This window comes from Impatiens glandulifera, chromosome 7 (genome assembly GCF_907164915.1).
Source record: "Impatiens glandulifera chromosome 7, dImpGla2.1, whole genome shotgun sequence".
Lineage (NCBI taxonomy): Eukaryota > Viridiplantae > Streptophyta > Magnoliopsida > Ericales > Balsaminaceae > Impatiens > Impatiens glandulifera.
The window spans coordinates 40,173,988-40,245,583 of NC_061868.1; the positions used below are offsets into that span (position 1 = coordinate 40,173,988).

A 71,596-nucleotide genomic window follows, 5' to 3' on the forward strand; every position below is an offset into this window, starting at 1 on the left:
TTTAATGAATGCATATGAGAAATCCTTATTGAATTTTCTCCCAAATACTAACAAACACATTTAAATATATAAATATGATAAACACATTCCATCTCTAATATTTATATCTAAATTATAATACCGTTTATATAATTTTATGAATACATATAGATTTTGTAAGAGAGTATGTTGTAATGGTGCCTCGAAAAAATTCTCAGGCCCATTATCATCCCTAATATCTATATCTAAATTATAATTGTTTATAGTTTAATTCCTGATGTCTATTATATATATATATATGTCTATTATATATATATATATATATATATATATATATATATATATATTTCTTTTGGTATAAATTAAGAGTTCAAATGAATTTTATAAATCAAATTTAAATTTATCTAAAAAAGTGACCAAGATCAACTATCACTCTTAAAAATGATTGTTCTGCCATAATCAATACGAATTATATCTAAATTAAAATAGTTTGTTTAACTGAGTTCTTTAAATTATTTTTTAAAGTTATAAATTTGAATAGGCAACCCATGGTCTTTTTATACATGATTAAACACTTTCTTAAATCGAGTTTGAACTAGAAACGTAAATTAAATTTAATGAACACATTTTTTTTTATATAATGTTTATAACCTAACTTATTTATTTTCATAAATTCTCAGATCCAACTCAAGAATATGTTAAGACATAGTTTTAATTTATCCCAAATTATTTCACTTGTTTGACAATTTAATATGCTAAAGTCGTCACTATTTGAATTCCTCGTTGTGTTGAACACCTTGACTTGACAATGGCGATGGTTGTTTCCTAGAAAAAAAAAGTTCAATCTCATTAGACAATTTATGTAAGAAACTAACAAAAACAACAGTTAACATACCGAGCTCAGAAATTTAATCCGATGTTTTCAGGACTAGTGGCCTATGAGGCTTTGGTGCTGAAAGACAAACAGAAATTTTCAATAAAAATATTGAATAACAGATAACATTTAATTTTACTTTTACTATAGGATATCAAAGAAGAAGAAACATATTCTTTATTTGATGTCTTTAACCTTGCATTTATAATTAAAACACTTTGGTTTCTCTGGAAACATTTCCATATATACAAAACAAAAACAAAAGTGTTTCCAAATTTTGTGATAAAAATCGGAAATGGGGAGGATGATTTAGTACCATTAGGGTTTCCTTGCTCGTAGAAGTTTCTAAAAAGCGATACTGCTAAAGATGCCATTACCCCTCCTGTACATTTGAAACCATTGCCTTTTTCAAGCTTAGAGCTAGTTTCATGCAATGATAATACTGAGCCACAACCTCCAAATTTTTCATTTGGACAGCCATAGTATACTTCCTTTAAACCTTTACACACAGACATGTAGACAAACCGATTAACAAATCAACTTTTATTCAGCAAAAAAAAATAAACGTGAATACTGAATACCTAGGAATGACAATGCAGACGCACACATTATACATGGTTCACATGTAACATAAAGGGTGCATTCTGAAAACCTTTTAGCAATTTCAGCCTTTGAAAATCCATTTCTTTGCCATTCACAAAGAAGAGTATCTATAGCTTCCATCTCAGCATGCCTAGTGGCCTGATACAGAATCAAAAGTAAATTTCAAATCACTCAAAAACTAGGTGGAGAAAGAATTAGGTTATTTATTATATGACATTCCCGTTTATCATACTACAAGAACACAGCCCAGTAGAAAAAAATAGAGGAAAAAACAAGAGAAAAGATTACTCAACATTTTACATATATGTTGAGAATTTCAGCTGATCAGGATGTTTGTCTAATAGGATGACTTTTAAAACATAAAATTCAAGAATTCATTCGATGGAAAGACTCCCATTTTGCTTCCTGAAATGTTAAAATGACAGAACTTACTTCCCGCCGTCATTTCTTAGTTAACTCCATTGTGTTTTTAAATCATCTCTACACAATTGTAGCAGTAGCTTGATTCTGATCATTGACTAATATTATGATATTTCTAAAGTACATATAAAGAATTTAACATAGTTGACCAATAAATGGCAGAAGGAAGTAATTAAGCCATTTTGTATTGTTCGTGCAAGAAAAAGAAATTTTTATGCAAGTTCAGGAAGCAGAACGATATTTTTTCCTAATTCAATCCACAAGAACATGTGCATTTTTCTGTTTAGAGTTCCCCACTTAAGAGAGACCCGATAATCGATTTATCATAATAGTCCAAAACTAATATAAATGTTGGATGAGAATCCCCAAATTTCTTTAGGAGGTTTACTTTATTGTTTTCTAATTTCAAGGTTCATTACAAAGGAAGTGGTGCATTTAGGATATTGTTAGGAATCATCACTTTCTTTTTCCTTTAAGCACTTTAATGATCCTAATATATTAAATTTATAGTTATGTCATTCTATTTTCCTTTTAAGCATTCTTTTCAATCTCTTTTGACTTCCTTCATCTCGATTCAGGGTTATTGGACAAAGTGAAAGAGATAAGGTAGAAAGCTAAAATCAAACTATCTCAGGTATAATTGCTTTTGAAAGAAAATGGAAACAACTTCCTAAAACGTCTATGCACATTGATTTTCAATTTATTGCTGCTTAAAAATGATGATTATAGGCTCTTTTAGGATATTTAAATTTCATTCATGGAGATGACCTAGAATGATTACAACCCTAGACATATTCAATAGAGAAGCAAAATGAAAGGCATACATTTCTAGTCTCTGTGGTCCTATTCCTTCCACAGGAAATGACTTCTCCATCTTTGACAATCACACACCTGCTTGATTGAAGAAGTACATTAAAAGAGAATAAATGAGAAAATATAAGGTAGAATTAAAAGTACTACATATAAGTCATTCCAGCGAAAGGAGAAATTGCAAAACAAAACTTTCATATTGCATCATCTCATATGAGGATTGACCAAAGTATTAGCCTTGTCCTTAGTCCTGAGTCTTTGTAATTGTTTGATAAATCTCAAGTACATATATTCTTTAACTCGAATCCTTGCCCATTATAGGGAAGTCGATTGAGTCTGTAGCATGTAATTGTGTTATTATGAACAATTATGATCTACCACCTATTTAGTCTGGAACACGAAAACATAATATGCTAACAAGTGCAAATATGAAATGTATCATACTGGAGATGCAGCAGAGAAGAGCCAAACTTAATATCAACATCATTAACCGAGACGAACCAAAAGGGATGTCATAACTGGAAGATCCAAAATTGTCAAAGTAATTCCACCGCTGCTGATTTCTCTTAAAACACAATTCTACAATAAATTCAGGCACTAAAGCCAGTTTGGTTCAAAGAAACCTCATAATTCTGCATAACAGTATGAATATATTTACAACTTTCAGAAGAAAAAAAACGTGCGAATTTAATTTGCATCACAAGAGTGAGACTAAAATCGAAGCCAAATCTCCATCTAATAAACAAGTGCCAAGTTGAAGGAGTGAACCGTTCAATTCCTTCTCGCCTAGTTTACCTATAACCAAGAATGTAAGACTAGCATCTTGACTACCTAGACTAATATTTGTGGGTATTATGTTACAAGACAAACTCAGTCTGTAAGTACAAGTAACAATGAATAAATTTCGCATGACCCTCATTTGAATATAATTCTCTAGTGGTAACTCAAATTTACTAAAAAACTCACAACTTATGTGTTTCCTACTGATTACTGATCAAAGATCAGGGAAGCACACTGTCATCATCGACAGAAAGCTCAAATCCAATAGATATAAATCAAAATATAAGTCGAAAAGAACTTTACCCAACCGGTACTTCAAGAGTATCCAGTGCAATCTTTGCCTGCCACAATTTGAAAAGAAAAAGTTACTTCAAGATGATCTAAATGTCGGCGATCATTACAAAAACATCGAGATATAGCATCATTTTGATCAAATGCAAGCTAAATACCTAGAAGATAACTACAACTTTGACTGTGATTAATCAAAGGAATCACTCACCTGCTCCAAAGCAGCTTTCATAAATCTAATCTCCTGCAAATCTTCTTCCATGATAGAAGGCTCGAAGCTATCTGATAAATAAGAAAGTGTTAAAACATCATCCTTCCACGAGAAACTTAAGTATTAGAATTCCTATCTACCCAAAAAACAATATATTAAATATTATTCCAGGACAAGCAAATTGAATCATTAGGGTTTTTCTATTTTCTATTGAATCAGAGAATGCAAGAACAAATTCTTTGGTTGCAAGTGAAACTGCTGCTATAGATAATAGTGATCTTCTGACTCTATAATAGATATCTTAAAACTCTTAATGTCTGTAAATCAGAATTCGCAAAGGAGTAATTACCAAATTTCTGGGGCGTCGTCGGGAAGTTGAAACGCAGGTAGAGAGGCGGCGATCGAATTCAACGTCTGTGTCTGGAAGAACAAGCCGGACAGTGCAGTGAGTTGTGTCGTGAAGTTAAACCTTAAACCCTAAACCGGTTAAATAAGAAAGAGAAAAACCCATTCTTCATCTTATTATATTTTTCCGAAAACAAAAATAGCAAACAAAAGCCCTAACTTTGCTTCTGTTTTATTGTACCCATCAGAGAAGGAATTCTGGGTCCTTGATTTGCGGGCTGGAGAAGAAGCGACGCGGGAAGAGCAGAGCTTGCGGTTGACACCTGCTCCGGTTGTCGTGGCTTCAGCTGTGGTCTCGGATTCTTTAGCTACCGGCGGACTTCTATCTGCAAGGTAGGTGTTAATGGTTCTTGCGTTTTTGGTTGGAAGTTTTGTTGCTTCACCTACTGATCGTAGCCACTGTGAAATTCTGATGAAGATAATGATGTTATGGGACAATGAAGAAGACGAATATGGAAGTTGGTTACATGCTTAGCCTTCATATTTTATAGCAAGCAATGGCAGAAAAAAATCACATGGATTTATTGACTGTATTGGAGAACATATTAGATTCTGATCCTCTAATGTAAGTCTTGCGTCCTTATTTTCCATGAATCTGTCTTAAGCTCTGAACTTATATCATCTTTAGAAGTTTCTCTACTTCTTCATTCTACTTTCATGTCTTTATGTCTATAACTGTTGTTGGATCACAATGGTCTGGTTTTCTTGATGATTATTGTTCCTTGGAGATAATGGTTAACAATTAGTTCACATCTTTATCTCATAAAACGTTTTGGCTAAGCATAGTCGTGCTGGAGATATTAGATGTAAATGTAGCATTTTATATGTTCATACTTAAATCTTTGATTAATATATTGTTCATGCAACAAAGCTTTAACCTTAACATGTTCATGAACTTCTCATTTCAATTATACTCAGGCTTGCCTCGGAAGATTGTATTCTTCTTAACAGTACACCTTTTAACCATAGTCAGCGTGAAATCTTGTTTTTTTCGATTACAGAACTTTTTATCCCCTTTTTTTGTTTTGTTAATATCTGCTTACATGGTCTGCTGCCTTTCTCAACTGCAGTGATGAACTGGGTTTTATTCATCCTCTTCAATTCCTAACGTTAGATAAAGAGGATGCTGGTAGTGGAATGTCGTCTGGGAATATTCTGCAGTCTGAAGACGGGGTCTTGAATTCAAGATCATTAGAAGGCCTCTCTTATGTGCCTTTTTGGTGTAGAGATCATAAGCTAGGTATCTCAACTGAGATTCTTATGCCCCTATATGGTGCAGCTAAATGTGCATTTATATCTGTATATGAAAAGTACAAGGTACAGACTAATGTTTGCATGAACAAAGATGAATTCCCTGGAGGTATGAAAAAAAGCATGTCATTTCCTTTTAGCATTATTGAAGCTGAAGTCATGAGGCACAGTCGGGTGCTTTTGTTGTTAAGCAGCGACTATGGAACTGCTTGGAATGCTAGGTTAGTTCATTTATCTTCTTAAGTCTTTACTTACACTGGTAATCTGGTTTTATTTTGCAGCTATTGGAATTCTAGGTTATTTCACATTTTGCATTTGATTTGCATGGTGACCTGGTTTATTATATTTTGGAATGCTAAAATATTTCATATATCTTGTTAGCTATTGATGTACTCATGTACAGCTAATCTGATTTGTGTTTTGCATGGAGAGGGGGTGGGATTCTTATAGCACGTCCCAATTTGTTAATTTTATTTTTTTTGTTACTGGAAAATACCTAATTTGGTTGCTGTTTATTGAAATGAATGAGTTACAGATAATTGAACTGTCTGATAACTCTGAGCTTGGTGAATAGTGATGTAGCTGGCTGCACTTGCAATGTTAGTGAATATGTGGGAACCACAAGTTGTTTTACCCTGGAAAAAAGGGATGCATTGACAAGTGAAACTGGCTTTGGCTATTGCTTTTAATTTTCTACTTAAATGGCGAAAGCAACTTCTTTTGGTTGAACTTTGATATGATATGATCTGTGGTGAGACGGCAGGCTTGGTTTGTCATTAAATGTTACTAGATAAATAGGTCTCTAGAGGTAGAATCAATGGGAGTGATTTTTTTTCCAATGAGGACCAGATGGAAGTTCTTTTCCTCTCAAGTAGGTTCTGTATGTTGGTCAATATGGATGGTGGTGGAAGTCATTTACTGAGATGATTTAAGTAGAGTTGGAATATAGGGTGAAATTCGTTTTTGGCGCCACGTTCATCTGCTAATAATAAATTGTTACTAGTGAAGATTGTGTGGGTATACTATACCTGACGTAGTGTTAGTATGGGTTATATGTAATGTTCTGTGAAATACTCCCTTCTAGATTCAGATATAATGTTTCCACCAACAGTTTCTCTTCATCAATAAAGTGCATTAATAGGGTATGGAAGAAAAAAACTCTTCCAGATTAATACAACTTGTTAAAATATGTTAATTATAACAATATATTGAAGCTTTATCATGTGTCGTTCACAATGGTTTATTGTTCTACATGGTACCAGGATGGCTTGTGTAACATGTCTACTTAGTTTTAATTAAATGGTCTTGGGCTCTAGTTTGGGTGTTGGGTTATGTTTTCTTTGTTGCCTATGCTATCATTTTTTTCATCAGGATACATCATATGTTTTTCTTTTCCTTGAATCGCGCAGGAAGCTGGTTTTGTCAAGCAAACAAGAAGTCCAATATTTTGTGGATGAATTATTCTTCTCAGATCTGGTACTTTCATATTTTCACAAGAGTGACATGACTTGGAGCCATAGGTAATTTTTCCAGCAACTTTTCTCTCATTTATGTGCATTTTTCTAATTTATTCATTTCCATGCGTGGTATTAGCATTTATTCATTTGGGTCCATACAAATTTTCTATTGGGATAGGAACTTCTTTTGTTATTCATTCCCTTATTATTTGTTGTTCTTAGTTGCATTACTTTTTCCTTAAAGTAATATTAACGTTTATGGATAAAGCATCTTCATATCTTTATATTTGACTTGAAATGATTGACAGGCGTTGGTTGATCAAGAAGATTGTTACAATGCATCCGTACGTGCAAGATATTGTGGAAAAAGAATCAGAGTTAGTGCAGAAATTAGCAGAGGTTTTGTTGAATTCCACTTTTTGATGATTTTAATACAACTAGTACCTGATTTCTGACTGTAGATAAAACCTCTTATTTAGCTCACTTGTAGCTGCTTTCAATTTGAATTGTCTGTTGCACGGAGATAATAGTCTCTTTCCTTTCCTATAAGATTTCTGAATCCATCAGCTGGGCTGTCCCATGCCAGATACTTTAGAAAGAGTTAGTTAAAAAACATTGATCTTCATTAAATTAAAAGATAGTCCGATTCACTTATGTTAGTGAATATTATTATTATTACTAATGTCAAAACTAGGGTTAGATTATATATATTTAATAGATTAATGAAATATACACATTTTGCCCCCCAAATCAACATGGTATCTGAGAACAAACCATAACCATAAGTCTCTTATTCTTATACCTTCTTTCCTTTGTCGAAACTACTCCCTTAGATGCCTTTGCAGTTAGCAGCAGAAAGAGATAATACCCTATACAATTAGGGTACAAAATCGATCTCCTACTTACACTACTGTTTTAATCTCAAAGTTGCCCTTGATGCTTTTCATGATTTTGTGGTTTCCCTGACATTGTGGATTCATCTCGTCGACTAATCACTCTCCTAGGGGTTAGGCTAGGTTCGACATTGACTGTTGTCGAAGTTGTCTGCTAGGCCTAGGGAATGGCAAATTTCGACCTTGTCCATTGAATTTGTCTGCTAGAGCTAAGGCTCACACTCCTTCGTTTTCAGATGGTACACTATTAATGTTGGAAGCGAGGCCTATCTATGCGAAGAACTTCAAGAGGATCCTTATCATAATGTTTGAAGCATGCTCAGGCTTAAGGGTGAGAATCGATAATATGAAATGTTCACGGTTGGGTTTGAGGAAGTAGAGGCTAATTAGGAAAGGACATTAGGGTTCGAGAGAGGCAACTTACCATCAGAGTATCTAGGTTTTACTTTTGGTGGATCTCCGTGTAGTAAGGAAATATGGAATAAGGTTACCAAGAAAATCGAAAATCATCTAGTTTTGTTGAAAGGAAAGCTCCTCTTGAAAGGGAGAGACTTATCTTGCTTAGGAACTCTTTAGATGCTCTCCGAATTTATATGATCTCCATGGGATGATCCATTCTGTGACGACCCTTTATAATGCATACAACTTATCAGAGAAAATATATATCTTATTGATTGCCACATGGTATGTAATGCCATAGATAAATAGCATTCACTCCCTTTGAACATTGGGTTGATCTCTTTACCAAACTTTTTATCTTCTTTCATCTTTATCATCTGAACATGCTATATTTATTTGCTCCAACTTGAGGGTATATTCTCTTTTTTTGCAGAAGTCAAAAATGAATTATCGTGCATGGAATCATCGTTGTTGGCTAGTTTCTTACATGACAGAAGGTCAGGTCAGACTCTTGAAACTCATCAAAGTAGTGTAGTGTTTTGAGGTGGGCGATCATTTGTTTATTGACATTCCGAAAATTTCATCCTAGTGAGACTCCAAATTATGGTTCTAACAGAATGATCTAAAACATAACTTAAATTATTATTTTTCATATTTAGGATTTCCTTAAAAAACCCTACTTGTTTTATATAATTAAATGGCCCAAGCTACGTCTTCTGAAAACTGGGACTTGTTTTTTTTGGTTGAATTCATACATTTAATACTCAGCTCCACAATGAAAGCATTGAAACAATCACACTATGACCCAACTTATATTTTCTGATAACTGATCGCACCAGTTTGGAGCCTGTCTTAAATATTTTGTTTTTTTGGCTAAATTAAGGCAGTGTTTGATATACAACTTAATATAGTAAGAGCATTTAAAAGGCAATTTGAATTAAGTTCATTTGATACTTGTTATTTAAAATCAATTAATTATTTAGATTCAACTCAAATTAAGCTAAGATAATATGGAATTCGGTAAGATATGAGTAACAAACTCTGTAATATAGTAAGAGCATTCCAAAAGGCAATTTAAACCCATAAAAAAAATGAAGCAAATTACCACATTTTATTGATCAACTTACATGCTAAATACTTAAAGTTAGATATTTTCATTTGGTTTATTTAGTACTTTTGAATGGCTTAACTCATTATACACTTAAACTTCAGTGTTCAATTCAACACTTAAGTTTCAGTTTTGTCAAACGCTCTCTAAGTTGCTAGGAATATTGCAACAATTTCTTGCTTTACCGATTGAAGTTCTATCACCATTATTTGATTCTACTATGGGCTTTCCTGTTCTGACAGAAATTAGGAGAAAACGATGGTCCAAATTAAGTTATTAAAATTTTCAAATATATGGATGCATGTTTGCCTGTATCAAACAGTATTCATTGTTGATAGTTCTGATATATGTTTTCATTAGGTGCTTTCAGGTGCTGCACGAGTTGAACAAGTCGAAAGAGTGGGCTGGATTGAATGTTGCTGATAGTTCTTGCTTTCATTACCGCACAGTGAGTTTTATTCTACTTGTCCAGTTTCATTATTTCAAACACACTACATGTATCCATGTATCTCTTGACTGTCATCTATTGACTGATAGAACTCCCAAATGGCCAACATCCTGGGCTTTATTATTTATTTCTTTATTTTGAAATGTTTTTTTTTGATAAATGTCTATGCATAAAATGAGCAAAAGAGGGTGGTTTGAGCTTGTTGGGTCAGCTCAAATTGTTTTGGGCTTAACAAAAAATAAAGCCCATTAGGGTATTTAATTAATTAAATAAAAAAGAGAAATTTCTTTCTCTCTAATCTTTGCTCACTGCTCCCTCTTCCCTGTACACTCTCTGTACACTCTGGTTTCTCTAGAGAGACAAGCCTGCAACCAGTCGATCAGGTTAGTTCGTGTAGGCGAGAACACTAGCCCTTCTTCTGTTCTTCTCCAATCAGCGGCTTTAAGCCACAAACAGTTTCTTTTGCCTTTGTTTTTCGCTAGCCATCTTTGATGATGATGATTATATATGTCCTAATGACAAATTAGGATGATGATATTATTTGATGTTTTTTATTAGATTACCTCTAGGCTTGTATTAGGCAACATTTGTATACTCATTGATATAATGGATGATTAAAGTGGCCTAAGGGTTCCGTGATTTTACCTAAATTGAGTTTTCCACGTAAAATCTCGGTGTCTTGTTCTTTGATTGTTTAATTGTTTGAAAGACTATTTTGCTCAATTGAATTGGCTGCCCATTTGATTATACAGAAGGGGAAAAAGAAGTTTTAGGCCATTGTTGTAGATTGTCTTTTTGGATTGCTAAACATGTGTTTTTATTTGGATTGTTTAACTCTTGAAGGAAACTCTATGTTGTTTACCAACTAAGCAATCCGTGCATATCTTCAAATCTCTGGACTTCAAATCTATGGACTTTATGTGCAGATTTGAAGATATGCACAAATTGCTTAGTTGGTAAACAACATAGAGTTTCCTTCGAGAGTTAAACAATCCAAATAGACAATTCAATTGAGCAAAATAACTTTTCAAACAATTAAACAATCAAAGAACAAGACACCGGGATTTTACGTTGAAAACCCAATCTAGGTAAAACCACGAGACCCTTAGGCCACTTTAATCATACATTATATCAATGAGTATATACAAATATTGTTCAATACAAGTCTAGAGGTAATCTAATAAAAACATCAAATAACATCATCCTAACTTGTCATTACAACATATATCATCATCATCAAAGATGCCTAGCCAAAAACAAAGGCAAAAGAAAAAGGATTGGTGTTTTCGCCTACACGAACTAACATGGTCGACTGGTCGGAGGCTGGTCGGTAACCTGGTTTCTAATTCTCCCCCGTCAGTCAACACCACATACTCATTGGGAGGATACCTACCAGAAAGTTGTTGTTGCCTACTAGATCTTCTAATATGCTGATCATCGAGTGACTCTAGAGAACTATCAACATCTTGTTCATCTTTCTCTGACTCAACATCAACTAGAGGAGTCTCATTAACTTGGACATTTTCCACATCATTGGGCTGTGATTGTGGTGCACGAATCCTACCATACTGAGCAATTCTTTCTCTGTATACTTTGTCTTTTCTTTTTTCTCAAAGTCTTCATTGGTGTGATCTTCAAAAAATGATACATCTCTGATTCTAATGAGTTTCTTGTTAACCGGGTCCCAACATTGGTACCCAAATTCTCCGTGGCCATACCCAATAAAGATACATTGTCTCGTCTTGCTATCAAGTTTAGCTTTCTCATCTCGAGAAACATGAACAAACACTTTACAACCAAAAACTCTCAAGTGATCATAAGAGATGTCAATACCTAAATCATGACATGATGGGAAAAAAAGAAAAAATCGACTTACAGAAAACAAAGACCTCAAAAAAAAGAGTAAAATGACCAAGACTTGACATTTTTTTAAAAGTGGTCTGAACAACTTCTAATAGTACGAACAATGTTTATACCAAGATGCTTTGCTAACTCCTTTCTTTGTTGATGCCTCGTTTGATGAAATAACCTTTTGTCAATAACTTTATTGATCAAATCATCAAACAAAACACCAAATTAACCTGTTTTTATAACATTTTAAATAAATATTAGAGTTATTTAACCCAAATAATCCACTTTTCATAAAAAAAAAAAAAAGTGTTTTTTTTCTCTTCCAATTTTTTTTTGTTTATTTCAGAAAACCCTACATCAAACAAGCTCAATGTTTCTTCTTTTGGCTATCTAGAAAGGTTTATTGTGATTTCCAAAACTATAATGGGAACCTCTTTTAACCATCTTTTCTCTCGTTAGCTCCAGAAAAGGTTGCCATTTTATTTTCATCTTCTTAGAGGAATGCAATTTTGTTTGCATGTAACAAGTCTATACGAGGACTTATTAATGGTTAAAGTTAAGTGTGTTTGCGGGCTTTATGTTTAACCCCCTTGTGACACATTTTTTCGGCTTAAGAGACCAAAAGGTCACGGGTTCGATTCCATCTGGAAGCGCTTTGAGTTTAACCGGGGGTCATGACTGTGGAATGTCATACTAGTTTTTCTTTAATTCCAAAAAAAAAGTCTATACAAGGACTTTATTATTGCTCCTTAGAACCATTTTTCTTAAGATATATTTCTTTTGTAATAATATAGATGAAGCATATTATAATAATAATAATAATGTTTTGAGATGTCACTAAGGGGATCTTCATCTGCTACATGTAATTAATGTGCAGCGGCTAATGCTGAAGATGCTAGGAGATAGTTCTACTCGCCACAGTGGCAATGTAGAGATTCGTCAAGCATGGAACGTGAGTCCTATTTAATCCTATTTTTATCGTGTTTTTCATTTATATAATTATATGTAAGCATTTCAATTAACTGTTTTAAAACTTGCTCCATGATGAAGTTTTGTCTTTTCGTCATTTTTTTGTAATAGTCATTTCTAAGCGGTGGCTGCTTTCTACATTTTTTTGTTTTTTATATAATTACCGTCGATAAATGCTTCAATTCTTTACTCTTAGACTTTGGTTATACAGTTTGTGTTTTTAATACATATTTTGGGTGGTATACTTCAGGAAGAGCTTGAATGGAATAAATTGTTACTCCTACGTTATGCAGGACGAGAGGTAATAATTCCTTATGAACATTCTATTCATGAAACAGGAAAAAATAATAATTTTACTTATTTTGAGTACCTCAGGCTCTATGGATTTATCGTCGTTTCCTTTCTCTGTGCTGGAAAAAGAATTTTGCATCTGGGACTCCTCAATCAGATGAAGATGTTTTTATAATAGATGAGTTAGGATTTGTTTGCTCTTGTTTAAGTATCCCAAATGACGACTTTGGAGATTACCAAACAAACTCAACTTTAGCTGCGGCGTATGCTTTGTGGTTGTTGAAGGTAATAATAATAACGATAATCTCTTCTGTGTTTCGCACTGTTTTTTTTCCTTTACATATATTTTGTATGCATCAGCAAATACGGGATGATATAGGAATCGAAATTCATGAGAATGTACCTGTAATCGAGTTAAAGGATGCGATAAACAAGATATACCCAGGAAAATTCTTCCTTCAATGTGCTCTACCCAAGAAAGCTTGATAACCAACTCATGATCATTGTAAGTTATTGTTTTCAGTAAACTTAAGGGTTGTTTATTTGAATTAAAATTACAGTTTTGAGCTGTAATTTTATATTTTGAAGTATATGGAGTTCAATTTTTCTTAATTTTTTTTTGGTGGGTAACTTATTTAGACGTGAAGATTCGAACCCATTATCTGAGCTACGAGAGTCTCCACATATACTAAGTTAAAATGCGACTCTTCACTAGAGTTTGCTTGATTTAGTTTTTTCATTTAGTGTGTGGTCTTTGTATTAAATGTGTGAAAAATTATTGGACAAGTACATAGTTATGGGACTTGTAATAAATGTGGTATTCATTAATAAAAGAGAGTTGTAATAATCTTTAGATGATATTAATAGGTATGGAGTAGGTTCATAAAAATAAAATGTATTAAAGAGACCTGCTATTATTTTTTAAGATAATAATAATTTTGTTTGGATAAACAAAGTAAATTTTGATTATCTTAGGTCTAATATAGGTTATTTTGTTTATTATAAGGTCTATTTTAAATTATATCAAATGATAAATTTTAATAAAAGAAAGAAATAATTGTTTTGCATTAATTTTTAACTCTTTAGGGTATTATGATTTATGGTAGATCAATTGATTTTTTTGGTTAAATTGAAGTGAGTTATGATTGCTAATGACAATTCTTAAAAAATATAATTTTAGTTGGATTTTTTTACAAATAAAGAAATAAAATATTTTTCAAAATCAATATATTTGGTTGGGATCTCTTGCTGATAACATTATACAATATTTTATAAAATAAAATTTTCTTAAATAAATATATATATATATATATATATATATTAGTGATGTTATAGTTTAGAAGTATTTTGCACATAATCGGGACATAATCGGAATGAGAACATAAATATTATCCCAATTAAGGAGTGTTCATCGGTTCAGTTAGATTATTAAGTTTTTCGGTTCGAATTCTTCGAAACTTTTACCCAATTCAAAAACAAACCGAATTCGAATAAATTCTAATAAAATCGAACCGAATTCAAATTATATATAATTATTTAAATATATGTAATAAATTATAAATAAAAATATAAAATTAAAACAAATAATAAAAAATGAATTCTATTTCCGATTTAATTTTCGAGTTCGAATCTAAATTTGTAAACTGTCGTTTCGAAAACTAAAAAATAAAATTCGATTTCGTTCGAATATTCGGTTCTGATCAAATATTAAAATCTCTAATCTCGACTCATTCCCTATCTATTATTATCGATCAAATGGAAGAAAAATCACCCATAAGTAAACAATTCAGACGTATTATAATTGACATTCATAAATATTTTTATATTTTTAATTTTTATTTTAATGAATTAAAAATAAAATAGCAATTTTGCATGTATATAGAGAAAAGCCAATGATTGAGTCAGCATCTCATCACGTGTTCATCTCACGTGACAATGACCGGAGATTGAAGCCTAACTACTCTGCATCCGTCGTCTTCAAAGCTCGAAAAACTATTTTATCGATCAAATTACAGTATCCAATCATTCTCTCTCTCTCTCTCTTTCTCTCTCTCATTCTCTCTCTCTCTCTCTCTCTCTCTCTCTCTCTCTCTCTCTCTCTCTCTCTCTCTCTCCCTCCTTCAGGTCTGTTTTCGGCAAATTTCGGAAGCAGGATCATACGATTGTTTGTTCGAAACTATGCGGATTTTCATTCCGATTGTCGTAATTTGATGCCAAATTACTCAAAATTGTTGCAAGTCGGTTCCTAGGATACGATGATGGGAGCGCGTTGTAATGTGAGAGGTTCTGTTGTTTCTTCTGCCTGAGTAATTCCTAGGATCGATCTCTCGCAACATTGTATTTGCTTCTGGATGAGATATCGAGCCATAATTTTCATTCCTTCTAACTTTTCCTGCCATGGATGTCATTGTTAATGACGACGAGTCGTGTCTTGATGCCGAATTATTGCAACTTCCTGATGTCTCTCATTCCGTTCTTAAGTCGAACCTTTACGTTGCCGATAAGTTGTTCGACCAATGGCTTTCTCTCCCCGAAACGTTGTCCCTGGTAAATCTCAATTCATATATACATCGAATTCATTACATTCTTTTTATTTCTCAAAATCAGGCACACATATTGTTCCGATTAATCGAGTGATTTGTTAGTAATGTTGTTTAATCTTTACTTGTAGATGATATTACTAAAATACAAAGTAATGCAATTTAATTCCTTGTCTCTGGAGGCTTTTGAAGCTCCTTCTTTGTAATTTTGAACTGGAAAGTTACTGTTCTGAATCTTAATGATTCTGAATGAAGATGTTTCAATTGAAACATTCAATGATCTCCCAACAGAGAAGGATTCATACCATGAATTCTCATTCACAACCAAAAATATGAAGTAGAAATAGTTTAGCAGTTTAAACTGTGACGGAGTTTTGGGCTATTGTGTGACTGAAATATGGTCTATTTAGCTGCATTTCTTTAGCTTATCATATTCGGCTTACAATAATTTTGTTGTTGTGCAGGTGAAGTCCTTAGTTAATAATGCAAAGGCTGGCATTCCCTTGAATGTTCCTGGTGTACATTCCAGCCCAAATGCATCTTCAAATAATTCATTGCCCTCCATGTTTCTTGCTGGCAATGCACCTCCACTTTCACCGAGATGTTCATCTGGTTCTCCCCGCACTGCAAAACAGAGAGTGGGCCCTTCTAATTTAGGTTCTCCTTTGAAAATAATTAATGAGCCTTTCAATGAAGTGATACCTCAGGTTAGCTAGACATATCTCAAATTTTACCAATACATCTGAAAATAGACCCTATGAATAAACATGTTTGGATTGCTGGTTTCCCTGATCCCTTGTCTTATCCATGTATTTTAACTTTTGCAGTTCTACTTCACTAATGGGCCACCTCCTCCTAATGAACTAAAAGAACGATGTTTGTTTAGAATCAATCAGTTCTTCTATGGTCACCCAGATGGGCTGAAGGTTAATGGTGAGATTCCACCAATATCTGTCTATGCAAATTTAATTTTCTTGTGCCATGTTTAATTTTATTTGCAATTTGTGTTCAGAGTTTAAGCCTGTTACAAAGGAAATATGCAAGCTTCCATCTTTTTTCTCTACATCCCTATTCAGAAAGATTGATGTTAACTGCACAGGGTCTGTAACCAGGTATTTATAATTTTCTTATTTACATGAACAACCAACATTACAGTGGTGAGGTTTCTTTTAATATGAAATTAATGCATCATATCCCATTTGTTACATTTCTTAATGTTTTGTGTTATCCTTGAGTTTAAAAAGCATTTAAATAGTTTAAAGACATTTTCCAGATTGTTCATGCATTTATTTCCCATTTCAGGTCATGGAATAGTTTTTACTTAATGATGTTTTTTGTTTGTTTTCACGCCTTCCTAAATCTTGTTTGTTTGTCCATGGTTGTGCCTATGCAAATCTCATGTCTCTAAAAATGTACAATGCGAGGCCTTATGACATGGTACAACCATGGATGGTCTGTTTTGTCCATTTGGTAGAAATAACTTATTGTTTAGTTGGCCAAATTGTTATTGAGTGTGTCCATGACATGATATTATCTAGACAAAGGGTTAGGGAGCTCAAAGATTTTAGGGATAACCTGTGGCTTATCCCTTTAGGTGGTGTTTTTAAAAGATGTCAAACAAAATAATTCAGTACAGAAGAAAGATAAGGAGAAATAACTTCTTGCTTGGTTGGCCAAATTGTTGTTGAGTGTGCCCATGACATGGTAGAAGCTTCTTTAGAATAATTTTTTTATACTTTAACACCCCAAGACAAGATATAGTTACTTCAGTTCCCTATCTCTCTTACACTCATTATTGCCCTCTTCTCCAATGCATCTATCTTTATTATACAAAGAAACTGAAATCTAAAACAAATCTCACTTAGTGTGCGTTTAAAACTGAAAATTTAAGTGTTGAAAGTTGAATATTTTATTTTAAGTGCCGAATGAATGAAATCTTTGTAAAATAAATGTTGAATAAACCAAATGAAAATATCTGAATTTTAAGTACTTGGTATGTAGGTAGATTTCATCAAATGTGAAACTAATGTTAGAACAGTAGTTAAGGACTATTTTATCATTATCATAATATAATTTGATTAATTTTCAAGGGTAAAGAGCTTTTCTTCTTTCTGTGCCTCCTCGGGGAAAGGCATTGTTTTTGGATGCTCTTACTACATTACTTCTTACCTTTTTTAAGCTTAATTTGAATCTGTATAATTAAGTGAGTTTAAATAATAGTTATCAAATGAACTTAATTCAAATAAGCATTGAGTCTTTTATTCCATATTCCATCTCAACCTATCCCATGTTTTGTTTGATATATCAATTTGCATAATCAAGGTTTAATGCTACAATAATTATTAGTTTGAAAAGTATTATAAATTATTATTATCAATCTATGTTGAGTAAATTTAGGGATAGGAAGCAATGTATATACTTTTTTGAAAAAGTGAGACGCTTCTTCATTGAGCCCCTACCCCATGATGGAATATATATTGTGTGCATACATTTTCAGAAGATCTCGATGTCACTTGGTGTATTAGTTTTTTCCAAAATGCAATTTGATGAAATCATCATTTTCTTGTTAATATACTTGCAGGGATGCATTTGTTGATTATTGGGTCAACATCAATATGTTGACAAAGGATTTGGCAACCCAAATATTTTCCATCTTAAAGCAGCCAAATCTTAATTATCTTATTCAGGTTCTCCTTTACACAGATTATTTATCACCTTTTTTTATAAACAGACAATTATGGTTGTAAAGGCCTTGGCAAAGGTTTTAAAGTTATTGCATGTAATATTATTATCGTCAATGATTTGGTTCGATGTGCTTTAACGTTTTATTTATTGGGTTTATCATCATTATGATCTAGGATGACTTTAAACCTGTGCTTCAAGAACTTGTAGCTACACATCCTGGATTAGAGTTTCTACACAGTACGCCGGAATTTCAAGAAAGATACAGTATGTGGATAAACAATAAGTTCTTTATTTCTTTGAACTCTTTCCATTTTCACTTGTCATTGTTAGCTTGTATGCCTTCTATTGATTGAGTGCACATTAATTGTGGTTGTTCTCAACATATTCTCTAGATTGTCATCTAGTACCCTTTAAGGCTATAACCATCAATGAGTATGCAAAAATTAGCTTATTTTGTGCAAAAGGTCACTTTTGCAGGTACACCAGTCGCTTATACTATCATATATGCAATAATCTATAATTATACCAATATTATTAGCTATAGTAAACTGGTCCAAATAGGCTGAAGGTATTTTCTATGCTTTGGTAACAAATTTATAAGCATAATGTCCACTCGAAGGGAAAAAACAAATTTTCATATTTTTGTCTTCTTTGGTTATATTTGGGAAGATACTTTTATGGAACAGTGGGAAAAAGAGCTCTTGATATTGAACAAAATAAACCTATGAACTTTAATAATCTGCAAAATAAGTCAGTCTTTTTAATAAAATTGTGTAGATACATCTAATATTAAACACTTCTCTTCACATAAGTCTGTCTCCATTTATAGTTTTCATGAAATCACTCTTCAAAATGTACACATAATAGTTATGGATAATATTAATTTCAAAATATATTAAATTATACACTGTTTATAGTATATTTGTAAATTTATTTTAGCCATTTCAAGTGCTATACGTGTGTTCTAAGTTGAGATTATGATTCAACAAAAAAAAAAAATCAAAAAGCTCTGTGAAGAAGTCTGATGAACAGGAGGAATATTTATATATTTTGAAAAGTTAAGCTTGTACACAATATTTGGTATATTTTACAAGGTAGGAATATTTATATATTGTTATAAAGTTTCATACTATTGGTATAATTTAATTTAGCTTAAGTGTGAGTTTTTTTGTAAGAAGAATGTGTTGGTTTAACCATTTCAAGTTGAAATGATTTCTGCTCCAGTAGTATGATGCAGATTTGTTCTATTTTTAACATTTTGTCAAAATTTCCAGTTGAAACTGTAATATACAGAATTTATTTCTACATGAATCGAGCGGGAAATGGCCGTTTTACCCTTAAGGAGCTGAAACGTGGTAACTTAATTGCTGCAATGCAACATGCAGATGAAGAAGAGGATATTAACAAGGTTCTAAGGTAATTTGTGTCTGAGAATGATGATGGGCTTATCTTTCTTACTACAATTTTGTTTTTGACTTTTCTAAGAATCTAAAGCAATCATTATCTTTTCTATCGTGCCATATATAGATGTGGGGATGTGTTATTTTCCAAAATGTCCTAACAAGATTAATTTTTATTGATCTTTTCTAAGAAATAATAGTAACTAATTGCTAAAATTACAATAAAGCATATGGTTTTCATGAAACTGATAAAACCACATATATAGGATAAATCAGGACACAAAGCTCAAATCTAGTGATAATATTATCGCTAACATTTTCCCTCATGTTAGAGTTTAGAAATGTATTATTCCCAGTTTGATAAGGATATCAATTCATTGTTCACATGAATGACCATATGGAGTCACTACTATGATACTATCCAGTTGCTCACAACATCCTCCAGATTTGTCCAAACCGCATCTTCCATAAAGACTAGTCTTCTCTCTATCTTCACTAGAATGTCCTATATGCACTACATTTATCATATTATATTTGTGCTTTATTTTAATACTAAAATTTTATTTCAACTTAAAAGGTAATATCTTGACTAAAATATATTACATTATTTATGGGAGGTTTTATTATCATTTATTAGTTAATACATTGAGTTAAACTCGTTGCATGTTCATGTGTTACTTCCATATACTAGAGTATTAGAAGTTTATAAGATGTTGGTGTTCTTCATAAGACACGTGCGTAAAATTTGAAGCCTAAATGGGGATTTGTACCAAGGTCATTTCACCAATCTATACATTTGTATTTTTGTAAGATAAATTTCAAATATAAGCTACAATAGTTTCTCTATGTTTGAGAAGGCTGCTTTAGCTCAGTGGTAGAGCGCAAGATTCATGTCACAAAGGTCATGGGTTCAAAGTCTTCATGACCATTTACAAAAAAAAAATTCTATGTTTGATGGTCTTTTTAGAGAGACACTTTGAGGTTTCTGTGCTTCATAAATTAACTGTTCTCCATTTTCATATGCCAGTCTTTATTATGCGCAAATGCTTACAGAATGCATTTTTTTTTCCCTTACAGATACTTCTCTTATGAACATTTCTATGTGATATACTGCAAGTTTTGGGAGCTGGATTCAGACCACGATTTCCTGATAGATAAAGAGAACCTTATTAGATATGGTAACCATGCTCTTACTTACAGGATTGTGGACAGAATATTTTCCCAGGTATGTGTGTCCCTTACGTTTACGAGTCAATGTCATTGAAATGTGTTGTCTCCTAGATTACAATTTCTGAAATTCCCGTTCGCTTGTTCTTATTCTTGTTCTGATTCTTATCTTTCTTTTCCCTTTTCTTGGTTCTAAGGTTCCAAGGAAATTTACTAGCAAGGTTGAGGGGAAAATGGGATATGAAGATTTTGTGTACTTTATACTATCTGAGGAGGATAAATATTCTGACACTAGTATTGAGTACTGGTAAACTTCCTTTTTAATTATATATATATCTTGGTACATCTTGATTGCAATTTTGAGTCATTTAGCAGTTGACTAGAACTTAGATGTAACTGTGCTTTTATTTTACAAAAAAAATGATGCAACTGTGCTTTTATTTTACAAAAAAAATGATGCAGCTGTTTTTTGTCTAAAAGGTTCAGTGGGGTTTTGCTTCTTCTAAGCGTTTGTGTAGAGGAGGGAGATCAAATGATAGAAATAAATTTTACATAGGATGGAGAGGCATTTTTTATTTTTGAAAAGGGTCAACTTTGTATTTAAAAGATCAATGATCGTGAGGTGTGATAATTTTACTGGAAAAGGAAAAAAAAGAAAAGGAAAGAACAATAACAAAATTAAGACGTTAGATTCCTATCAGATTGTGTGGAGTGCAATGGTGTTTTATCTGCAAATGTCTGAAAGAATGATCGTCCTCTGTATTGATAAATAGAAGTTGATCAATATTCAAGTGAACACACACGAGTTACTAAAATTTTAATTTGTCTTGGAATTTCTAGGGGTCCTCCCCTTCTTGAAAGCTACCGGACCTAATTTCTGAGGTCCTAAGTTGTATTTCACGACAATTAATATTATCAGTCTTAACTTAAAAAAAGGTTGGATATTTAATACTTGGTCTCAAATTAGCCATTTTTTATGAAGGGAACCAAAACTCATGGGGCCTTAGTTCAGTTATTCTTCTTTAGGATGATTATACATTAAAACCAGATTAGTTTTAAGATGAGGGTTTCTAAAAGTTACCATAGATGGCTGAAGGAACAGGTAAGAGTTGAGGAAATCAAACTATGTTTCGATCATTATCTTAGATATTTGAGCATTGGCTATGTTTAATACAATACTGCTACTTCTTTCTTAAATTTTCTAGCTGGTTTTTCATATCCAGGTTCAAATGCATAGACTTGGATAATAATGGGATATTAACGAGGAGCGAAATGCAATTCTTTTATGAGGAGCAATTACATCGGATGGAGTGCATGGCACAAGAAGCAGTTCTTTATGAGGATATTTTGTGTCAGATAATTGACATGATTAAACCTGAGGTTAATCTGATTATTAATTTCCCATTTTCTTTTGCTTTCCTAGAAAAATTCTGCAGTTCGGAATGTATTTTAATGACTAAAGAAAATAACCAATTATTTTTACACTTCAATGGATATTTTTCTCATGTATCACAATCCAGTCCCTTCTTAGTGGGCTGTTTTTGTATACATTTTGTCCATCTGTATCATGATCCAAAGAAAAATCTCTATATCAAAGGAAGCCAAGAATCTTATATAATCTGGATCATGATCGAGGAAGGTAAAAGTCACACTATAATTTCGATCATGATCGGAAAAAAAATCTTGTACCTAACAAAAACAAATCACTCTCAATTTTAACTTTGGCGATTTTTCTATCGCATCGTGATTATGAGAGATTGACAAAATACCATAATGATTTCATGTTTTTTATTAACATCCCAGTTTCCTCCCCCTTTCATCTCTTCTCTTAAAGCTTAAACATCAGTTTTTACTTGCAGAATGAAAGCTATCTTACACTGCAAGACTTGAAAGGAAAGAAACTTGTGGGCAGCGCCTTGAATATCCTTTTTAACCTTAACAAATTTATGGCCTTTGAAACTCGTGATCCATTCCTTATTCGCCAGGTATGCAACTATATACTTGATCATATATTCTGCAGAAACTTTCTAATATGCATCCTAATAAAACAGGAGCGTGAGAACCCACATTTAACAGAGTGGGATCGGTTTGCTCATAGAGAATATATTAGGCTTTCCATGGAAGAAGATGCTGAAGATGCCTCCAATGGTAGTGGAGATGTTTGGGACGAGTCACTTGAGGCGCCATTTTAACTTCTGTAAGCATTCATCTTAGGCTTTGATAATAAAGTTCATAAATTCTCAGATGTTATGATTACAAATTTTACAGGTCTATGAATCCAAAAGTTTGATTATTTGAGTATTTTGATCGATAAATTGAATAATTTGATTGATGCTTGCAGATTTCAATCAAGAAATTTCCAACCAAAGTGGAACTTAGCCACCTGATAATAGGATTAGATTTCGCTCGTTGCGTATAGAAAATGAGTTAGCCGCAAGGCATTCAATCTCACCTTACAAGGCTTTTGCCTCTTCCCAAAGTGAAGACTTTTTGGCGAAGGATTTCTTTTTTTCGCACCGAAAGAAGGTTGGTTGTAGGTAGTAATTTACATAAAATATGTTTCTCTGTGGAACTTTTCTAGAAACTCTACTCATCTGATTTTTTTTTTTGTTCAATTTTGTTTTTATCATACTTTACTAATTACTATATGATTTATTTATCACATTCTTGGAATTAGGGTTCATTCAAGTAAAGATTAATAATAATCATCAAGCTATTTGGCTAAACTTGTACTTTTTTAGGTAATGTTCATAAAAGTATAGATTACATATAGAGAAAATATATTTTCTTAAGATTTACTTGAGTATGAGTTTGGACAAGTAATGCCAATAATTGATACTTCGTAAATAATGTTCCGAAATATAACTTAATTATAGATTCTCATTCAAACTCATATTTCAATTGGACCAATATATTATATACTTATATTTATTTATTTATTTATTATATCCTTGTTTAAACGCAAGGAAAAAGACAATAATATAAATATCGATTCAACATAAGTGATGATGAGCGGATAAAAATGACCAAATGTGCTAGAGTTTTATGACCTAATATGATAAGGAAGCCATTTCAAAATGATTGTCCCAATTTGAGCTGAAAAGTTTTTCCATTTCGTTATTGTTCGAGTGAGCCCATTGAACCGGTGTTGTAGCTGTGACAATAGACTTTGTCAATACCCGAAGAGTTTCGTTATTGTCCGATATTATCGGGTTAGAATGTGTGAGATGCACAGTTGTAATGTCGTGAATACTAGGTCTTCTCTTATCTTTTCCACCTCCCGATTTCAATCTTATGAAGTACTTTTGAGCATGGCTTGCTACTTGAGTTGGAGTCTTTGAAATAACGAAATTCCTTGAAATACTTCTCCATTCTCCTTTTCCATACTTTTCAAGCCCCATCAAAAATCGCCTAAACAAAATATTTTAATTAATAATTCCACATGATAAATTGATTATCATGAACAATCTTGATGTTTTGTAATGGATATTTTATTTTTAATTTTAAAATTTATACAATTTGAATTTAGAAAATGATCACAACTATAACTTTTAAGTAATAATTGAAATTAGAGAGTTAAATTTTATGAGGAAAGATAGAGAACGAGAATTTGATATTCGAGAGGACGATAAGGTAACAAGTTTCGTGTTAACCCATCATTTCTCGACACCATTAATGACATTAAATTTCTCGTTAAAAATATTGTGAAAGATAAATTTAATTAGAAAAAAGAAGTTACCTATGCTCTTCTTCTGTCCATGGAACTCCTTTCTTCCTATCATGATCAGACGATCGATCTATAAAAGATCTCTTTCTAAACTTCGTCTCAAATCCATGGCGATGATGGCCATTAACGATCATCGAAGAAGACAAGTAACCAGGAATCGGAACCAAACCAGCTTCAATTTCACAAAGATCCGCTTCCAATTCTGAATACTGTCTCTGTACATCGAAAACCGTCTTTCCAGGTATCATTTCAGCTATTCTCTGCCATCGATCCGGTACCGTTTCATCGTATCTCGCAAGAGCTTTTTCAAATTTCTTGTTCTCTTCCTTGGACCAATTTGATATGCCTCCTTCTCCGTTATTGTCTTGCATCATCGTCATCATCATCGTCGACCAATTTGAATTGGAATCATACAAGGAAGAAGGATTGAGTGTTTCCATTTCAAATTTCAAATTTCTAAATCCGATTTCAGAAAATGAAAAAGACAATCATCATTAGTTTGAAGCTTGTCTATAAGTAATTGGGGACAGGCGTCTTCTTTACTTACTTTCCCACTAATCATAATAAAGAGAGATAGATAGATAGATACCTGCTAAGCTCATGACGATATCAGAGAGAAAAGAAATAGCTTAATCAAACCTTATTCTTTTTCCTTTAATATAAAGTAGGATACTTATATTTGCTTTTCAAATAATTGTATTTAAATCATTTATTAACAATTAGAATTATGGATAACAACGAGACGGATTGGGTAGAGAATATATCCACATTTCTGTGGAGATTTTTTTTACTACCATCTCCGTTCTGTTCGATTTCGGGGATTCATCATGTCATATATTATTTTTTTATAAAAATATATAAGCTGGTGTTTTAATATTATATATATATATATATATATATATATATATTATAATTTAAAAATCTTATAAAATATGAAAAATAAATAAATAAATATATATATATATATATTAATAATGTTATATATTTAATTGTGTTTATGAGTGTTTGAGGCATAATGATGACGAGATCGGGGCGAAGTCTGGCAGGGAACACAAATATCATCCCCGTCTCATCTCGATTATCTATATGTCAAATCGGGAAAAGACCGTCCATAACAGAAAAAATTGGATCGAAAACCACGTGACAAATTATAATTGTCACCTCTACTAAGAAAAACTCAAAAAAATTGAAGTAATAGAACTTTGATGCTAATTACCTAATATTCAGAAGAAAAAAATGAAAAGATGAAATTAAAAAAAAAAATACACGTGGTTTATTGGAGTTTCACGAAATCGGATTATTAAAAATAATGCGATATCATGTGCTAGAACATGTTTTTAGTTGTAAATGTAAGATTTAGAATATGACTGTATAATAAGAAATTTGTTATAGATTAAATTTGGTATGAATTAGAAAAATATTTGACAGAAGATATATATCCATTAGATTTCAATGTAGCTGGACCTTTCATAATGAATTATATGAATATGTATCTTGAAATTAATTAGTGATTTCTTAGCTAGATTACTATTCATATTATAACAAAAGTGGTTATGTATTTGTAAATTTGTATTTATGTTATTTGGAGCTTTAATATCCGTCTAGTTATATTCAATTGATTTAGAGCAAACACGAGATTGATATCCGATAAGATTCAACTCATTTAAAATTGTTGAGTGTGTTTAATTGTAATTTATTTATTTCAATTTATCCATTTTTTTGTTAGATGATCATATTTAAATAATTTCGTTTCTTGAATTGTCTTTTATATATATATATATATATATATATATATATATATATATATATATATATATATATATATATATATATATATATATATATATATATCATGATTATTTGTATTAAATCATTAAAATAATTGAAACAAATAAATATTTACTACTTAAGTTAAAGATAGACAATTCAATATGAAATTCTAATCTTCCATCCTCTATTAGAACCGTACAAGTGTTTATATGAAGTTTTTTTTCTTAAATTATTATTTTGTTTTTGAAAACTTAAATTATTATGCTAAATTATTGAGCTTACAAAATTTTAAAATAATAAAAAGTTTATTTTTATCACTTTTTATGTTTACCATTGAATCGTTAAAAGTTTTTAACCATCTAAACAGTACCACTTTTAATAACTAAATATACGATATTTTCTCTCAAATTATAAAATAAAAAGAATTAGAGTTTTTGTCAACCATATGGAATACGACATGCATCTTTGTCTTTGGTGCCCATTTATTGTTCCAAAATTGAAAGATAGTGACCCGAGTTTATTACTAGTTGAACATATCTTTCACATTAAAAATAAATTTTCGCAACTCGATTTTTCTAGTACATTCAAGAGTGTAGAAGGAGCATATGGGACCATCTTCATTTGTTTTTTTTTTTGTGTTGCATTTAATTAGATAGAAACAATAGAATATTTTCTATTCTATGTCAATTTTATTTTTTATTTGAAACAATATAAACATTATTATATGTATTGTTACATTTATTTTGGGATGAAAACAACTAGATTCTTTCTTGCTTATAGCTATCATTGCCAGATGTCAGTTGTTGATTGAGCAGAAAGATATACTAGACATGTCAAATCAAAATAATGTATTATTGGTGATTGGTGTAAATAAAAATCTTGAATACAACTATTAAAATAGGAAATGATTGAATGAAATGGAAATGCTTTTTAGTGTTACACTTTAATAATTAAACCACACAATTCAATAACTTTGTATTGCAATAATGAGCAATGATGTCACATTTTATTTGAGTATTTTTTTTTTTAATTTAATAAGTCTTGTTATCACTATTTTTTAATTTAATTCGAAACTTATTTCTTTTAATTTATAAAGTTTTAAATGAAAATTGAATATTAAACATTTAATCTTTAAACAAATTATTCTACACTTATTACTTTTAAAATTTCACATATAAATAAAATTTATATTTTATTTTATTTTCAATTTATTTTAATTATAATTTATTTTTTATAGAAAATTATGAACCTTCTTCCAACTTAAATATTTTTAGTAGAAATCCAATATAAAATTTTGTTCATTTAGTCATAAATTGTTTCCACCAAAAGTTTGAAAAATAGGGAAAAAATAAAGTTTCTAAAAGATAATTTTTTAATTAATATAGTCAAAAAGGTTATTTGAAACTAATATTTTCACATAATTATTTTTTAAAATCTTCAAAGTAAAAAACAAATTATTTTTTATTTAGTAAGAAAGAAATATTATTGAATTAAACTAAACTTTTTAGATAAAGAAGTTAATGAAAAATATTTTTTTTGGTAAACTTTTAAATTATATTACTAAAAAAACTCAATTTTATTTATTTTGATTTAAAAAAAAAAATGGCATACTAAATAAACTTTAAATTTGAAATGTAATTTGCAAATTAATTTGAAATAACTAAAAAAATAGTTTGAAGCCAAATAAGGATTATGTGATTTTGAATGCGTAAAAGTTAAATTTTCATTTATTATTGTACCTAAAAAAAAGTTTGTGGTTAATTTGGATATTTATATAGAGAGAGAAGAGTAAATAGTAATTGAGTCGGATTGTGGGTTGACCCGTTAATAAATTTAAAACGATATTTTTTAACCAATTAGACTAATAAGATTCAACTTTTTAACTAACTAATATATATATATATATATATATATATATATATATATATATATATAATGATGCTTAATTTTTAAAGTGTTCGGATTGCTGGGTCGAGAGATGTTGTTAATTTGGATATATATGTGAAAATAAATGGATACTTGGGTCGGATTGTGAGTTGACCTACTCATAAACTTAAAACGATTATGTATGTTTCGTACTTGTAATCTAACAAAACAAATACAATCTTTTAACCAAGTGTGATTGAGATGTGGTTTGTCGAGTAATAATGTGCCGATAACAATTGAAAGTAGTTAAAAAATATAAATCAAATATTTGATTGACCAAAGTGTGAGGTCATTATGTTAAATATTAAAAAATATGAATTAGATATTTGATAGACTAAAGTGAAAGTGTAAGGTCATGAGATGAGAGGTTAATTGGAAAAAAAAAGTGAGAAGATGTGTTATTTTACCGAAATGAATAAAATGTGAAATGAGAGTGTTCTATTTTTTATTTTAATATATTATTCGTAATTTATTAAAAATTTTAAATATTGAATACATACTATTATAATTTTAAAAAAATATATTTTATTTATATTTTATATCGTGTGGATCGCACGAGAATTTTTCTAGTTTATTATAATAAGTGTTCTTATCTTTATCTTTGTAATAAAACATTTTAAAAAACATTTAAAAGAAATATCCAAACATTCCAAGAATAAATTATTTATTAGAGTTATGAGTCTAGGACAATGGACGCGAGTCTAGAGTCGCGAAAATCCGCGAAAATAAAAAATATTTTTTTAATCACCGAATATTTTCTACTCTCACTAATTAATTTTTCTCTTTTATAATTTAATTTTTCTCTATTATGTATATAACTAATTAATTTATTTTCATTTTTTCATTATTCATGACTAATTAATTTATCATTACTTTATAATGTACAAACAAAATATTCATTTAAACAAAATTAATCGAGAAATGATTGGGAGAGAAAATTTGAGGGAGTGAATGATGGAACCATTTCCTGTTCTACCCACCTTTCAAACAATTTTTCTCAAACTACCCACATTTTCATTCACATTTCCAAACTACCCACCTTTCTCTCTCTAAATCATTAATCAACCTTTTAATTACACATCTTTTATATTAAATCCACTAATTATTTTATTTTATAAATACAAATATATATATATATATTTTAATATATATAATTAAAATTAAACATTATAAATATAATTCAAATAAATATTATAAACTAAAATAAAATATTATACATTAAAATAAATTAAATTACATAAAGTTTTAATATTATATTATTTATTAAAATAAAATAATATATATTATATAAATATTAAAATAATACATATATTACATAAATATTAAAATAACACGTATATTTTAAAGTTTATTGTAATTTATTTTATTTTAAGTTTTTTTTAAATTAATACTTTTATAAATATTTTAAGATTTAGGTAATTTATTTTAAGATTTAGTTTATTTTATTTTATTTAAGGTTTATGTTATTTATTTAATTTTAGTTTATAATATTTATTTTGATATTTAATTTAGTATGTTTAGTTTTAATTATATATATTATATTTATAAAATTAAGTAGAAATAAAATATACGTGTTGTTTTAGTATTTAATGTAGTATATGTATTATTTTAATATTTATATAATATAATATATTTTATTTTAATATATAATATTAAAGGATTAGGTGATGATTTTTGTTTTAGTTTATAATATTTATTTGTGTTATTTAATTTATAATGCTTATTTTAATTATATATATTATAATTATAAAATTAAGTAAAAATAAAATGTATGTGTTATTTTAATATTTATGTAATATATATTTTATTTAATATATATTATTAATTTTAATTATATATATTTATATTTATAAAATAAAGTAATTAGTGAATTTAATGTGAAAGATGAGTATTAAAAGGTTGATTAATGATTTAGAGAGAGAAAGGTGGGTAGTTTGAGAATGTGAATGAAAATGTGGGTAGTTTGGGAAAAATTGTTTGAAAGGTGGGTAGGACAGAAAATGGTTCGTGAATGAGGGAGGGAATGATGTGGCGCAATTTGATTAGCCAAAAAAATAATAAAATTTATCTCTCTTCTCACCTTTTATCTTTTTTCAACTAGTGATGTAGTGACACATCATTCCCTCTCTCAAATTATCTCCCCTATCACTTCTCTAACATATATATTCATTCCACATTTTATTAGTTCATTAAATTTTTTTTATTTTTTTTATTTTAAGATTTCATTATCGTCTACAGTAAATGATGTGTTATCCTTTGATTATATTAAAAATTTAATATGAAAGAATTTTAAGATTTTCAATCCAATCAAGAATATACATCATTCCCTACACTTTTTTGTCATTATATTTCACGCTCTTTTATCATTTCTCTAATTTTAATATGCAAACAAATTTAAAATATAACACAAATCATATCATCTCTAAAACACACCAATAACAAATAAATTTTGACTATTAACATTATATCTTTCAAATAGTAATTATACCTATTTAGTTTATATAATAAACACTCATTATAAGAAGTTAATATTGACTATTTTTTACATTAAACATTAATTTTATCTAAGTAATTTTATGACTTCATTTTGAACTTACTTATTTTTACTCGTATCCAAATTAATTAATCTTGTCTATACAGCTCCTCTTTCTATATAGACTCGATTCTGAGTATTTGTTCGTGTGTGTACGGTAGATCTGTCTATTGTAGACAAGGCTCGATATTTGTTTTCAGAGATTTGGGTCCATTAGCCCAATATCTGTCCTTTTATATTCCAAGCCCATCACTTAATCAACCAGATAATGTGTATTACTTTATAAGCCTGACCCAATGTTTATTTCTTTATAGGGATGAGAAAGAGTAACCATCCCGACCCAATCAGGTCCTTGAAAAAGTGGAAAGGATCTATTTCGGGTGCTCAACCTCGTTACTTCTCTCGAATCGAATATGACTAATTCCCGCGGGTTAAATATATATTTATATTCATATTTAATTTAGACCGTATAATTAATTTAATTTGACTTATATAATTAATTAAATAACAATCCATAATAGTTATTATTTAGGTGATAGGAACATTTTATAATTGTAAGTAAACTGGATTGAAAGTAAAAAGTTCTGGTTACCGAGTGGTTAGCTTATATGTTTGTTTACACCTTGGCCTTTCAAAAGTTCAGAAAACTCGTAATGGTACCTCGCAATTCAAAAGTCTTTACGTCTAAAAAAAAATGAGCGTATTCTTTTCCTACTATACTAATTCCTTTGACATTTTTGTTTTCATCTAATTTTGGATAATATTAATATTTGGTGTATTCTTAACTTCTTAGGTTTTTCATAACAAATGTGTAATAATATATTTTTAAAATTATTTGAGAAAATTTAAAACATTGTAAAAATTTAATGCCAATCTATATATATATAATAATGCTTAATTTTTAAAGTGTCCGGATTGTCGGGTTGAGAGCTGTGGTTAATTTGAATATATGTGCGAGTAAATGGATATTTGGGTCAGATTGTGGGTTGACCCGCCCATAAACTTAAAACGGTTAAAAATAAAATTTAAAATGCTATAGGTATGGTTCAAATTTGCAACATAACAAAACAAGTAGAACCTTTTAACCAACTAGGCTAATAACACTTTATATTTTAAATTCAACCCAAAATTTGATAAACGCGTGACATTTTAACAATATAAGTTTAATTTTTTAACTAACTAATCTATATATATATAATGATGCTTAATTTTTAAAGTGTCCGGATTGCCGGGTCGAGAATTGTGGTTAATTTGGATATATGTGAGAGTAAATTGATACTTGTGTCGGATTGTGGGTTGACCCACCCATAAAAATTTTACCGTAATATTTTTTTCACGGTTTTTTATATTATTACTCGTGCAAATGCACAAGATACATGCTAGTTATTTATAATAATAATGTGTGCAATTGCGCTATTAAAAAGCAAGAATTGGGGGCATACATGGTACCGAACAAACGCATTGAAAAAAATAACTACAGCCTCCACCTGAATGTCCTTCGCCAATACAATGTTTTCTGCAATTTTTGTCCAATATACATATGCCTTTGTAAGTGCCACTCATAACTGTGCAGGACATTACTTGACCGTTTTCTGAAAAAATAAATAATCGATATTATTTTCCTTACTAAATATAATCGTCTTTAAAAATAATATTATATAACTATTATAAGTTATATAATGAATAAACTTACTAGAAATAAAAAGAGTCAACACCAAAACAAAAGCAAATAATAATTTGTCCATTGTTAACCTATAATGATAATGTGCTCCAGTCTTAGAATGATTTGATCCAAGAATAAGATGAAATATGTAAAGTTAATTTATAGGAAAAAGATAATAAATAAATAAAATACATTCTTAATTTTTTTTATTATATTATTATAATTTACTTTAATAAAAGATTTTTTCACTGTCAATCACACTTATCTCTTTTTAAATTGTAGAATATATGCAGATTCTTACAATTCCTTACAGATACTTATCAATTATCTTTAATAATTTTATAAATAAAAGATTTTTTCACTGTCAATCACACTTATCTCTTTTTAAATTGTAGAATATATGCACATTCTTACAATTCTTACAGATACTTATCAATTATCTTTAGTAATGACATGGCAGTTTATCTTTAAATAATTATTCATATAAATTTATTGTCATTTTTTTTTTTTTGTTAATGTATTTATCTTTAATAATAATAATAGACGGATCCAGAATTTCGAACTAGGGTAGGCTTGAAAAAATTTTAGGATGAACTTAAAATAATAACGAGAAAATTTTTAAAAAAAAAAAGTATATAAAAGTAAAATTTTATCATTTTTTTAATAATTAGATAAAAAATAAAATGAATTATATTGTTTTTTTAAAGAAATTAAGGGTAATGTCATATTTATACCGTAAAAGATTTTTTTTTTTTTTTTTCGGGGTGAGCTTCAACCCACCCGAGCCCCTACATAGATTCGTCCCTATGTCAGAGTATTCTTAACATGTTTAGCAATTATCATGGAAGCTTCTAATTCTATAATATGTTAACTTAATTTAAAATGAATTAAAATTTAAAGAACATCTAATAAATAAATTTATTTCAAATAAGCATTGGGTAGTTGGGTAACAATGCAAAATTATTTAAACCGGGAGTCCATGAATGGAAGAGTAGAATTATAATTTCAAATTCTTATATTTGGATAAAACTTGAGAATATACATTTAATTCAATAGGAATTACAATTTAAATTCCAATTGTTAACTTTTAAGTCATCAGACACATTTCAAATGAGGCCAATTCAAATTCTGCCCGAACCGAAAGTTTAACAAGTTAGAAACAGAGAGGATAATAGTAAAAGATTATCGATTTCATTAAGAATTGCTCAATGTTGAGCAATGTAAAGAACACTGTCTGTATACATGTCAATTCTACAATGATTTTCCATAAAGAATATAGAGTCCAAACAAATTATCGAAAAAAAGGGAATTTCAAAAGTTGGTGTTAATCGTAGTAGTAGTAGTAGTACTAGTAATAATAATAATGATGTATCACACCATTTATTTGTTCTAAAAAAAAGATTTCATCTCGGCTTACTGTGGCAGCTACATGCTCACACGATGCTCCAGCAAAAGAAAAAATTGGTGAGGGCAAACTCTCGACCTCCTGAATATGATTCTAATCGAAGTATATCATATAGTTCTTAGGACTTGCTACGCTTTTTTGCTTCGCTGTATAGAACAACACCCAAGACTGTAAGTGAATATCCCATCATTCCAGTTATTGAAACCGGATTCCTGAATATCAATATTGAAACTACAACAGCAACCGCCCCTTTCGCATTCCCAAGTACCTACAACAAGAACAACAATAACCCATTCAATTCAATTCAATTCAATTTCTTCATTCTCTTGCAGCCAATCATATTATTAGTGGCCATATTCATTGTTGGGGTTTTACCAAAATTTACAACTAAATTTTGTTTCTCAATGTGATATAATGTGGATCCATTTGATGAGATATTAAAAACAAATGTGTCATTTAACTTTAAATAAGCATTTAGCATGAACTGAATCCCCAACTTATGTAAGAAGCAATGAAGAACCTTTAGCACGAGAATCAAAAACAATAAGGGTGTGTTTTGGGTGAGGGGAATCGGAATTAGAATTATAATTGAATTACATATGTTACCAAATCACGTTGATTTGAATTCAATTCTTAATATAAATAGACTAACAGAGAAAGGAATTGGAATTAAAACCCCCAATTCGAATTCAAATGTTACCAAATGGGAAAACTTATGTATCACATGACGCTAAAAGATTAAAATCAATAAAGAAAAGAGAGGCTTACCTGTAGTGTTAAAGCACTTGTGTGTTTTGTGACCAAAAAGTTAGTCAGATTGACAAAATATGCCAGAGCAGAGTTGAAGAGAAGATACCAAATGATCTTGATATCCTCCCTTGCTAAGGCTAGTGTTATACCAACTACATTTTTTTCCATAAAAAGTGTAGCCGGGAGTAGAAGTACAACAGCTATTGGAGCCATGTAAAGTAGAAGGTTCATCGAGTTCAACTTCTCCCTGCAACGAAATCAAATAAAATATACTTAGTTAAATTCAATTGAAAAACTGCAATAGAAAAAAAAGTAAAATACCCTTCAGAAGAAAGCAGAATTCCTTGGAGAACAGATTTAAGTGCCCTTGCAGCTGTTGCACCAATGCACATTATAAATCCAAAAAGATGAAAACTTGGCTCACCCTGATACACCATTAAAACAACTAGACCCGTTACTACAATGCCATATTAAATTAGATCAAAGATTGCATCATACATGTAGAATTTGTATTTTGATATTCAATTTATAACTTAATATCATTATAATCTCCTAAAATGTTAAGCAGAAAACATATTCCCCGCTCAAAGGTGAAACAAAAGTCACGAGATCATTGCTAGAGTAACTATCAAAGAATCATGGTGTTTTTACGTGGGAATCAAACAAACGTGTTACGAATCTTGTTGTTTCAAGTTCAAGACTTAATGGATTTACTTCCCTATTATCTTTGCAACCAATCTATGACTAATAATCTCTACTGTCATGGCTAATCTTACAGAGAATTCTAATAGGTGTTATGTGATTTGTTTTAAAAGAGATAAACCCTATTACTTCTTAGAATTGGCCTCTAGTTTATCGCATCTGTCAACAAGAAAACTCCATGAAAAGAACATACAAATGAAACCAACTAATCACAATACGAAAAACTAGAATGAAAAGAACATACCCCACTGGCGATAACAACTCCAGTCACAACGGGAACAAGGGTACAGTAGGTAAGCCAGGCTTCACTCTTGAGAGTCATAATATAAGCAAACACAGCAGTAAAGAATGGAGTTGTAGCACCAATAGCCTGATTAAACGAAACAGGCAAAAAACGAAGAGATATATTGCCACTAACAACAGAGGCACAGAAGACCATACTAAGAGCAGCAATCTTCATAAACTGTACCCTAGACCTGATCGTCTGCATAGGAACCATCTTCATCCAAGCAATGGCTATGTAACTTAGCAACGAACAAGCAGTCATATGACACATGGTTAGAAAGATCGGATACTTGAAACCATAACTGCTTAGCAAGTACTTATTGAGCAGAAGAACACCAATGTTGGAAGAATACCATGAAGTCACGAGTCCGATTGTGAACAGTCGGGTCGAACCCTTTCCTGTTGACATAATTAAGGCTGCCTTTCTACTCTAGGGATTGTTCTGTTATAGGAAGTTTAATTGTAAAGAAGAAAGGGAGATAAAGTGATGGATTGAGGCTAAGGATGCATTAGATCTGAGAGTGAGTGAGAGAGATTAATGATGGAGGACCCGGTGAAATTAGAAAGACGGAAGGAGATCTCAGGAACATCCTGAATCTAGAGATAGAGAAAGATATCAAATCTCCTTCAGAATCCATGGATCTGGCATTTGATTACAGAGAAAACATAATTTATGCAGGAGAGAAATGAGAAAATGAAAATTGATAAATTATCACTCTTGAAGAACAATCAATGAAGAATTTTACCTCTGCAAAATGATCTCGCTAGTTCAGGGAGAGAGAAAGAGGAGAGAGAGAGAGAGGTCGCAATGAAGATGAAGAGAGAGAGAGGTTTAAACCGGTGGGGGTGAACCGTGGACTAAGAGCTGCCAAACTTGATTTTAGTTTTTAAGCTTTGTTTGGATTATTTTTTTATCTTTATAATTTGAAGTCATTTAAGTTTGTTTGAAACTAGTTAAAAAATAAATTATTTTTATTATTATTAAGCCGAAGGATCAAATTGGGGTTTGTTATTGAGGTCAATTAGAATTAGGATTTTTTTTTTTAATTTAAGCCTCAGAAATTGAAATTCAATTTATTGGTTGATTGATCGAAATAAATATTAAATCGTTAGCGTTGATTTACTAAATTTTAGACAGTCGTTCGGTTTGAACTTTTAGAAAATCAGTATGATTCATTATCAAATACTAAAAATAGTTGTCAATTTTAAAATTAAATTAAACCTAGGGTCTTTGTTTGTCAACGTCTCAAAGTCCTGGTCGATCAGTTGTAGGGCGTCACTAGCCCTGTCTAAAACGACCGACTCGTATTGTAGTAGGTCGCAGGCCTGGAGGAGATGTACAACGGGGTGGTAAAGTTACTCTCATATAGTGATCATTTACATTAGTTCTACCAAGTGCGATCCATGTTGATTTTGGAGGAATCTGGCTTGGCGAAACGGGTGGCTTCTGGTTCGGCCTTAACGTTGGGTGTAGCTCTTGTCTCCGACGCGTTTGGGACGAATGGGTCATATCGCATGTCATCATGGGGATCTCGGCAGAAGCCAAAGAACAAGGTCTCTCGTAATGGGGTCGATCAGGGTAGTCTTAGTGCCAAGTCCAAAGTAGACATCCTTCTCCCTGGCCGCAACAATGGGCTGGTCATTTAGGCCCACCATCATTGTCTTGGTAGTGGACCTAGGCTTCTCCTCCATTTCCATTTCCAACGGTTCAATGGAAGAGACCTCCTTCCATCTCTCATCTGTCGACGCCACAACAATAGTCGGGTCTCCTTAGTCCGCGTCCACAAGCATACACGACTCAGTCTCCACCAACTCCAACTAACATTGAAGCGATCATGTATACCCATTGTATTATGTCTCCTGATCCGACATGGTACATGGACACGGGTGCGACGTCCCACATGACATCTCAATAAAGTACTCTCGTCTTATTTAAATTCAAACATTAAACATGAATTCATGTAGGTAATGGTAATATGATTCTGGTTTCGGGTATTGGGCATACCACTATTTTTTTTTCGAATCATAAACTTACCTTGAATTATGTTTTAGCTCCATGTTCCTTCTTTTGTTAAAAATCTAGTTTCTGTTCGTAAATTCACTACAAATAATTATGTGTCTATTGAGTTTGATCCTTTTGGGTTTTCTGTAAAGTATTTTCAGACAGGGACACATCTAATGAGATGTGACAGTTAAGGGGATCTATATCCAATCATAACTGGGAATTAGGTGTCGTCTTCTATTTTTTGTTGCTTTGTCGCCATTTTGTGGCATAGTCATCTAGGTCATCCTAACAACTCTAGTTTTGAATCTTTTAGATTAAATAAATTAATTCACTGAATAAACAACATATTTATCATATTTGTCCTTCGTGTTCATTGGGAAAATATGTTTGTTTGTCGTTTAAGGTATCTATTTCGATTTCTTTGTTACCATTTGACATTATTCATACTGATGTATGGACGTGTCTTGTGTTAAGTTCTATGGGCCGTATATATTATATTTTGTTTCTCGATGATTTTTCGTCTTTTTTGTGGACTTTTCCTTTATCTCATAAATCCCAAGTGTTTATTGTTTTCTTGTAATTTCGGACACTCGTCAAAACCCAATTTGAGAGGGATATAAAATCTTTTCAATGTAATAATGGGAGAGAATTCGATAATCATTCGTTTAGGAAATTTGCGTCCACGCATGAAATGACCTTTCTCTTCTAATGTCCTCACACTTCGTCTTAGAACGGCAAGGCCGAGAGATAGTTTCGTACTATCAATAATATGATTCGTACATTACTCACTCATGCCAAGATACCCACCTCATTTTGGCATCATTCTCTCCAAATGATCACATACCTCATAAATATTCTTCCGCGTAAACACATGACATACGTTACTTTGTTACAACGTTTGTACCGCAAAGATCCAATGTATGACTATTTACGTGTGTTTAAGTGTTTGTGTTACTCTATATTTCCATCAACGGCGATTCATAAACTTCTTCCACGTTTTATCCCATTTATATTTCTTGGATACCCACTAAATCACTAGTCATTATTTGTTGTCACGTCATATTTGACGAGTCTCGTTTTCTTTTGTTAAAATTTTAGTCCCCTCCACTATCGTATGATTTTCTCGATAATTCTCCATCACCATATGTGATTCATCATCCGTCTGCATTTTTATCTCCACCCTCACCATTAAATTATTGACATAGATTTTTTTATTTATTTGTAAATGTCACGTAGATACTAAGTTAGCGGCGTTTGAAACCGTTAAAATAAAATTTAACAATAAAAAATTATTAAATTATGATGTTTGAAAGAAGAGATTTAGATGTAACTTAGGCTAAATAAATAATACTAATTTAACCATTATTATTATTGAGTTTTAATATTAATATATATAAATATATAAGTGTTTTGTACTTCTCACATTTCTCACATTATGTTCAAATTCAACAATACATTTCAATTTTTATATATATTATTAAATAATTTGTTAAAAGATATCAACTATTTTTTATTTTATTTTTCTATCATTGCCTACTTAATAAATTTTTTAATTAGGCTTTAAATAAATATATTATTCAAATGAGAACATTTGCATCTTTAATTAATTTCTTAATTACGCTTTAAATAAATATATTATTCAAATGAAACATTTGCATATTTAATTATTAAGAAAATAGTAATTAAACTACAAGAAAATGTTATTATTGTCACTTTAAATATTATAAATAAATACAAAGAAATTGAAAAGTTAAAAGTATTAGTTAATAATATTTATTAAATGTTGAACTCTAGATGAATATTAACTAGAGTTTTCACTAAAAGAAAATATCTATATTTTGATATTTAAAATTGATATTTTGTAATCTAAAGTGTTATACAATTTTTATTATAAGAAGATGTATACTTTATAGAAATATTAAGTGTAAAATAAAAATGTCATATTATTTATTAGTAGTTAGAACTCGAATGACATACATACATTTATTTATTATTTATTATGATTCTCGCATTTATAGATACTCAAACTATTTTTACTACAATTTCAAATCCTCTCGGATTGCCTCTTTGATCGCGGGAAGATCCTCACTTCTTGTCGGTTATACTTTAGCTTTTGTGCCTCGTCTCTCGACATTCGGAAAGCACTCATCACCACTTCCACCGGCATTGCCCGGATCACCGAAGTCTTCCCAGCCAACGGGCTTGATATGGCCCTGTCATTTGTCTTGAACGACACCCACTCTAATCCTTCGTTTCCTGCCAGCTTGACTTCAGCGTAGTTCTGAGGGACGACCAATAGCTGCCCTTGACGGACTTCGCCATTGAAGACGGCCCGGTTGGAGTGACCCACCACTTGGATTCGGCCCGTTCCGCGCAATATGTATATTATGTTGTGGGCGTTAAGAGTCCAGTGTGGAGCCGCCATTGCGTTCTTGAAGTGAAGAGATCGAAACATTGCGTTAGAAAACATTGTCAGTAGCTAGTTTGAGTCTCTATATATATATGTCTATCACTAGCTATTTGTATATATGCTTAATTATTACCTCGTAAAGGACTCCTCTCTCGGCGCTCAATTGGATTTCCTTCAAAATTGGGAGGTTATGACTATTGACGGTGCTAATGCGACCACCCTGAGCGGTGTACACATCTGCTCTCTCTGGATCATCGAGATTTTCTCTGATCCTCATTGTGCAAACGGTTTCCTCGAATCCGTTGTTTCTTGGGCTCCACTCTCTTCTTCTTTCCTCCTCGTACTTGGACGGTCTTTGCATTTCAAATTCTTTACCTACCCTCACAATGAATCCTCTGTTATCATCTTGTCCCTGTAGTCTTGCGGCTGTCTCCAAGTCGACTTGGAAAGATTCCGCCAAAACCTCGGTCTCAAATCCCTGGAAAAGGTTGCCTGAAAAGTTCTCATCTTGTTGTTGTTGACCACTGTACTTCCTCCTCTGTTGCATTTCTGACTCTTGCGGATTACCGGCAAGGAAGAATCTCTACAACACAATTAATTCAAGAAGACTCGTTGTCTAATTTATATATTCTTGCACTTGCACGCGGTTAATAATTTTCGAATATATATTTATATGTGATATGTTAATTAGTTACCCTGAGGTTTTGATCGAGCTGGTTTTCGACGTTGCTGGTATCGTGGACCACCATGAGTTCAAGGTCTTCGTTGCCATCGTTATGGACCCAATGAGCTAGGCCAACTTTGAAGGCAACAATGTCTCCCTTCCTGCAACGATGGATCTTCTGGTGTTGATCCCTAAACTTTTGTGAGCCAAATTGTCCTCCAACATCAATTTGTTCGCTCGATTGAAACGTTTCTGCGCAGCCTGGATTTATGGTGCCAACAATTCCCCTACCTATTCCATTCCATGCATGCATGTTTCAATATTTAATTAGTATTCTAAATTAAATAGTAATAGTAAAATTTAACAAAAGAACAACAACATGCCTTTTACAACATAAGCTAGCAAAGGGGCATTGCTGAAAGTAGGCAAGAGGAGGCCTCCTTGCTGGATAAGGTGGCGGGAGGCGGCCACACCGGCACACTGAATCTGGTCAGAGGTCTGGTCCCAAACATCGGTGTAACCGGCTTCATGCTGGAGGCGCCTGGTAGGCTCGAGAGGGTTGATGCTTTGGATGCGACACTGCGCTTGTTGTTGTTGGCCAGCTTGTCTATAAGCAGAGCCTCCGGTTGTAAGGACCAGGAAGCATAGTATGCTAATTGGAAGTACACAAGAGTTAACCATGGCTATAGATAGCTAGCTAGCTAATTAGGAAGTGGGATAGGAATGAATGAATGAAGAATGTGGATTGTAGGGATAATTTATAAGGTAGAGAAGTTGATGAGAGAACTCCACCTAAGTTTCATATATTTGCATTGTTGTTTGCATCATTGCATTGCTGATTTTTGTTTTACATTATCTTTTGAAGAAGAATTTGTACACGGCAACCTTGGCCAAATTAAATTAAAGCTCATGTCTTCTTCTTGTTTTGTGCATGGTTTTGATTTGTCTATAATTTGCAATAAATAAAACTATTCTATCTCTATAGTTTGCACTTTATTGTTATTTCTGAATGATATAGATAACTCCATTTCATTAATCCAATTTTTGTGTTTTGTTTTTGGGAGCTCAAACCATAAAATTTATAAAACAAGCTAATTTCTAACAATATCTATTTTATTTTAGAAATCAATATTTCTAATTAATTCTAACTTTTTTGTACTTGATGGATGCAGCCAAATTAATCAATATGTATAGCAGCAGCTAGAGACACATACAACCCCTATGTGGAGAAGGGCATGCATGGCATGCATCATGAGCTGGAATATTTATTTAATGTGAAAACCTTTTTAAAAATACACATTTAAAAAAAATAATTTTATTTTAGTTTAACATTTTGATAAAATTTCAATATAAATAACAAGTAATTTCTCAATAATCTTGATTGTATCATTTAATATTTATGTTTTAGTTTGGGTATGCAGTTATCCTAAATTATTTTATTTTATTAATATATTTTTGTGTTTTTTAAGACAAATTCCTTATTTATATATATATATATTTTTTTTAAAAAACCGCTTAACAATATTTTATTAAGAAACCCAAAAAGTGGGAAGATTAACAAACCCTAGTTTTGATTCTAAGATGACAAAACAAACGACTCAAAAATTTTTGAATGGAGATTACAAACCCTAGTTTTGATTGTAAGATGACAAACAAACTAGACAAACCCTAGTCAAATCACATTACAAACACTAATTAAAATATGAACAAATATTACAATCTATCTATCACAACCCGTGTTGTCTCTATGTCCGTCTTTTTGACCATATTGTTTTCTTCAATGTCCCTTCTCTCTATCGTTTTTTATGAAGTGAGATTGAAGTATAGCAGTTGATGATGTTTGTCTGTTTCAATTGTTTAATCTTTCTCTGTATGAACCCGTAGTAATATGATAAAATGTATTTTCTTCAGGATTTCTAGGTTTTTGTTACTACTTTTATCTGGTTCAGTTTTACATAATTGAGGATCAACAACCTTAGTTTTCTCTTCGCTTTTTTCCTATACTATATCTTTGTTTTCATCTTATACCTCTTCCTCTTCCTTGTCTTTAGGTTTATCTTTTTCAGCATTCGATTAAGGTTCTTTCGATCGAGAAAAAGAAAGAGAACTTTTATTCATTCGGAAATGACTGAACTAGCTATAGGTTTAAAAAGTGGCATCATCCCACATTGTATTTGTTAGTGGGAAAAATGATATGGCATGTAGTTTATCAACCCACCTCCTGGGTGAGACAAGTGCAAGACATTCTTATCTCGGCTGACGCGTGTGTAAATCGACAATAAGGTCCGGTGAGTGAAATGAATTTTCCCTGGCTAATGTGATTGGTACTTGTTTTCCCATTACTAATAATATATATATAAATATTCTAATTAATTAAAATACTCATACTACACAAATTTTGTGTTTAAATTCTCTAACAAAATAAAGTAAATGAATAGCAACATCTTGAATGTTTTAAATAATTATTAATATGTATTCTACGTGTTGCATGAGTTTATATTATAAATATTTAAATATTATATTATACTTATTTAAAAAACATATAATTATACTAAGCAATCACCAGTAAAAAAATGATAAATGGCGACCATCTCCACCGATTGGTACTGTTACAACCAATAGGTACAAGCCCATTAATAATATCAATTGGTGGAAAAATCAATCGATATATCCCTAAAATGTCACCATGAAAAATGGGCGGAAATTTTTCTATGCTTATTAGTCATAGTGTCGATTGGTTAATGAAACAACCAATCGGTATTACTCAAGTCATAGTACCGATTAGTGTTTCCACTAATCAGTATTGCCTAATTAATAATCAAACAACCCGAGATCTTCTATTTTCCTCCGAACCCTAGCCTAACAGTCCATTTTCTACTATCTTTTCTTCAATCACTCTTTTACGTCATACACTAACTGTTCATCTTATGTTCATCTTCTCTTCAATCACTTTTCTTTTCCGATGACGGGTAACAATCAAGGATTCACCTGACCCATTCCATTTTTAACATCAAGAATCATGTCTCTATTGTTCTTGAGTTGAAAAACATTCAATACACGACATGGGCAGAGTTGTTCAAGATTCATGTTCGTTCTCTTATGTCTTTCATCACATCATTTTGGCGGTCCTTGTTCTACCTCCGCCATCGACGGATGGAGAGAAAGATACGTGACTAACTCTCGATGTCATTGTCCTTTAGTGGATCTATGACACAATATCATAGGATCTCCTTCACATGATCTTGGAATCGGGCGCTACACCCGAGCAAGCCTAGACACGGCTACATGGGATTTTTCAATATAACTATCATTCTTGTGCGGTTTGTCTCGAGCAAAAGTTCACCACCATCATGGTAGATTTTCCTAGGGTCTTTGTTTGTCAATGTCTCAAAGTCCTGGTCGATCAGTTGTAGGGCGTCACTAGCCTTGTCTTAAACGACCGACTCATATTGTAGTAGGTCGCAGGCCTGGAGGAGATGTAGAACGGGGTGGTAAAGTTACTCCCATATAGTGATCATTTACATTAGTTCTACCAAGTGCGATCCATGTTGATTTTGGAGGAATTTAGCTTGACGAAACGGGTGGCCTCTGGTTCGGCCTTAACGTTGGGTGTAGCCAGGGGCGGAGCCAGGATTTCAAGTCTACCCGGGCTAAAATTATTTTCACAAAAACTAATATAACATGATATTTTTTTTAATATTCCATTATATATTAAAAAATATGAATCGTTTAAGCACAATGAAACAAAGCATGACATTAGAAAAATAAAAAATACTGAAAAGAGAAAAAAAATATCTTAGACTAAAGATACAAAAAAAAACAATAATGACATTACTATTGAAGTTGGGATTTACGATTTTTTGAAATATAATAGTCATCGATAATTGAATTCGTGTCTATACTTGAAACAAATTCCCTCTCAATATAGATAATCATGGAATCGGTGAGAAAATCTTCTCCCATTTTATTACGATAAACTTTTTTAATATGTTTCATAGCAGAAAATGCTCGTTCAGTAGTTGTCGTTGAAACGGGTAGAGTTAAAACTAAACGGATCAACCTATCAATCAAATGATACTGTTCCAACTTTTTTGTTTCAAATAAACCTTGGCACAATTCTGAGATAGTAGACATATTTTGGAATTTTTCATTACAAACTATATCAATCTCAAAATGTAGTAGTTGACTCCTCAAATGATGCATTTCTTGTCTGGTGAAATCCTCGGGATAATACTTCTTGGCGATAATCAAAATTTTGTCGATGTTGAAGTTTTTAAATTTATCATTTGGGTCCAAAGTAGAACTAAGCGAAAGAAGTTCGACTGTATCATCACTGAATCTGAAGTTTAACTCTTCCAACTGAAAATCTATTGCAGCATTGAATATATCATAATGAAAGTGATGCTCAACTGTGATGGTATCCTTTTGTCCACATGAACGACTATATTTCTTATAACAAGCACTCATCTCTGGTATATCAACATCTAATCTTGTGCAAAATGATATGACATTCGAAAGAAGAATATCAAACCCATCATTTCTTAAATTCAAGAGAAGTGCTTTAGTAAAAGATACCAAATTCATTGCAATTAATATATCAATAGACTTTCTTTGTAAGTCACGACTAAGCAAATTTGTGATCCCCATAATTTTATGCATTAAGTGCAAAATAAAAATGAAATCAAAAGACTTCATCACTATTAAAGATCCACCAGCTTCCCCACGCATCGAAATAGAGGAACCATCTTTGATAATATTTTCAAGCACATTAATAGTTGCATCATACATATCTATCAAGCTGCAAATAGAATCAAAATGGGAACTCCAACGAGTAGTTCCTGGTCGTTGTAAATTATCAATCTGGTTAGCTCCTCGTCCAAGCTCACGTTCACCATCAGCAATAGAACGATCAATTTCATTAGCTTGAGCTGACTGTAACTCGGTATTACGTTTTGAAGAAGATGTCATAAGATTGATAATTATCGGTAGATTCGAAAAGAAAAGCCATATAGAGATCTCCTTTTCAGCAGCAGTAACTAATGCTAGTTGTAGTCGATGGGCAAAACAATGCACATAATACGCATAAGGGCAATCTTTAAGAAATAGAGCTTGCAAACCATTAAAAATACCACTCATATTGCTAGCACCATCATATCCCTGACCTCGCATATTATTAATTTCTAGATTATATCTAGTGAGGACATTACATATTTCTTTCTTGAGTGTTACAGCTGTTGTATCACTAACATGCACAATTTGGAAAAAACGTTCCCGCAAAACACCATTAACATTTACAAATCTAAAAATTATAGCCATTTGTTCCTTGTTAGATATATCCTTCGCTTCATCCACCAAAATACAAAATTTGGAATCGCCAATTTCATCACGTATTTTATTTCTGACCCTGTTACCAATAATATGTAGGATTTCCTTTTGAACTTCGGGTGACGTATATTTTGCATTTCCTGGAGCTTTCTCTAAGATAACATTAGTAATACTATCATTCCATTTTCCCAAGAGCTTTAACATCTCAATAAAATTACCTCGATTTTGGGAATCTAAAGATTCATCATGACCTCTTAATGTACATGCTTGCAAACTTAGCCAACGAACACTCTCAATTGTTGCTGTAAGCCTTAATCGATTCTTTTGAATTTGTTCAGAAGATTCTCGATTCATAACTTTATCTATATGTCGAGTTACATTCATCAAATCAACAACGAAATTTGAAGATGTATTGTGCACTGAGTTAGAACCACCCTCGTGAGACAAAAAGGCACACTTACCTCCATCATTAACACATTTCCAACTTTTGAAACCTTCAATTGTAAATGCAGATTGCTGGGATTTACCTGATTCAAAGAGATAACATGGAAAACAAAATACAGCATCCTTCGAAGGAGAGTACTCCAACCATGGGAACTTTTTAAACCAAGAGTATTGAAATCGACGTTGTTGTTTTCCAAATTCAGATCTCGGATACTCCGACAGCATAGATTGATATGGTCTCATTTTAATGTAAGTTCGTCTAATTTCATCGTGATGATTTATAGGATGTCGCCACATAAAAATACGCAATCCAGGATCTCGTTCAAGAGTAGTTTCATCAAACTCAACTCTTTGAGATTTAGAAGGAGATTCTAAATTCTCATCAGAAATTACTGTATTTGGTTCGATTGACTCAGATAATGAAGGATTATCAATTTTTGGCTTAAAAAAGATAAAATATTGCCTTTTCTCTTTCTCTCTGAATTTGACATTAAAAATTGTTGAATGAATTTCAATATAAACCGATAGAATGCACTCCTCCGTTTTGACCTAATGAGTAATAAGAAAGAATTCAAATTTTAAAATATGATCGTGTCTATTATTGTTAGGGACATATTGTTTTAGTTAGGTTGAATAACTAAAGTAATAAAGATTAAAGATAAACAATAAAAATAAGTATAAATTAAACAAATAACTGAATTTAATAAGTAACAGCATTACCTCAAAAGATGATCTTTGATTTGTTGTTAGAAAAGAGCGGCGGCCGCTTATCCAATTAGGTTAAAAAATTATGATTAATATTACTTATATTAATTAGATATTAGGTTAGAAAAGAGAGGCGGCGCTTTTAAAAAATTATGATTAATATTACTTATATTAATTAGATATTAGGTTAGAAAAGAGAGGCTGCCGCTTATCCAATTAGGTTAAAAAATTATGATTAATATTACTTATATTAATTAGATATTAGGCCCAAATAATAGAATATATTAGTGAGATTTATATGTTAGATTAATAAATATATTATAGAATATATTAGTGAGATAAAATAAATATAATATAATATAATATATAATATATATAATTTGTTGGTTGTGGTGGGCCTCCGGGCTATAGGCTATAATTTAGCCTATTAGATAGCTATATAATTTTATATTATATAATATTTTACTACTAACTGATTAAATCCCTCCGGGCTACAGCCCGGGTTAAGCTGGGTGTGGCTCCGCCCCTGGGTGTAGCTCGTCTCCGGCGCGTTTGGGACGAATGGGTCATATCGCATGTCATCATGGGGATCTCGGCAGAAGCCAAAGAACAAGGTCTCTCGTAATGGGGTCGATCAGGGTAGTCTTAGTGCCAAGTCCAAAGTAGACATTCTTCTCCCTGGCCGCAACAATGGGCTGGTCATTTAGGCCCACCATCATTGTCTTGGTAGTGGACCTAGGCTTCTCCTCCATTTCCATTTCCAACGGTTCAATGGAAGAGACTTCCTTCCATCTCTCATCTGTCGACGCCACAACAGTAGTCGGGTCTCCTTAGTCCGCATCCACAAGCATACACGACTCAATCTCCACCAACTCCAACTAACATTGAAGCGATCATGTATACCATTGTATTATGTCTCTTGATCCGACATGGTACATGGACACGGGTGCGACGTCCCACATGACATCTCAATAAAGTACTCTCTCGTCTTATTTAAATTCAAGCATTAAACATGATATTCATGTAGGTAATGGTAATATGATTCCAGTTTCGGGTATTGGGCATACCACTATTTCTTTTTCGAATCATAAACTTACCTTGAATTATGTTTTAGCTCCATGTTCCTTCTTTTGTTAAAAATCTAGTTTCTGTTCGTAAATTCACTACAAATAATTATGTGTCTATTGAGTTTGATCCTTTTGAGTTTTTTGTAAAGTATTTTCAGACAGGAACACATCTAATGAGATGTGACAGTTAAGGGGATCTATATCCAATCATAACTGAGAATTAGGTGTCGTCTTCTATTTTTTGTTGCTTTGTCGCCATTTTGTGGCATAGTCATCTAGGTCATCCTAACAGCTCTAGTTTTGAATCTTTTAGATTAAATAAATTAATTCATTGAAATAAACAACATATTTATCATATTTGTCCTTCGTGTTCATTGGGAAAATATGTTTGTTTGTCGTTTAAGGTATCTATTTCGATTTCTTTGTTACCATTTGACATTATTCATACTGATGTATGAACGTGTCTTGAGTTAAGTTCTATGGGCCATATATATTATATTTTGTTTCTCGATGATTTTTCGTCTTTTTTGTGGACTTTCCCTTTATCTCATAAATCCCAAGTGTTTAGTGTTTTCTTGTAATTTCGGACACCCGTCAAAACCCAATTTGAGAGGGATATAAAATCTTTTCAATGTAATAATGGGAGAGAATTCGATAATCATTCGTTTAGGAAATTTGCGTCCACGCATGAAATGACCTTTCGCTTCTAATGTCCTCACACTTCGTCTTAGAACGGCAAGGCCGAGAGATAGTTTCGTACTATCAATAATATGATTCGTATATTACTCACTCATGCCAAGATACCCACCTCATTTTGGCATCATGCTCTCCAAATGACCACATACCTCATAAATATTCTTCCGCGTAAACACATGGCATACGTTACTTTGTTACAACGTTTGTACCGCAAAGATCCAATGTATGACTATTTACGCGTGTTTAGGTGTTGTGTTACTCTATATTTCTATCAACGACGATTCATAAAATTCTTCCACGTTTTATCCCATGTATATTTCTTGGATACCCACTAAATCACTAGTCATTATTTGTTGTCACGTCATATTTGACGAGTCCCGTTTTCTTTTGTTGAAATTTTAGTCCCCTCCATTGTCGTACGATTTTCTCGATAATTCTCCATCACCATATGTGATTCATCATCCGTCTGCATTTTTATCTCCACCCTCACCATTAAATTATTGACATAGATTTTTTTATTTATTTGTAAATGTCACGTAGATACTAAGTTAACGACGTTTGAAACCGTTAAAATAAAATTTAACAATAAAAAATGTTAAATTATGATGTTTGAAAGAAGAGATTTAAATGTAACTTAGGCTAAATAAATAATACTAATTTAACCATTATTATTATTGAGTTTTAATATTAAGATATATATAAGTGTTTTGTACTTCTCATATTATGTTCAAATTCAACAATACATTTCAATTTTTATATATATATTACTAAATAATTTGTTAAAAGATATCAACTATTTATTATTTTATTTTTCTATCATTGCCTACTTAGTTATTTTTTTAATTAGGCTTTAAATAAATATATTATTCAAATGAGAACATTTGCATATTTAATTAATTTCTTAATTACGCTTTAAATAAATATATTATTCAAATGAAACATTTGCATATTTAATTATTAGGAAAATAGTAATTAAACTACAAGAAAATGTTATTATTGTCACTTTAAATATTATAAATAAATACAAAGAAATTGAAAAGTTAAAAGTATTAGTTAATAATATTTATTAAATGTTGAACTCTAGATGAATATTAACTAGAGTTTTCACTAAAAGAAAATATCTATATTTTGATATTTAAAATTGATATTTTGTAATCTAAAGTGTTATACAATTTTTATTATAAGAAGATGTATACTTTATAGAAATATTAAGTGTAAAATAAAAATGTCATATTATTTATTAGTAGTTAGAACTCGAATGACATACATACATTTATTTATTATTTATTATGATTCTCGCATTTATAGATACTCAAACTATTTTTACTACAATTTCAAATCCTCTCGGATTGCCTCTTTGATCGCGGGAAGATCCTCACTTCTTGTCGGTTATACTTTAGCTTTTGTGCCTCGTCTCTCGACATTCGGAAAGCACTCATCACCACTTCCACCGGCATTGCCCGGATCACCGAAGTCTTCCCAGCCAACGGGCTTGATATGGCCCTGTCATTTGTCTTGAACGACACCCACTCTAATCCTTCGTTTCCTGCCAGCTTGACTTCAGCGTAGTTCTGAGGGACGACCAATAGCTGCCCTTGACGGACTTCGCCATTGAAGACGGCCCGGTTGGAGTGACCCACCACTTGGATTCGGCCCGTTCCGCGCAATATGTATATTATGTTGTGGGCGTTAAGAGTCCAGTGTGGAGCCGCCATTGCGTTCTTGAAGTGAAGAGATCGAAACATTGCGTTAGAAAACATTGTCAGTAGCTAGTTTGAGTCTCTATATATATATGTCTATCACTAGCTATTTGTATATATGCTTAATTATTACCTCGTAAAGGACTCCTCTCTCGGCGCTCAATTGGATTTCCTTCAAAATTGGGAGGTTATGACTATTGACGGTGCTAATGCGACCACCCTGAGCGGTGTACACATCTGCTCTCTCTGGATCATCGAGATTTTCTCTGATCCTCATTGTGCAAACGGTTTCCTCGAATCCGTTGTTTCTTGGGCTCCACTCTCTTCTTCTTTCCTCCTCGTACTTGGACGGTCTTTGCATTTCAAATTCTTTACCTACCCTCACAATGAATCCTCTGTTATCATCTTGTCCCTGTAGTCTTGCGGCTGTCTCCAAGTCGACTTGGAAAGATTCCGCCAAAACCTCGGTCTCAAATCCCTGGAAAAGGTTGCCTGAAAAGTTCTCATCTTGTTGTTGTTGACCACTGTACTTCCTCCTCTGTTGCATTTCTGACTCTTGCGGATTACCGGCAAGGAAGAATCTCTACAACACAATTAATTCAAGAAGACTCGTTGTCTAATTTATATATTCTTGCACTTGCACGCGGTTAATAATTTTCGAATATATATTTATATGTGATATGTTAATTAGTTACCCTGAGGTTTTGATCGAGCTGGTTTTCGACGTTGCTGGTATCGTGGACCACCATGAGTTCAAGGTCTTCGTTGCCATCGTTATGGACCCAATGAGCTAGGCCAACTTTGAAGGCAACAATGTCTCCCTTCCTGCAACGATGGATCTTCTGGTGTTGATCCCTAAACTTTTGTGAGCCAAATTGTCCTCCAACATCAATTTGTTCGCTCGATTGAAACGTTTCTGCGCAGCCTGGATTTATGGTGCCAACAATTCCCCTACCTATTCCATTCCATGCATGCATGTTTCAATATTTAATTAGTATTCTAAATTAAATAGTAATAGTAAAATTTAACAAAAGAACAACAACATGCCTTTTACAACATAAGCTAGCAAAGGGGCATTGCTGAAAGTAGGCAAGAGGAGGCCTCCTTGCTGGATAAGGTGGCGGGAGGCGGCCACACCGGCACACTGAATCTGGTCAAAGGTCTGGTCCCAAACATCGGTGTAACCGGCTTCATGCTGGAGGCGCCTGGCAGGCTCGAGAGGGTTGATGCTTTGGATGCGACACTGCGCTTGTTGTTGTTGGCCAGCCTGTCTATAAGCAGAGCCTCCGGTTGTAAGGACCAGGAAGCATAGTATGCTAATTGGAAGTACACAAGAGTTAACCATGGCTATAGATAGCTAGCTTGCTAATTAGGAAGTGGGATAGGAATGAATGAATGAAGAATGTGGATTGTAGGGATAATTTATAAGGGAGAGAACTTGATGAGAGAACTCCACCTAAGTTTCATATATTTGCATTGCTGTTTGCATCAGTATTGCATTGCTGATTTTTGTTTTACATTATCTTTTGAAGAAGAATTTGTACACGGCAACCTTGGACAAGTTAAATTAAAGCTCATGTCTGCTTGTTTTGTGCATGGTTTTGGTTTGTCTTGTTGTTTGGAAACAAGAACATCACGAGTTTCCTCATACATACAATTAGCTTGCAATAATTAATTAAACTATTTTATCTCTATAGTTTGCAGTTTAATGTTACTTTTGAATGATATAGATCATAACCCAATTCATTAATCCAATCTTTGTTTTTTTGTTTTGTTTTTGGTAGCTCAAACCATAAAAATTATAAAACAAGTTAATCTATATTGTAAAACAATATTTCTAATTAATTTCAAACTCTTTTGTACATTATGGGTGCAGCCAAATTAAATAAATACATAGAGCAGCAGCTAGAGACACATGCAACCCCTACGTGGACAAGGGCATACATCATGAGCAGCTGGAATATTACTTTAATGTGAAAACCTTTTTAAAAATACACATTTAAAAAATATAATTTAATTTTATTCTAACATTTTGATAAAATTTCAATTCAAGTAACAAGTAATTTCTCAATAATCTTGATTGTACAGATTCAGTCTCATGTACTTTTTAAATTTAAATTGATAATTGACTGCAATAATGTTCATGTTTTTAATTTGAGTATGTACTTATTTTAAATTATTTTATTTTATTTATATATTTTTGTGTTTGATAAAATGACTTAACACTCTTTCATTAGAAGCCTTCAAAGTGGGAAGGTTAATATTAAAACTAGATAAACCCTATTTTTAATTATAAGATGACAAATAAACGACTCAAAAGTTTTTGAATGGTAGCAGTCAAATCACATTACAAACATTGTTTACTATGAACAAATATTACAATATATTTTTCCCAAGCCGCGTTGTCTCTTTGTTCGCCTTTTTTGACCATATTGCCTTCTTCCACGCCTCATCTTTTCTCGTTTTTCATGAAGGGAGATTAAATTGTAGCAGTTGATTATGTTTGTTTACTCTCATTGTTTAATCTTCCTCTGTATGAACCCGTAGTAATATAATAAAATATATTATTCTTTAGGATTTTAGGACTTTTGTTACTGTTTTTCTCTGCTTTAGTTTTACGTGTTTGAGAATCAACAACCTTAATTTCCTCTTTGCTTTTCTCTTTTGCTATATCTTTGTTTTCATCTTCTACCTCTTTCTTGTCTTTAAGTTTATCTTTTTTAGCATTTGGTTAAAGTTTTTTCGATCGAGAAAGAAAAAGAGAACTCTTATTCATCCGGAAGTGACAGAACTAGCCTTTGGACTTAAAAAAACGACATCGTGTCTTTATGTATTTGTCAGTGAGAACAATGATATGGTATATAATTTATCAACCCACTTCATGGGCGAGACAAGTGCAAGACATTCTTATCTCGTCTGATGCGGGTGTAAATCGACAAGAAGGTCCGGTGAGTGAATGAACTTTCCCTGACTAATGTGATTGAGACTTACTTTCCCATTACTAATAACATATATAAAAATATTCTAATTAATTCAAATAATCATACCACACAAATTTTGTGTTTAAATTCTCTAACAAAATAAGGTGAAGGTCTATGCCATATGTTGCATCGAGTTTATATTATAAATATTATATTATACTTATTTAAAAAATATAATTATAGAAATTTATATTTTTAAATAATCAAATTACAATTTAATTCAAAGAAATCAATATTTTAAAATTAATTTAAAATAATTAATTTAAAAGATAATTTATTTGATGAAATAGTTGCCAATTGATTTTTGACTTAAAATAAATAAAACATTTTTGCATATGTATATAAACGTATATTTGACCAGAAATTCTTATAAGTTCGATGTTTGGTGATACTCGAGAAAGAGTTTTTTTACTATATCTTCCGTACCTGTTAAAAACTGTCTATACTTTATAAAATCTTGACATTTGAAAATTTTGATTTTATTATATTTTGTTTGACCAATTATTTTTCAAGTCCTAATATACACATGTTTTTCTTGCATTTAAAATGATATGATAATATTTAAATTATAGTACATGCAATTGATATTGATTTAATCGAGGAAGGTACTTAAAAAAATATTAGTTTAAGGCATTATAATCTATAAATAAATCCAAACAAACCCTTATTAAAATATTTTTTTTTTGCAAATATTCTATAAATATTTTTAAATTGCTTTCTATTTTTTAATATTTTTAAATTGTTTTCTATTTTTTTAATATTTTTAGAAAATAGTTTTTGGGCTCCTAATTTGAAAAGAAAATATTAAAATTAAAATTTCAAACAAACAAACTTGTACATACTAAAATTTTACACACCCAATTTATAAATTTAAAAATAATTATTTTGATTATTTTTGAATGAATAAATCAAAAAAATCAAGGCTAAAAGCCTAATTAAAACAATTAATTACATTAATTATTGTAATAATTAAATCCTAATTAATTAAGGGTAATGGCCAGATGAATAAATAAAATTATTTGAGGTATATGTTGTACTCATTTTATCTCAAATTAATTTTAGAAAAATTACAAGATTAAAATAAATGATTTTGGATGAAATGTGGTACCCATTTTATCCCCTAAAATTATTTATTTAACCCAAAAATATATAAAAATAAATAAATAAATAAATTGGCAAAATATTTGTCATATTTATTTTAAATATTTTGTATATTTTAAAGATTTAAATAAAGACAAAAGGGCGAAAGAAAAAAATTAATTTCAAATAAACCCTTAAGGTTTTAAATAAAATAAAAATTTGTAATCGAGTGTAGCCGAAATTCGGGAGAACAACTACAGCTGAAATCGAGACCATCGGATGGGCGCTGGATTTTCATCCAATGCCCATGAAGCGCCTACGCCGCTCACTGCAGCCTAGGGAACGCGTATCTACGGAGTAGGTGATCAACTAACGCCCTGTTAACTGAAACGCAACAAAACACCCGATGATGGACAAAACCCAAACGGAACGCTTTACGTCTGCGTGTACACACAAAACGACGTAGTTTTGTGCATAGTTTGTCTTCTTCGTCGTGATCACCGGAGGGATAAGAACGAATCCCATCTTTGATTTTTTTAAGATAGAAATTCGTCGATAGTCCACATTTTCGAGTAATTCGAAAGTTAAAATGATCACCCTACCACAATGATCATTTCGATTACGATCATAAGCTTCATCATACTCTAATCGGGCAAGTTGAACCAAGAACAACCAAAACACCATGAATGGTGTTTGACTTATTCAAGACACTTGGCTTCCTCAACCAACTTTGGGAGGCTATAAATAGCCTCCCTTGACAATTCCGAAGCCCAAAGATATCATCTCAATTTACAATTTAAAAAGTTCCAGAAAATCCTCCATTAAAGCTCCAAGTTTTTGGATTTTTGGTATTTTCGTGTAAGACCTTAAAGATTGGATTCAGGCATCCCCAAAGCTTCCTTAAGGTTTAAGGGATTGTTCTCCAACACTCGGTAAGCTTTCAATCATCATTTAATTCATACTCCTAGTTTAAAATTGAAATTTGTATATTTCAGTTTTCATAAGCTTGTATGTTTTTGGTTTTTGAAATTCTTGATTGGAAATCGATCTAAAGATCATTTGTGAGTTTTTTGTGAAAATCAGAACCGATCAATCAGTCTTAAAAAAAAACCAAATTTGAATTTGGAAAAATTAAAAAATGGGTTTTCTATTATTGAACTAATCCTCAAGAACAACATCTTACAAATCTTTCCAACAAGTTTCTAATGATGTTAGGTAACTATTTGGATCATGTTTGATCCATCCCGATCATGTTTGATCAAAATCAAAATTTTCAAACTAAATGAAAATTTTGAGTTCGTGAATTAGTCCAAACGAACAACCATTGTTCATGTTTTGGTAACAATCAATAGGCATGGCATTTTAGCTTCAACGGGTCGGGTACCCGAAGGAACCGAACCGATCGGTTCGGGTAATTTGTTTGCTTTCGGTTCCGGGTAATTTCGAGTCGAGACCGATCGGTTCCAGTTCGGTTCTGGGTATCCGAGAAATATTTTAAAATTCAACCGATCTCATTTTATTGAAATATGTCTACTTTTTTCGTTATGTTCAATTTCAATCCGATTTCAATTTTATCTTTTATTTTGTGTATTTTTAAAATAAAATATGTCTAATTTTTTTATTATTAATTGGTGTGGTAAAATGACTAAAAAAAAATAGAGACAAAGAAGAAAAGAGGATGTAAAAGAGATATATTGGAGATAGAATTAGTTTTTAATTAATATTAGTTTTTCTTATAAATATTATTTATTCGTTTATTATTTTTTTATGTTATAATTTATGGTTGTTTGTTTTATTTTAATTAATATAATATTTTATATTTTTTATAAATAATTTTTTAAAATAATATAAATTGATTTTGTTTTATGTATTATTAAATGCTTTAAAATCAAATTAAAAAGTTAAAATATTGTTAAATTAATTCAAATTATGTTTGACTAATAAAAATAGGTTAAAAAAGTAAAAATATATTTTAAAAAATTGTGTTTGGTTCGGGTCTGGGTACCCAAACCGATATTTCGGGTAATTTAAGTACCCAATTTTTTTGGGTAGATTTGGGTCCGGTTTGGGTCCCCCAAACTTGAAAATTTGCGATGTCTACCAAACAATCAGATGAAGTATAAGGAAGCTTTTGGTAAGCTTCCTACACTTCATTACATCTGAAAAATCAAAAACTCGATTTTTGCCTCTAAACTGTTTTTATGAAAATGAATATCTAGGTAGAATCATACCTTGAGATGATGTTCATAATATTCATGGGAGTTTTGTGAAACTACACAGGCCCTGAGATCAAAGAATCCAAGCCTACATCAAAATTGCAAAACTTGTAATTTTGATGTTTTTGAGAATCGGTAGGTCCGATCGAGAATTTCAGCTAGGACCGAGGTGTCCGACCAATGTTCTTCAGCTAGGACTGAGAGGTCCTACCGATGTTCTTCATCTAGAACAGAGAGGTTCGGTAGATGATTTTTCATCCGACCGAGAGTTCTGGCCCCGATCGAGAATTCTAGCCAAGGAGCGAGAGGTCTTAGCACCCTGACCGAGGCTTTTCAGCCAGGACCAAGAGGTCCAACCTAGAATTCTAGCACTAGACCGAGAATTCTAACCTAGGACCGTGGGCCCTTACCCCCCGACCGATAATACGAACCCATGACCTAAGACACAGATTCTAAGACCTGTTTGGCTCCACTATTAAAATTCCAAAATTATTTTTGTAATTTTGGAATCCCAAACCATTTTCTAAAAATCCCAAAAAACTATAAAATGATTTCAAAATATTTTTGGAATATTTTCACAAAAAATATTTTGATAAGGGCTCGTTTGAGATTTATTTTTAAACGTTAATGCCTTTAAATACTGATGTTATTCAATTATTTTTCTCCCTAGTCATTATCAACATCAAGTACCAACATTTAAATAATTGTTGTTACAATCCTTTAATTCTTAAACCCTAAAATTCCTCTGTCGTGGGCACTAGACTCTTAATTGGATGCGAGGGATCCTCGGTCGGGTGCTGGAATTCTTCGATCGGGACTAGAATTCATTGGTCGAGTGCGAGAGTTATCGATCGATGCTAGAATTCCTAGGTCGGGTGTAGGGAAAGTTTAATTCTTAGTCGGAAATCGAACCCATCTAAATTTATCGGTCGGATACCAAGAATCCTCGGTCGGATGCAGAATTTCTCGGTCGGGTGGGAGAATTCCTCGGTCAAGTGGGAGATTTCCTCGGCCAAGTGTGGGATTTCTCGGTCATACGCCAAGATTTAGGGATGACAATGGGTACCCGTATACTCGATACCCGTGGGTACCCGATGGTCGGGTTCGGGTATTTTAAATCGGGGTCGGGGATGGAGACTGAAAATGATTACCCGATCGGTTCAGGTTCGGGGATGGGAAATGTACAAAACTCAAACCCGATACTCGATACCCGAAATATTAATATTAAATATATATATATATATATATATATATATGTTAAAAATTAAATTGACTTTTCAAATTTCAAATCAATACCATCATTATAAATTTACATTAAATATATTAATTAATTAGTTACACCAACATTCAACCACTCACTCCCCACGCCATAATTAATTTAATTTATATTCTCCATGACTCTTAATCTTTCTTTCTTTAATAATAAAATTTTTCCCTCTGTATTCATTTCTTATTTTCAAGATTAACATCTCTTATCTCTTTTGTTTCAATATTTTCTCTAATTTTTGTTGAACTTCTCTCTAATTCTTGTTGAAGTTCATGTATGTATATTGTTCAACTTCTACAATATAACTATACAAGTAAGTAATATTTTCATATGTATTTTTAATATTTAGTATTTAGTATATTTATAAATAATAAATAAAAATTCATATTTTAATCGGGTAATGGGGTACCCGTTGAGTATTAAGTACCCGGTGAATCGGGGATGGGGATACAAATAGATATACCCGTCGAGTTCGGGGTCGGGGATGGGTAATAAAATAAAAATCGGGTTCGAGGATGAATACTTCACTACCCGACGGGTAGGGTACCCGTTGCCATCCCTACGAAGATTCCTCGGTCAGATGTAGAGGGTCCTCGGTCGAACCGAGATGTCTTGGTCGATCGTCAAGAACATCAAACTACATGTTTGATGATTTTAATTAAAGTCTTTATTCTTCGATCTGAGGGTATGTGAAGTTTCGTTTAGTCTTATGGATCATGTATAATATCATCCCGATGCATCATTCGATCGGAATGTTGTTCCATTTGATTCAAATAGTTCTTGAGCGAAAATCGGGTTTTTAATTTTAAAGGTTTTATTGGGTATAAAGAATTTACCAGCAACTTAATTATATATGTTATGATCAAATAAAATCAAAACTTGAACACTAGCTGTTCATTTTAACCAACTCAAGAACTGAAATTTTTATTTTATTTAAAAATTTTGGTTTTTGATCAAACATGATCAGAATTACTTGGAATCAATATGAAACTACCCCTAACACCTCTAGAAATATATTATAAAGGTTTTCAGGTCACTGTTCTTGAGTTATAACTCAAGAATACAAACCCGATTTTGAAAATTTTCAAAATCAAATTTTGGTTCTTTTGATTTGGATAGATTGATTCAAAATGGTTTCGACAAAAAACTTTTAAATGATCTCAAGATCATTTTCCAATCAAGAAATTGAACAATCAAGAAATATGTAAAACTAGAAGAACTGGAATATAAAAATTTCAATTTGAATTTATAAGTTGAATTATAACATAAATGGAAGTTTATAGTGAGTTGGAGAACATTCCTTAACTCTTTTAGAAACTTTGTAATTAATCAGAACTGAACCTTAAGGCCATACACAAATTTTAAAAATTTTCATGAAAAACTTGAATATTTTAATGGAGAATTTCATATGAAGTGGATTGAGGGTTTAAGATTCTGATCATTGATTTCGTTTTGGCTGAGAGGGGCTATTTATAGCCAGTCAATGTCGGTTCATCGATCAAGTGGATCGAGTTTAGGAAAAAAATGTCATTAATGGCTTTTGTCTTTTCTTCATCTAGTTGATCGTTATAAGGCATGATTTCTCCTATAATCATAGGTGAAATGATCACCAAGTTATCATGATCATTTCAACTTTTGAATCAAGTCATTTGATGGAGTATCGACCGACTTCCATCCTTAAAAAATCAAAGATTTCGGCCGATATTGATCTAGTTCGTCGCGAGGATGAATACAAACCAGGGTAAAAAATAGCGTTGTTTGTTTCTTCCGCGGTTGAGCGCCGAGGGAGTCTCGAAACGACGTCGTGTTTGCCTAGACAAATATGTGTTCCGTCTGCGTTAGGCGTTCCGTTCGCGTCTGGGCTAATAACGTTGAGGCGCCCATTAGTTGATCCGTTATTTTGCGAACACACATTTCTTCCATTGCAACGGGTACGCGGCTAGCTGTTAGGCGTTGGATGATATTTTAGCGCTCATCTGATGACTATGGGGTCTGTTGCACTAATTTCTTTTAATTTCGGTTGTAATAGATCTCGATCCTTTTTCAGCCTTAGAGCTTGTTTGAAATTGATTTATTTTAACTCTCTTTTGTTCCATTTTTAATCTACAAAACATACATAATGTTTTTAATATGCATATCATTTATTTTGTCTATTTATTTTATTTTTTGACATATTTTGATTTTCTTGGCCTTTATCTTAATTAATTGGGATTTAATTATTATAATAATTATTTCAATAAGTTATTTAATCATGATTTGGCCTTAATTTTAATTATCTTTAATTTATTTATTAAAAATATTATTTACAAATTTTTAAATTGGGTAAATAAAATTTTAGAGCTTACCTATTTAAATAAATATATTTATATAAAAATAGAAATAAATTAATAAATATGAATATAGATAATATATATGTTTATATATTTGTATAAATATAAAAATATGAATATATATAAATTAATAAGAAAATAGTATTTAAGATAATATTATTATATTATATATATATTATTTTATATTTTATGTAAAATAATTATATATATATATATTTAAATTTAAAATTTAATAAGCAAATAATATTTAAAACATATATACCCAATTTATAAAATTTAAATATTATTTTGATTTATTTTCAAATAAATAAAATCTAAATAATTAACTAAAGGCCAAAAACTTAATTAAACAATTAATTAAATTGATTATTGTGATAATTAAAATGTAATTAGTTGAGGACAATGGCCAAATAAAATAAATAAAATTATTTGGGATAAATGTTTTACTTATTTTATCTCAAAATAATTTAAAAAAAATCAAAGGATTAAAATAATTAATTTAAGATGAAATGTGGTACCCATTTATCTTTAAATATTATTTATTTAGCCCAAAAATATACAAGAAAATAAAATAATTAGAAAAAATAGTTTTCATATTTAATTTAATATTTTGTGTATTTTAAAAGATTAAAAATAAAATCAAAAGTGTGAAAGAAAAATTAATTTCAAACAAACCCTTAAGGTTTTAAAATAAAAAATAAATCAGTAATCCAGTGCAGCCGAAATCCGGAGGATTCATTGTAGTCGGAATTACCACAATCAGATGAGTGTTCGATTGTCATTCAACACCCAACGTCACGCTGAGTTGCTCACTATAGCCGAAAGAACGCACGTCCGCGAAGCAGGCGATCGTCTAATGCGCACCTCAGTGTCGTTAGCCGAAACGCGTCGAAACGCCCAAAACGCAACTAAACCGTGACGGAACACCAACGAACCGCTCCGCGTTCTAGCTCAAAATGTTGATGTTTCGTCTTTGGGTCGTCTTTTTTCTTGTGATCGTCGGAGGATAAGACCATATCCCATCTTTGATTTCTCAAAGATGGAACTCAACCGTTAATCAATATTTTTGGCTAATTCAAAAGGTGAAATGATCACCCTACCACGGTGATCATTTCTTATATAACCTTAGGCATAATTATGCCCTATTACGGCAAGTTGATCCAAGAACAACCAAAATTCCATTAATGGCTTTTGGCTGATTCAAGGCAACTTGATACCTCAAAGATGATCATCAAAAGGTGAAATGATCACCCTACCACGATGATCATTTCTCATAAAACCTTAAGCATAATTATGCCTTATTACGGCAAGTTGATCCAAGAACAACCAAAATCTCATTAATGACTTTTGGCTGATTCAAGGCAACTTAATACCTCAACCAACTTCGGGAGTCTATAAAGCCTCCCTTAACAATTCTGAATCCAAGAGATCACCTCTCAAACTTTGGATCAATATTTACAGAAAATCTGTCATTAAAACTTCAACCTTTCAGATTTTTCGAAATCTATGTATAAGGCCTTAAAGCTTGGATCTAAGCATTCTCAACGCTTCTAAGCTTAGAATCATCCTTTAATTCATACTTCCAATTTGAAATTGAAATTTTTATATTTCAGTTTTCATAAGCTCGTATGTTGTTTGGTCTTTGAATTTGATGATTGGAAATCGATCATATGATCATTTATCTTGAAAAGAAAAACCGAAATTTGAATTTTGAAAAATTAAAAAATGGGTTTTCTGTTCTTGAGCTAATCCCCAAGAACATGAGCTTAAAATCTTCCCAACATGTTTCTAATGATGTTGGAAAACTATTTGAATCATGTTTAATCCATCCCCATCATGTTTGATCAAAATCAAAATTTGTAAAATAAATGAAAATTTTGAGTTCTTGAATTGGTCCAAATGAACATACATTATTCATGTTTTGGTATCAATAAAGTATATGAAGTATAATAAAGTTATTGACAACCTAAAAAATAAAAAATTCACACAAAATATGGACAATCACACTTAGCTTTAGGTTAAACAAGAAAATGAAAAATAAAATAAAAATTAAAGAATAAAAATAGAATTCTAAATGCTAAAATTGTAAAAGTAAAGATTTACGAGGCGTTGTGGAATATAGCGTTTTTAGTCTTTTCCTACACTAAATCAAGCGAAGAACTCCTAAAGAATCTCTAATTATGGCGTGCATACGCCTAAATTATTTTCCTATTTTTTAAGAAAATTAGGTGCCAACTCTCTAGTGTGAGGTTTATTTTTAATCGAAAATTTTAAAAAGATTATGTCAACCTCCCATTAAATTCTCAATCTCATGGAAGGGAGGGTTAGTTATGAGGTTGACTATAAAATCTATTTTTTTCGCTTAATTTTTTTGATATTTGAAATGGTAAATTTGATTTAAAATAAATTAATTTATAAAATAAATTAAATTATTGGCCAACCTTTTAATTTAAAGATTCGCTTACTCGATAAAAATCAAGAATATTTTTACGTCTATAAATATGATTTTACCATAGATCCCTTGTTGGGTTCGATATTTAGTGATACTCAGAAAAGATTTCTCGTGTTATATCTAAGTATGGCAATTTAAAATTGCCCCGCAAAAACTGAACCGAATTATCCCATTTGGGACAGTTTTTCCCCGAAACTGAACGAGGATGGGGCGGGGATGATATTTGTCTCCCCGCCCCGATCTCATCCCGATTCTGTCCCGAAAACTATAAACATAATTAAATATATTAAATCACCAATATATTTATTTATTCACTATATTTTATAAGAGTCGTAAGTTTATTTATTTATAATAATATAAAATTTCAATATATTATATTAAAAAATTCGTTTTTAAATTTTTTATTTTTTTAAGAAATATTTTATTAATGGTGCCCTGCGGGGATTTCCCAAACCGAACGGGGCGGGGATGGTATTAAAAAAATCCCCGAAATAAAAACGGGACGGGGATGGTAAATGCAATCTCCGTCCGGAACCACCCCATTGTCATCCCTAGTTATATCATTTGTACTCATTAAAGAATAGTCTATACTCCACAAAATTTTAGTTTTATTTAGAAAATTGGATTCATTAATCTTATTTATCTAATTATTTTATATAATTTAGACGTATATTTAAATTTAAAAATATTAAATAAATGTCAATATCTAAAACGATATTAAATTTTTGATATTCGGTTTGGTTGGAACGGTTTTGGTTTGGTTTAAACCGTTTGATCAATTTACTTACACAGTTAGTTAAAGCTATTTAAAACGAGATTTTATTTTAATGATTTTAAACACCGTTAATTTATTATTTATGTGTTATTATAAATATCACGTAAATATTAAATTAACTGCGATTAAAACCGTTAAAAGACAAAATCTCGCTTAGTATAAATTTAATAATAAAAAACTACAAATTATTATGATGTTTGAAATATAAATGTAGATCTCACTTAAACTAAATAAAGAATACTAATTTGATCATTATTATTATTATTATTATTATTATTATTATTATTATTATTATTATTATTGAGTAGATATATATAAGAGTGTTTTAGATTTCTCATATTAGGTTCAAATTCAACAATACATTTCAATTTATATATATTTTTAAATAATTTGATACAAGATATCAACTATTTTTTTTTCTATCCTGGCCCATTTAATTATTTTCTTAATTACGCTTTAAATAAATATATTATTCAAATGAGGACATTTGCATATTTAATTATTAAGTAAAGAGTAATTAACACTACAATTAAATGTTATTATTTTCACTTTAAATATTATAAATAAATACAAAGAAATTGAAAAGTTAAAAGTAATATTTATTAAATGTTGAACTCTATATTAATATTAACTAGAGTTTTCACTAAAAGAAAACATTCATATTTTGATATTTAAAATTGATATTTTGTAATCTAAAGTGTTATACAATTTTTAATATTTTTGTTATAAGAGGATGTATACTTTATAGAAATATTGACTGTAAAATAAAAATGTCATTATTTATTAGTAGTTAGAACTCGAATGACATACATATATTTATTATTTATTATGATTCTCGCATTTATAGATACTCAAACTATTTTTACTACAATTTCAAATCCTCTCCGATTGCCTCTTTGATCGCGGGAAGATCCTCACTTCTTGTCGGTTATACTTTAGCTTTTGTGCCTCGTCTCTCGACATCCGGAAAGCACTCATCACCACTTCCACCGGCATTGCCCGGATCACCGAAGTCTTCCCAGCCAACGGGCTTGATATGGCCCTGTCATTTGTCTTGAACGACACCCACTCTAATCCTTCGTTTCCTGCCAGCTTGACTTCAGCGTAGTTCTGAGGGACGACCAATAGCTGCCCTTGACGGACTTCGCCATTGAAGACGGCCCGGTTGGAGTGACCCACCACTTGGATTCGGCCCGTTCCGCGCAATATGTATATTATGTTGTGGGCGTTAAGAGTCCAGTGTGGAGCCGCCATTGCGTTCTTGAAGTGAAGAGATCGAAACATTGCGTTAGAAAACATTGTCAGTAGCTAGTTTGAGTCTCTATATATATATGTCTATCACTAGCTATTTGTATATATGCTTAATTATTACCTCGAAAAGGACTCCTCTCTCGGCGCTCAATTGGATTTCCTTCAAAATTGGGAGGTTATGACTATTGACGGTGCTAATGCGACCACCCTGAGCGGTGTACACATCTGCTCTCTCTGGATCGTCGAGATTTTCTCTGATCCTCATTGTGCAAACGGTTTCCTCGAATCTGTTGCTTTTTGGGCTCCACTCTCTTCTTCTTTCCTCTTCTTCGTATTTGGATGGTCTTTGCATTTCAAATTCTTTACCTACCCTCACAATGAATCCTCTGTTATCATCTTGTCCCTGTAGTCTTGCGGCTGTCTCCATGTCGACTTGGAAAGATTCCGCCAAAACCTCGGTCTCAAATCCCTGGAAAAGGTTGCCTGAAAAGTTCTCATCTTGTTGTTGTTGACCACTGTACTTCCTCCTCTGTTGCATTTCTGATGACTCTTGCGGATTACCGGCAAGGAAGAATCTCTACAACACAATTAATTCAAGAAGACTCGTTGTCTAATTTATATATTCTTGCACTTGCACGCGGTTAATAATTTTCGAATATATATTTATATGTGATATGTTAATTAGTTACCCTGAGGTTTTGATCGAGCTGGTTTTCGACGTTGCTGGTATCGTGGACCACCATGAGTTCAAGGTCTTCGTTGCCATCGTTATGGACCCAATGGGCTACACCAACTTTGAAGGCAACAATGTCTCCCTTCCTGCAACGATGGATCTTCTGGTGTTGATCCCTAAACTTTTGTGAGCCAAATTGTCCTCCAACATCAATTTGTTCGCTCGATTGAAACGTTTCTGCGCAGCCTGGATTTATGGTGCCAACAATTCCCCTACCTATTCCATTCCATGCATGCATGCATGTTTCAATATTTAATTAGTATTCTAAATTAAATAGTAATAGTAAAATTTAACAAAAGAAGAACAACATGCCTTTTACAACATAAGCCAGCAGAGGGGCATTGCTGAAAGTAGGCAAGAGGAGGCCTCCTTGCTGGATAAGGTGGCGGGAGGCGGCCACACCGGCACACTGAATCTGGTCAGAGGTCTGGTCCCAAACATCGGTGTAACCGGCTTCATGCTGGAGGCGCCTGGCAGGCTCGAGAGGGTTGATGCTTTGGATGCGACACTGCGCTTGTTGTTGTTGGCCAGCTTCATGTCTATAAGCAGAGCCTCCGGTTGTAAGGACCAGGAAGCATAGTATGCTAATTGGAAGTACACAAGAGTTAACCATGGCTATAGATAGATAGCTAGCTAGCTAATTAGGAAGTGGGATAGGAATGAATGAATGAATGAAGAATGTGGATTGTAGGGATAATTTATAAGGGAGAGAAGTTGATGAGAGAACTCCACCTATGTTTTGAGATGGCATTGCTGTTTGTATCATTGCATGGCTGGTTTTTGTTTTACATTATCTAATGAAGAAGAATTTGTACACGGCAACCTTGGCCAAGTTAAATTAAAGCTCTTGTCTTCTTGTTTTGTGCATGGTTTTGGTTTGTCTTGTTGTTTGGAAACAAGAACATCACGAGTTTCCTCATACATACAATTAGCTAGCAATAATTAATTAAACTATTCTATCTCTATAGTTTGCACTTTATTGTTATTTCTGAATGATATAGATCATAACCCATTTCATTAATCCAATCTTTGTTTTTTTGTTTTGTTTTTTTTAGCTCAAACCATAAAAATTATAAAACTTCATCTATTTTGTAAATCAATATTTCTAATTAATTTCAAACTCTTTTGTACATTATGGGTGCAGCCAAATTAAATAAATACAGATAGCAGCAGCTAGAGACACATGCAACCCCTACGTGGACAAGGGCATGCATCATGAGCTGGAATATTACTTTAATGTGAAAACCTTTTTACAAAATATATATATATATTTTAACATTTTGATAAAATTTCAATTTTAATAACAAGTAATCTCTCAATAATCTTGATTGTACCATTCAATCTTGGGTACGTAGCTATTCTAAATTATTTTATTTTATTATATATATATATATATATATATATATATATATATTTAAAAACGACTTAACAACATTTAATTAATAAACTTAAAAAGTGGGAAGATTAATAATTAAAACTAGACAAACCCTAATTTTGATTAGTACTTGCTTGTCTATTACTAATAATATATATAAAAATATTTTAATTAATTCAAATAATCATACCACACAAATTTCGTGTTTAAATTCTCAAACAAAATAAGCTAAATGAATAGCAAAATCTTGAATGTTTTAAATAATTATTAGAATGTATTCTACGTGTTGCATGAGTTTATATTATAAATATTTAAATAAAATATTATACTTATTTAAAAAACATATAATTATACTAAGGAATCACTAGTAAAAAAAATGGTAAATGGCGACCATCTCCACCGATTGGTGGAAAACCAATCGGTATAGTCCTAAAATGTCACCATGGCAAATGGGCGGTAATTTTTCCGTGCTTATTAGTCATAGTGTCGATTCATCAATCGGTATTACTCAAGTCATAGTACCAATTAGTGTTTCCACCCATCAGTATTGCCTAATTAATAATCAAACAACCCGAGAACTTCTCTTCTTTTCCCGAATCGTCGATCCCCCTTTTGCCATCCGAGGATCTTTTCCTAAATCGTCGATCCCCCTTGTCCCCTACTTCAGGTCATACAATAAACAAATAGAGTCCTGATTCGCTTAGAATCACTACTTGAGGTAATAAATAAATAATATGACTACATTTTATTTTATTTATCTCTCTATCTTTCTCTCGATTATTGTAGATATTTTTGTGTGTATGACTCAAGATTGAGGCTAGAGATGTATCGTAATCAATTAATAGTTATCTTGAATTTTTCTGTATATGGTTGGTCTAATTAATATATTGGAGATCTCTAGATTAGTGGATCTCAATGTTATAATCTTGTATATAGTTTACATTTTGGAATGAATAGAATTATGTATTATATTCATTTATGGTATCCGAGTCTATTATTTTTCTCTCTTCTCTTTTCCGCCGCGCTCTAGCCTAACAGTCCATTTTCTACTATCTTTTCTTCAATCACTCTTTTACGTCGTATCCTAATAGTTCATCTTCTCTTCAATCACTTTTCTTTTTCGATGACAAGTAACAATCAATGATTCACCAGGCCCTTTCCATTTCTAACATCAATAATCATGTCTCTATTGTTCTTGAGTTGAAAAGTATTCAATACAAAACATGGGTAGAGTTGTTCAAGATCCATGCCCGTTCTTTCGGGTCCTTCATCACATCATCCCATCGGTCCCTATTCTACCTCTGTCATCGACGGATGGAGAGAAAGATATGTGACTAACTCTCGATGCCATTGTCCTTTAGTGGATCTATGACACAATTTCATAGGATCTCCTTCACATGATCTTGAAATCCAGCGCTACACTCGAGCATGCCTGGACACGGCTACGTGATATTTTTCAATATAACCTTCATTCTTGTGTGGTTTCCCTCGAACAAAAGTTTTCTACCACCATCACGGTAGATTTTTCCAGGGTCTTGGTTTGTCAACACCTCAAAGTCCTGGACGATTAGTTGCAGGGTGTCAATAGCCCGGTCTCGAATGACCGCCTCATATTGTAGTTGGTCGCAAGTCTAAAGGAGGTGTACAACGGGGTGTCAACGTTACTCCGACAGAGTGATCCTTTGCTTCAGTTCTACCAAGTGCGATCCATGTTGATTTTGGAGGAATCTGGCTTGGCGAAACGGGTGGCCTCTGTTTTGACACCAACGTTGGATGTAGCTCTTATCTCCAATGCGTTTGGGATGAATGGGTCATATCGTATGTCGTCGTGGGGATCTCAGTAAAAGCCAAACAAGAAGGGATCTCGTAATGGGGTCGATTGAGGCAGTCCCAGTGTGATAGAAAAATTAAGTAAAGATAATTTTTGAAACCGGTCAGAAAACTAAACTACTACTAAATCTTATGTGCAGGAACAAATCGACTCGTATAAACCGGCTAGAATTGCATAAACCGGTTGAGGAACATATAAAAGCAATCCAGCTCCAGATGATCAATCCATGATCAAGAAAAACCGGTCTCAACATATCTCAACATTCTCAACAGACCGGCTAACAAAGAAAAGTTTACATTCCAAGCCGGATTAGACTATGAAAGAGTCAACCGGAAACTACGAACTACAAAGATGACGTAATGTGACGAAATAGACGTGTCTTGGGAAAATAAAAGAAGATAAGATCCGGATCAGAAGCATGCAATAAAAACAATGATGAAACAGCTGATCCGAAGATCCGACTCAGACAGTCGGAGGGTGCATGCCTGACACGTGTCCAAATCTGCCAACCGGCTACGTCATTTATACCTGAGAGGTATCTGCATGCTTGCCAAGTGTCAGGAAGTTGAAACGTGCAAGCAACCTCTCTGAACCAGCGTGAATTTGAATTGACCAATCCCACGGTGACAGAAGAAAGTGACTGTTGGAATGCTCTTCACTATAAAAGGAAGACGAAGCGACATCATTAATGGCAAGTTACGAACATCTTAAGAGAGAGAAAGAAATCTCACGCGCGATCCAAAACCGTTGTGTCATTTACCGAAAGCTTTGTTTGTGTTGTGTTAGTGTATTACATCAAGAGTGAGTTGGTGTAACCGGCGAGTAGCGAGTTAGGCTCGACCGACAGTGTAATTGTTGTAACTTTGAAAGTTAGTGGAGATCCCTTTCATAACCTGAGAGGAAGGGGTGACGTAGGAGGGTTTTCTCCGAACATCCATAAAAAATCTTGTCTCGTGTCGTTTATTTACTTCTTGCTTACTTAACTCTAAAACCAAAATACAAACCAAAACATAATCTCACTCCTCAATCAAAACCGGTCCACTCATATATCTAAAACCGACTCCTCATAAACCTCATCCAAGTCGCGTACGTTGCTTCAGACTGAAACAGACATTTCCGCCCTTAAACCCGGTTCAAGAGTCTGTGACAGTTTGCGTAGTGCTGAGAAAGGTCATAGTCTCTAACCGGACTATCACCAAAGTGTTGTGTGTTGTTGTAAGCGACCACCCTTCAAGAAACCGGAAACACCCCGGTCCTCCAAGGGCGTCCCCGATCCTAACAAGTGCCAAGTCCAAAGTCGACCTCCTTCTCCTTGGCCGCAACAATGGGCTGGTCATTCAGGCTCACCATCATTGTCTTGGTAGTGGCCATGGGCTTCTCCTCCATGTCCGTTTCCAACGGTTCAATGGAAGAGACCTCCTTCCATCTCTTGTTCGTCGATACCACAACAACAGTCAGGTCTCCTTGGTCCGCGTCCAAAAGCATACATGGCTCAGTCTCCACCAACTCCAACTGACATTGAAGCGACCATGTATACCCTTAATATTACGTCTCTTGACGACATGGTACATGGACATGGGTGCGACGTCCCACATGACATCTCAATAAGGTACTCTCTCGTCTTATTTTAATTCAATCATTAAACATGATATTTTTGTTAGGGGTGAGCAAATGGGTAAACCCAACCCATATTCAACCCAAATTAAATTTACTCAACCCATAACCCAACCTATATTATTTACTAATATGGGTTGGGTAACCCAAATTAATTTTTAATTTTTTCATTCAACATATTTTTATTCGTTTAACACATTTTTGACATGCTTAACACATTTTTCACAAGTTTAACACGTTTTTCATGTTTTTTGGCACGTTTAACACGTTTTTGACACGTTTTCACAAGTTTAACACGTTTTGACACGTTTAACACGTTTTTCAAGTTTTTCACGTTTTCGACACGATTAACACGTTTTAAACATGTTTCACACGTTTTCACGTTTTACACGTTTTCACGTTTTCGACACGATTAGCATGTTTTAAACATGTTTCACACGTTTTCACGTTTTTAGTACGTTTAACACGTTTTGATACGTTTAACACGTTTTGACACGTTTAACACATTTTGACATGTTTTTTCACGTTTTCATTATTTCACGTTTTGACACGTTTTTTATGTTTTAAAACGTTTAACACGTTTTTCACATTTTTGATACGTTTAACATTTTTTGACACGTTTAACACATTTTCACACATTTTTCACGTTTTTGGCATGTTAAACACATTTTTAATATGTTTAACACGTTTTTCATGTTTTTGACACATTTACTACGTTTTTGACATGTTTAACACATTATTGATACGTTTAACATGATTTCTATGTTTTTGGCACGTTTAACACATTTTTGACATGTATAACACATTTTAAAACACATTTAATACGTTTTTCACATTTTTGACACGTTTTGGAACGTCTAACAAAATTTTAACATGTTTGACACATTTAACACGTTTTGACATGTTTAAACGTGCCAAAAACGTGTTAAACATGTCAAAATGTGTTAAACATGTCAAAAACATATGAAACGTGTTAAATGTGTCAAAATGTGTTAAACATGTCAAAACGTATTAAACATGTCAAAAACGTGTTAAACTCGCCAAAAACGTTAAAAAAACGTGTTAAATGTGTCAAAACGTGTTAA

General features: G+C 32.0%; 8 protein-coding genes across 8 annotated transcripts; 2 read left to right on the forward strand and 6 right to left on the reverse strand.

Annotated features, from left to right (window-relative positions):
* The first annotated feature begins 4,337 nt into the window (after positions 1–4,337).
* Positions 4,338–13,649, forward strand: LOC124910647 (protein farnesyltransferase/geranylgeranyltransferase type-1 subunit alpha). Its single transcript, XM_047451320.1, has 11 exons — positions 4,338–4,703; positions 4,789–4,935; positions 5,441–5,842; positions 7,031–7,141; positions 7,387–7,477; positions 8,804–8,872; positions 9,849–9,926; positions 12,655–12,729; positions 12,997–13,047; positions 13,122–13,322; positions 13,398–13,649. Exons 2-11 carry the CDS (start codon positions 4,868–4,870, stop codon positions 13,521–13,523), a joined length of 1,272 nt encoding a protein of 423 aa, XP_047307276.1. The 5' UTR covers positions 4,338–4,703; positions 4,789–4,867; the 3' UTR covers positions 13,524–13,649.
* Positions 13,650–15,164: 1,515 nt separating this feature from the next.
* LOC124910627 (serine/threonine protein phosphatase 2A regulatory subunit B''beta-like) lies at positions 15,165–23,549 on the forward strand. Its single transcript, XM_047451297.1, has 13 exons — positions 15,165–15,584; positions 16,042–16,284; positions 16,405–16,510; positions 16,590–16,689; positions 18,159–18,264; positions 18,436–18,526; positions 19,537–19,678; positions 20,740–20,887; positions 21,027–21,136; positions 22,053–22,209; positions 22,689–22,814; positions 22,881–23,026; positions 23,171–23,549. The coding sequence occupies exons 1-12, from the start codon at positions 15,435–15,437 to the stop codon at positions 23,019–23,021; spliced, it is 1,620 nt and encodes a 539-aa protein (XP_047307253.1). The 5' UTR covers positions 15,165–15,434; the 3' UTR covers positions 23,022–23,026; positions 23,171–23,549.
* Positions 23,550–23,838: 289 nt separating this feature from the next.
* LOC124910628 (transcription factor DIVARICATA-like) lies at positions 23,839–25,189 on the reverse strand. Its single transcript, XM_047451298.1, has 2 exons — positions 24,569–25,189; positions 23,839–24,240 (listed from the first exon to the last, which is right to left on the reverse strand). Exons 1-2 carry the CDS (start codon positions 24,994–24,996, stop codon positions 23,880–23,882), a joined length of 789 nt encoding a protein of 262 aa, XP_047307254.1. The 5' UTR covers positions 24,997–25,189; the 3' UTR covers positions 23,839–23,879.
* An 8,426-nt stretch (positions 25,190–33,615) lies between these two features.
* On the reverse strand, positions 33,616–36,420 carry LOC124910458 (probable sugar phosphate/phosphate translocator At3g11320). Its single transcript, XM_047451101.1, has 4 exons — positions 35,550–36,420; positions 34,925–35,028; positions 34,622–34,850; positions 33,616–34,121 (listed from the first exon to the last, which is right to left on the reverse strand). The coding sequence occupies exons 1-4, from the start codon at positions 35,997–35,999 to the stop codon at positions 33,972–33,974; spliced, it is 933 nt and encodes a 310-aa protein (XP_047307057.1). The 5' UTR covers positions 36,000–36,420; the 3' UTR covers positions 33,616–33,971.
* A 3,219-nt stretch (positions 36,421–39,639) lies between these two features.
* LOC124909882 (11S globulin seed storage protein Ana o 2.0101-like) lies at positions 39,640–41,350 on the reverse strand. The gene is made up of 4 exons (XM_047450512.1): positions 41,053–41,350; positions 40,701–40,960; positions 40,139–40,588; positions 39,640–40,026 (listed from the first exon to the last, which is right to left on the reverse strand). Exons 1-4 carry the CDS (start codon positions 41,348–41,350, stop codon positions 39,640–39,642), a joined length of 1,395 nt encoding a protein of 464 aa, XP_047306468.1.
* A 3,153-nt stretch (positions 41,351–44,503) lies between these two features.
* On the reverse strand, positions 44,504–46,681 carry LOC124909883 (zinc finger MYM-type protein 1-like). Its single transcript, XM_047450513.1, has one exon. It carries the CDS (start codon positions 46,679–46,681, stop codon positions 44,504–44,506), a length of 2,178 nt encoding a protein of 725 aa, XP_047306469.1.
* Positions 46,682–50,240: 3,559 nt separating this feature from the next.
* On the reverse strand, positions 50,241–51,951 carry LOC124909884 (11S globulin seed storage protein Ana o 2.0101-like). Its single transcript, XM_047450514.1, has 4 exons — positions 51,654–51,951; positions 51,302–51,561; positions 50,740–51,189; positions 50,241–50,627 (listed from the first exon to the last, which is right to left on the reverse strand). The coding sequence occupies exons 1-4, from the start codon at positions 51,949–51,951 to the stop codon at positions 50,241–50,243; spliced, it is 1,395 nt and encodes a 464-aa protein (XP_047306470.1).
* A 12,629-nt stretch (positions 51,952–64,580) lies between these two features.
* LOC124909885 (11S globulin seed storage protein Ana o 2.0101-like) lies at positions 64,581–66,304 on the reverse strand. Its single transcript, XM_047450515.1, has 4 exons — positions 66,004–66,304; positions 65,648–65,907; positions 65,080–65,535; positions 64,581–64,967 (listed from the first exon to the last, which is right to left on the reverse strand). Exons 1-4 carry the CDS (start codon positions 66,302–66,304, stop codon positions 64,581–64,583), a joined length of 1,404 nt encoding a protein of 467 aa, XP_047306471.1.
* Positions 66,305–71,596: the final 5,292 nt, after the last annotated feature.

Excerpts from the sequence above, each read along its gene's own strand:
- LOC124910647 (XM_047451320.1), top strand. The coding sequence starts at position 4,868 with ATGGCAGAAAAAAATCACATGGATTTATTGACTGTATTGGAGAACATA. Across the intron at positions 4,936-5,440 it reads TTAGATTCTGATCCTCTAAT|TGATGAACTGGGTTTTATTC; the intron begins GTAAGTCTTGCG and ends TCTCAACTGCAG. Across the intron at positions 12,730-12,996 it reads AGATTCGTCAAGCATGGAAC|GAAGAGCTTGAATGGAATAA; the intron begins GTGAGTCCTATT and ends GGTATACTTCAG.
- LOC124910627 (XM_047451297.1), top strand. The coding sequence starts at position 15,435 with ATGGATGTCATTGTTAATGACGACGAGTCGTGTCTTGATGCCGAATTA. Across the intron at positions 15,585-16,041 it reads TCCCCGAAACGTTGTCCCTG|GTGAAGTCCTTAGTTAATAA; the intron begins GTAAATCTCAAT and ends GTTGTTGTGCAG. Across the intron at positions 20,888-21,026 it reads TGGACAGAATATTTTCCCAG|GTTCCAAGGAAATTTACTAG; the intron begins GTATGTGTGTCC and ends CTTGGTTCTAAG.
- LOC124910628 (XM_047451298.1), bottom strand. The coding sequence starts at position 24,996 with ATGGAAACACTCAATCCTTCTTCCTTGTATGATTCCAATTCAAATTGG. Across the intron at positions 24,241-24,568 it reads TGGACAGAAGAAGAGCATAG|GCGATTTTTGATGGGGCTTG; the intron begins GTAACTTCTTTT and ends TATTTTGTTTAG.
- LOC124910458 (XM_047451101.1), bottom strand. The coding sequence starts at position 35,999 with ATGTCAACAGGAAAGGGTTCGACCCGACTGTTCACAATCGGACTCGTG. Across the intron at positions 35,029-35,549 it reads GAGTTGTTATCGCCAGTGGG|GGTGAGCCAAGTTTTCATCT; the intron begins GTATGTTCTTTT and ends ATGGTGTATCAG. Across the intron at positions 34,851-34,924 it reads ATTCTGCTTTCTTCTGAAGG|GGAGAAGTTGAACTCGATGA; the intron begins GTATTTTACTTT and ends ATTTCGTTGCAG.
- LOC124909882 (XM_047450512.1), bottom strand. The coding sequence starts at position 41,350 with ATGGTTAACTCTTGTGTACTTCCAATTAGCATACTATGCTTCCTGGTC. Across the intron at positions 40,589-40,700 it reads AGCTCGATCAAAACCTCAGG|AGATTCTTCCTTGCCGGTAA; the intron begins GTAACTAATTAA and ends ATTGTGTTGTAG. Across the intron at positions 40,027-40,138 it reads AGAGAGGAGTCCTTTACGAG|AACGCAATGGCGGCTCCACA; the intron begins GTAATAATTAAG and ends CTTCACTTCAAG.
- LOC124909883 (XM_047450513.1), bottom strand. The coding sequence starts at position 46,681 with ATGAGACCATATCAATCTATGCTGTCGGAGTATCCGAGATCTGAATTT.
- LOC124909884 (XM_047450514.1), bottom strand. The coding sequence starts at position 51,951 with ATGGTTAACTCTTGTGTACTTCCAATTAGCATACTATGCTTCCTGGTC. Across the intron at positions 51,562-51,653 it reads GCTAGCTTATGTTGTAAAAG|GTAGGGGAATTGTTGGCACC; the intron begins GCATGTTGTTGT and ends GGAATGGAATAG. Across the intron at positions 51,190-51,301 it reads AGCTCGATCAAAACCTCAGG|AGATTCTTCCTTGCCGGTAA; the intron begins GTAACTAATTAA and ends ATTGTGTTGTAG.
- LOC124909885 (XM_047450515.1), bottom strand. The coding sequence starts at position 66,304 with ATGGTTAACTCTTGTGTACTTCCAATTAGCATACTATGCTTCCTGGTC. Across the intron at positions 65,536-65,647 it reads AGCTCGATCAAAACCTCAGG|AGATTCTTCCTTGCCGGTAA; the intron begins GTAACTAATTAA and ends ATTGTGTTGTAG. Across the intron at positions 64,968-65,079 it reads AGAGAGGAGTCCTTTTCGAG|AACGCAATGGCGGCTCCACA; the intron begins GTAATAATTAAG and ends CTTCACTTCAAG.